General features: G+C 33.7%; 5 protein-coding genes across 9 annotated transcripts; 1 reads left to right on the forward strand and 4 right to left on the reverse strand.

Annotated features, from left to right (window-relative positions):
- The first annotated feature begins 832 nt into the window (after window positions 1–832).
- On the forward strand, window positions 833–4,516 carry LOC133671546 (B2 protein-like). Of its 3 annotated transcripts, none has more exons than XM_062092321.1 (6): window positions 833–984; window positions 2,483–3,048; window positions 3,431–3,531; window positions 3,664–3,747; window positions 3,858–3,968; window positions 4,101–4,516. In XM_062092321.1, the coding sequence occupies exons 2-6, from the start codon at window positions 2,493–2,495 to the stop codon at window positions 4,146–4,148; spliced, it is 900 nt and encodes a 299-aa protein (XP_061948305.1). In that variant the 5' UTR covers window positions 833–984; window positions 2,483–2,492; the 3' UTR covers window positions 4,149–4,516. The 3 variants fall into 3 exon arrangements, with proteins under 3 accessions (XP_061948305.1, XP_061948306.1, XP_061948307.1); XM_062092322.1 differs by having other exon boundaries at window positions 868–984; window positions 2,456–3,048; XM_062092323.1 differs by having other exon boundaries at window positions 890–984; window positions 2,352–3,048.
- A 6,531-nt stretch (window positions 4,517–11,047) lies between these two features.
- On the reverse strand, window positions 11,048–13,653 carry LOC133670780 (transcription and mRNA export factor ENY2-like). The gene is made up of 5 exons (XM_062091394.1): window positions 13,500–13,653; window positions 13,282–13,381; window positions 13,105–13,199; window positions 11,761–11,837; window positions 11,048–11,464 (listed from the first exon to the last, which is right to left on the reverse strand). Coding segments are annotated over exons 1-5 (348 nt in total). The 5' UTR covers window positions 13,502–13,653; the 3' UTR covers window positions 11,048–11,390.
- A 26,749-nt stretch (window positions 13,654–40,402) lies between these two features.
- Window positions 40,403–43,580, reverse strand: LOC133671402 (SWI/SNF complex component SNF12 homolog). Its single transcript, XM_062092168.1, has 2 exons — window positions 41,254–43,580; window positions 40,403–40,738 (listed from the first exon to the last, which is right to left on the reverse strand). The coding sequence occupies exons 1-2, from the start codon at window positions 42,822–42,824 to the stop codon at window positions 40,666–40,668; spliced, it is 1,644 nt and encodes a 547-aa protein (XP_061948152.1). The 5' UTR covers window positions 42,825–43,580; the 3' UTR covers window positions 40,403–40,665.
- A 3,637-nt stretch (window positions 43,581–47,217) lies between these two features.
- LOC133670650 (F-box/kelch-repeat protein At3g27150-like) lies at window positions 47,218–49,927 on the reverse strand. 3 transcript variants are annotated; one of them, XM_062091207.1, is made up of 2 exons: window positions 49,587–49,927; window positions 47,218–48,830 (listed from the first exon to the last, which is right to left on the reverse strand). In XM_062091207.1, exon 2 carries the CDS (start codon window positions 48,796–48,798, stop codon window positions 47,494–47,496), a length of 1,305 nt encoding a protein of 434 aa, XP_061947191.1. In that variant the 5' UTR covers window positions 48,799–48,830; window positions 49,587–49,927; the 3' UTR covers window positions 47,218–47,493. The 3 variants fall into 3 exon arrangements, with proteins under 3 accessions (XP_061947191.1, XP_061947190.1, XP_061947189.1); XM_062091206.1 differs by having other exon boundaries at window positions 49,373–49,927; XM_062091205.1 differs by having other exon boundaries at window positions 49,614–49,926.
- A 13,484-nt stretch (window positions 49,928–63,411) lies between these two features.
- On the reverse strand, window positions 63,412–69,742 carry LOC133671628 (uridine/cytidine kinase UKL1, chloroplastic). Its single transcript, XM_062092436.1, has 14 exons — window positions 69,347–69,742; window positions 69,165–69,256; window positions 69,008–69,077; window positions 68,801–68,919; window positions 68,127–68,223; window positions 67,543–67,622; window positions 66,333–66,527; window positions 65,655–65,738; window positions 65,510–65,570; window positions 65,139–65,199; window positions 64,841–64,934; window positions 64,667–64,739; window positions 63,947–64,029; window positions 63,412–63,829 (listed from the first exon to the last, which is right to left on the reverse strand). Exons 1-14 carry the CDS (start codon window positions 69,522–69,524, stop codon window positions 63,683–63,685), a joined length of 1,434 nt encoding a protein of 477 aa, XP_061948420.1. The 5' UTR covers window positions 69,525–69,742; the 3' UTR covers window positions 63,412–63,682.
- Window positions 69,743–72,089: the final 2,347 nt, after the last annotated feature.

A 72,089-nucleotide genomic window follows, 5' to 3' on the forward strand; every position in this document is an offset into this window, starting at 1 on the left:
ATCTTAAGAATACACTTCTTAAATGTTAGGTTTAAGGTTTGAATTTGGACACAATAAATATAAAAAGAGAACATGCATGCTTAACTATTCCAATAACCTTCAGATTTTGATATTATATTTATATATGTAAAATATAATTAAAAGTAGAAATCATTTTTTCTTTGGTATAATTAGTGTATTTAAGTTTTTTAGAATATCATACTATATTTTTTTCTTGTTCCGGATTTGTTTTTGTATATTCAAAATAAAATATTTATTTCAAAATACATAATACAGTAATTAAAATTTTGAAGAATTAAAATTTTATATGTTTTTTTAAATGAAATTTAAATTTTAATAATAACAAATGCCTTGATAAAATATAAATATCATCTATCAAAATAAAAAATTCTATTAAATATTATATTTTTTTATATCTACATTATTGTTAATCATAAATGAGGGATACGAATGTTAATAGTGATTTTGAGATTATGATATAAATTATTTTTCAAAGTATATTTTACATGTAAACACATTAAAATAATATTTTTTATTTTTATTTTTAATATCAATATATTTTTAAGGATTTAGAAAAAAAATATTAATTTAAAAAAAAAATTAAATAGCACGAATACAGCCTACAAACAAATACTGCCTTGCAAATCCATCGGGTGTCAAACCATAATAATAATAGAAGAAACAAGAATTTACACGCTGCGTACTTGGCGCGTGGAAGCGGAGAGCACAAGCGTCTCCAAACTCCACTACTACTACTTGCAAAGTAGCAATTTCAAGCACTATTCTCGCTCACAAAAATTCGAAATAATAATAATAAAAAAGAAAAACCCGCTGTGGCGCCAAAGCATTGCGAAAACATCAGAATGGCATTTTTGGAATACCAAGCTATAAATACAAAAATAAAAATCCACTCCATTTCTCTCTCTCACTCTCTGTGTCGTGTACTGCGGATTTCACAGTTGAAGGCAGATAAAAGAAAAGAAGGTACTCTCTCTCTTTCTGGATGCCCCAAATCTAGGGTTCCTTTTAATATATTCGTGTAATTATTTACTCTTTAGTCAAGCTTCAATTCCTTAATTTAAAGCTCAAAACTTCACTTCACTTCACTTGTCTTTATTTTTTTAAAAGGTAAAAATTCAAGCTTTACTTTGGTTTTTTTGGGTTTGTAGGTTGGTTTTAAATGTGGGTTTTGATTTTGGTTTGCTAAAGTTATTAGATTTTAGTGTTTGGTTGGTAATTGAGTTGGCAATAGTCTTCTTTTAGGGTAAATATTCAATATTGTTGACTGGATTCTTTAGTTGGATTAAATGTGGGTTTTTGGTTTTGATTCTGGTTAATTTAAGTTTTTGTTTCTCCCTTTTTTTAAGGAATTTTAATTAATGGTACGGCTAGATTTAATATTGGTTATTATTAAGCCAGGTACTGGTTTTAAAGACTGAAATTTTGGGTTTGTTCTAGACTTTCTGTATTTATTTCTTTTTTTGGGCTTAATTGTTGTTTGGTGTCAGAGAAATGTTGCTGAAAAAGGAAACTGTTCTGTATTTTCTAGTTGGTAGTTATGACTTGAAAAAAAAATTGATTCTAAGTCAGTGTGATTTCGAAATTTTTTATGTGCTATGTTGTGAGAGTTTGTGTCGTTAAGGTTGTGCAAGCAGTTGAAAACAAGTCATTGAGATTTTCTTTGTTTAAAAATCAAAATCTAAGCAATTTTTAGTTTGTTATGTTATAAATATGGTTCTGTCTGCTTTCCCATAGTATACAAATGTTTGCATGTTTATCCGTTGTCGTGAGATCATGTTGATGGGAATTAAATGATCGAGTCTGGGGCTGTTAACAGATAGTGGGAATTGAATACCCAGGTGGAATTATGCTGAATGTTTGTCTGGAATTGCTTTTCCTGGAGAAGTGGTTTTCTAATTATTTTCCTAAAATTGACTATTTTACTGGGAATGAAGAGGGACATGTTGAAATGGGCTTACTGCAACTTTATCACTCAAATACTATGGGTTTTTCTTGACAAATACTGCTGCCAAGCCTTTTTTTCTTCATAATTTGGATTAAAAAGATGAGTTTTTCTTTTGGGAGGGGTGGGGTTTTAAAAAATGTGCTTCTTTCGATGTTAGTGTATTGTCTGACAGTTGTTACTTATTTTTCATTTGTTGAATGATAATACATGGTTACCTCTATCAGTCTTCTCTTTATCGATGGAATTTATCCTAGTCAACATTCAATTATAGAACACGTGTAGAACACCTAACTTTGGTTGATCCTATCCAATTTTTCCTTGTGAGTTGATAGGATTGCTTGCTGATGCACATCACTTAAATTTAATAATGGTTTGTTTTGTGCAGCAATGGTTTTCTTCTACACACTTGACTTTTGGCCTGATTCTGTTGAACTTTTCCTCTGAACTAGCTTTCTCCCTCTTTTCTTTAATATATTTATTTTGCACTAGCATCTATCTTGTGTGACATCTCATCAGGATTTGCAAGATGGAGAGCCTGCACAGCTTCTGGCAACTGGGTGACGAGCTTCGAGGACAATCAAAAGTCTCAGAGGATCATAAGTGGTTAATGGCTGCTTTGAAATTGGCTGAGCAGACCCGAGGAAAGGGTGAACGTATGAATAACCTTGACCTTTCAAAGGGCCTTCCAGAAATGAGGTCAAGGGATAAGATTGGGGTCCAAGAAGAAAATAAATTTGAAAGTTTCAATTTCAACATGATGAACTTGGAGTCCAAGATGACCGAAAATGGGAACAAAAGTTCCTTAAGGAACACTGCTTACAATATGAATGCAGTGTACCAGAAAAACAACATAAACAGCGATGGCAATATGACTGGTAGCAAGTACAGTGGCAACAACCTCAGTAGCAAAGATCCCAGTAACCACAGCAATAACATTAATAACGACAACAACAATACAGTGGACAAAAGGTTCAAGACCTTGCCAGCCACAGAGACGCTTCCAAGGAATGAGGTGCTTGGAGGATATATCTTTGTCTGTAACAATGACACCATGCAGGAAGATTTGAAGCGACAGCTTTTTGGTAATTTCTTACTTTTTTCCCCTCATGTTCTTGTTAGTTTTCCCTTAATGTTTAAAGTAACTTAAAAATTGTTAGATGGCCACAATTCAGATGCTATATCTTGTTTATATTATGAAGTATGAATACAACTTTGCCCATATGTCAGAACATTGAATGATGGGAAACCTTTACATATGTCACAAGTTTTGACTAGACGAGAGTTTTCTGTTGTTCAAGTTTTAACATGGGATGCTAAGTGATGAGCATTAAAAAGTGATTGTTTCATACTTTAAAGCTTTCTACTCAACTCTATGAGTACTAGTGTGTCCATATGATCTTGAGGTTTGTCTTTTCTTAACAACATTTGTGAAGTCTTATCTAATCATTTTTGCACAATTGATAGGTTTACCACCAAGATATAGGGATTCTGTCCGGGCAATAACACCTGGCTTACCTCTCTTCCTCTATAATTACACCACTCACCAGCTACATGGCATTTTTGAGGTTTATTCTTTAACTTTTTACTCCCTTAATTTGCAATGGTTTTCTCCAAGATGCTTGATGTCAAAAGTGTCTGCTGCAATGATTCTAGTACTTTTATCTATAACTTATGCTTCTCAATTTGGTCTTGCACAGGCAGCAAGTTTTGGGGGTTCGAACATTGATCCAACTGCATGGGAAGACAAAAAGTGTAAAGGAGAGTCAAGGTTTCCTGCTCAGGTAAAAATTGATTCCTAATATGGATTTTCAATAACTTAGTTGCTGTATCTTGAATCTTCTTCATTTCATTTCCTTTTATTTGCTTCCCTTTTTGGGTGATTAACAAACAGGTGAGGATCCGGATTAGAAAACTCTACAAGGCATTGGAGGAAGATGCTTTTAGGCCGGTTTTGCATCATTATGATGGCCCCAAGTTTCGCCTTGAGCTCTCAGTTCCTGAGGTATGATCAACAATAAAAAACTTTGCTGTCTGTGTCCCCTTAACTTCTGTTTGAATGTGTATTTTTTTTCCTATATACAAATTGATTTTTAGTTCTCATGTGCTCATAAATGCTACTATGATGGTTTTGCAGACTCTGGATCTATTAGACCTCTGTGAACAAGCAGGCTCTTTGGCTTAAGCAAATCTTCCAGAGTACGGAAATGATGCAGGCTTTGTGATGCATGTCAGCTTCTGCTTTTCACAGATTTCCCACAGAGCACAAGCTTGGGGTTTAGGTCTGGTTGGGTGAATCTTCTCGGGAGAGGGATGAATGGCATGTGAGCCAGCTGAATAAATGCATCTGTGTCTTGTAAAGATGGCTGTTTAGCTTCATTATGTTTATGCTTATGATGATATGATATAATAGACAGACATGGAGATGTAAAATAGAATGATAACTTGTGTAATTTCAAAGTCCTCAGAAGAAGGGGACAGCCTTGATGTGTCTTTAGTTTCTGTATGAAAACCGAGTGAATGACAGTTGCCTTGTGTGTTATGTCTAGCAAATCCATGTGGAGGTTCTTATCTAGCCTTTTCAATTCGGAACTTGTAGTCGGTTGAATCCTCTAGGTCAATGCAGAGTACAACTGAACGGCCCTCTTTTCACACTCAGCTAGGTAGCGTCGATGTTATTTGTGGGATGTGAGTGAGAAGTGCAGTCCTAAAATGTCAAGCAAAACGCAACTTGTTGTGATCGACTCTTTGTTGCAGCATGAGGCAGAGTGCATGCTGCAGTTAGCGTTGCTTGCAATTTGTAAGGAGACTTGCATGTATAAGTTGTGTATCAACCTGATTTTTTCATAGCAAAAAATCAGTGGAATTTTTTTTTAAAGTCAGGTTCTTGATGCTTTTTATAATATCATTATTTGAATTTATAAATGTATTTTATTTATTAGCAAGTCACAATTCATATAGGGTAATGTAAATCAACATCCCATAAAAAATGACAATGCATATCCTCGCAACAGTATTTAAGGTTTATTGTAACAAAATTTATCTCTTAGTATAATGCAATACTTATGTGATTTTACAATATAACATTCTCATAAGAGAGAATATCACATACATATATTTATCACATCATGTTTACAAGATTGTACTTTCGCATCGTATTCTATTATAATTTTCGATACAAGTCTTTACAAAAGTATCGAATGATAAATATTCAATTAGTTCATTCGTTTTTATCAAATACATAGCACTTAAAAACATATTATTACATACCACCTTTCAAAATATGTGAACCCATGGAACAAGCTTTTCTACGCACCTTGATTATGTGATGTCTCTATTATAAAAACAACATGGATATAAGAATTGTAAATAATCTAAACATGATAATAAACAACTAGAATAATGTTATCGTTACTTTTCGTTATCAACTGAAAAATAAGTTTATTCTTTCATTTACTTCTCATATGCATTGTACAATCCTTATTATTTCGTTAAATGTATTATTCTCACTCATATGTCTCGACCTCTTCATAGGAGTTGTGGGGCCCAAATTTAATCATCGGTTAGGTTAATTACTTTACTTTAACCCGGTCATCCACCTTGGATGTTTTTAGCATTACCTAATCGTAACATCTAAACTCGGTCATCCATCTCAGATGTCATTAACCGAAATGAATCACAAAATCAAACCTGTCATCTTTTACGGATACCATTAGTCGAAGCCAATCATCATAATCAACTCGGTCATCCATTTAAATGCCATTAGCCAAAACTAAATGTCATATTCAACCCGGTCATCCCTATAGGACGCCATTTGCCGAGACTAATCATCAACGCAACCCGACCATCCATCTAGGATGCCATTAGCTTAAGCTAATCATCAACGCAACCCGACAGTCCATCTAAAATGCCATTAGCCGAATTTAATCATTAATTCATCTCGGTCATCCCTTAAGGATGCCATTAACTGAAGCTAATCATCAAACACAACCCGGTCATCCCTCTCGAATGCCATTAGCTGAAGCTAATCGTTAATTACAACCCAGTCATCCATTTGACATTCCATCAGCCAAAGCTAATCTTTAAACACAACCTAGTCATCCATCTCGGATGTCATTAGCAGAAGTTAATCATCAATCATAACCCAGTCATCAATCTTGGATGCCATTAACCGAAGCTAATCATCAATTCATCTCGACCATCCTCTTAGGATGCCTTTAGTCGAACCTAATTATGAAACACAACCCGGTCATCCCTTTCGGATGCTATTAATCAAAGATAATCATCATTTTATCTTGGTCATTCTCTTAGGATGCTATTAGCCGAAGCTAATCATAAAAACAACCATGTCATCCATCTTGGATGCCATTAGCCGAAGCTAATCATCATAATCAACTCAGTCATCCATTTAAATGCTATTAGCCAAAACTAAATGTCATATTCAACCTAGTCATCCCTATAGGATGCCATTTGCCAAGATTAATCATCAACACAACCTGACCATCCATCTAGGATGCCATTAGCTTAAGCTAATCATCAACGCAACCTGGAAATCCATCTAAAATGCCATTAGCCGAATTTAATCATTAATTCATCTCGATCATCCCTTAAAGATGCCATTAACCGAAGCTAATCATCAAACACAACTTGGTCATCCCTCTCGGATGCCATTAGCTGAAGCTAATCGTTAATCACAACCAAATCATCCATTTGACATTCTATTAGCCAAAGCTAATCATCAAACACAACCTAGTCATTCATCTTGGATGTCATTAGCTGAAGTTAATCATCAATCACAATCCAGTCATCAATCTTGGATGTCATTAGTCGAAGCTAATCATCAATTCATCTCGACCATCCCCTTAGGATGCCTTTAGCCGAACCTAATCATCAAACACAACCTGGTCATCCCTCTCGGATGCCATTAATCAAAGCTAATCATCAATTCATCCTGGTCATTTCTTTAGGATGCTATTAGCCGAAGCTAATCATAAAAAACAACCATGCCATCAATCTTGGATGCCATTAACCGAAGCTAATCATCAATCACAACCCGGTCATCCATCTCAGATGCCATTAGCTGAAGCTAATCATCAATCAACATTTCATAATCGGTTTAACATTCATCAACAACTCATTCAACATTTCATAATCAGTTTAACATTCATCAACAACTTAATCAACTTAAATGTTGATGGTGATGATGAGTTAAAGAGGACTTTGAGATGTAAGATTAATGTGAAGATTAAGCAATGATAAAAAAAAAATGTCAAGGTTAGAGGATCCACTAATAGTATTAGAGATAAGTAAAGTATACACTCTTTATAAATTATCAACATGATCATATTGCTCATCTTATTTACGTAATACCATACTTATAAATTTTATCACGTATTCATGATGCTAACTTATGTTGACAACAAATCAAGCTCCTCTCATAATAACGATGTCGGCCGAAGACTATGAAAGATCAAGTATTTGATGTACCAAGTGTTATACAACACAAATCTAGATTAACCATTTAACAAAAAGGTATTAAGAATTAATAAGATAAAAATGATAAGACATGTTAATAGCAAACTTTCTTGGATATAAACATTAAAGTCCATGTTGAGTTTATATTATACTTATCCTAACACCATTAGTGAAACATTTTCACCTTGACATAATTAACTTAGCTAGACATTATAAAGAAGAAAAACATAAATAAATAATATAAGAACATAAACATGATATAAGTTAACTAAGTATAGTAAAGGAAATGAAAAGCATAAACAAGAGATTAAGGAAAATATAACATGGAATAAAACTTGAACATTACAAAGAAAGAGAGCAAGAGAAAGATCTTGATCTGAAGAACCAAGATTCCTAAATGAATGGCAAATGCCTCCTTTTATAGGCTAAAATTCAAAACTATTCATTTGGTAATTGATTATTGATGCAGTGGCCATTTCTTAGCTTTCTATCTATATAAATCAAACTGAAATCCAAGATCTACAACTCCAAATATGACCCAATAACTAAATAGTGTTCCAATTTGAATTGAATTGGTATTTATTTTCTAATCTTGGCCTTTTTTTTTCTTTCACTTTCAATAGTTAATCACATCAATCAATCCTTTGAATTGTGAGATATGTCTGCATTTAAAATGAGCATTTACCATAAATTAAAGTTATCTTATATTATCAGACTTGTTACTATAAAACATGCTCTAGTTAAGGAGTTATTGATACTTCAAGTGCAAAATGATGATATAAAACCTTGATAAAAATGCACTTTTAAGTACTAATCAGGTGTCCTTGCCTAGTTGAAGGTCCAATCCCAGTTGCACCACCTAAACACATTAATGATCACAAATCAACACATTTTCAATTGGTAATCACATAACTCGTCACCATACATATTTCAAGAATACTCATATTCATAATCAAGTGTTCCACATATTACACAACCATACAATGAAATCGTTACAAGCATTTAAGTCAATTCTGTTCTAGAGGTTTATCGTAGAACATTGACAGCGAAAGTTGGTCGTTGGTGGCCTCGAATTTGGCAACAAAAATTGATTTGCTGGTGGCACAAGATTTGGCAGCGAAAATTGATTCGCTATGAACACAGAATTTGATAGCAAAAACTGATTCGCTGCTGACCCTTATTCAAAAATAGTCGCCAGCGCACGCAAACCAATGCTGATGCAGAAATCGTTGATAAAAACTGAGTCACGACCGACTCAGAAATCATCAACGAAACATAATTTCACAACTAACATTGAAATCGTCAGCATAAATGGTACATAGCTAACTCAGAAATCGTTGATGAAAACTGAGTTGTTGCTGACTAAGAAATCATCAGCGCAACACAATTTCACAGCTAGCGCTGAAATCGTTAGCGCGATCCATGTCGCCGCAGATTCGAAAATCGTCAGCAGCGATGGAGTTGTTTCTAGTTCTACTTCTTTCCTTCAGCCTAGCATAAGGTTTACATTAGTCTTTACCCCTACCATTGTTTCTCATCCTGGATGAGCATAGGACCTCACCGAATCACATTCAATTCACCATTCATTAACAAATAGCACAACCTCATCCCATAATCATTTGCCAAAGTTTTCTCAACTTATTTACTTCCAAGCCGATGTTTAGCATTGCTACAACATAAATTCATGCATTCTCAATTGTATTATGGCAATGTACCAACACAATTCATAATAAATCTATAACATCTAAAGGTCCTACTCCTTATTTATCTCATGTCATTCTAAGTGTGTTCATCATGTATGGTTCCCCATGAATTATTTATTTCCCTTCAGCTAAAACATCACTGCCCATTTCTTCCCAACTTGTACATGCAATTCATCACATTTTATCATAACCATACTCAAAACTACAATTCACAAACACATGTTTACTTTCTTGATTCATAAACACATATGTTCATTCAACACATCAATAAAACCAAGGCATTAACTAGAGGGAGTCCCATTTCAGCTGCAATGCCCTTTCAAGGTTTATTAACAGCATAATTGCATTTCAACAACATTTCAACACATTTCCATAGAATTTTGTCAATGATATGTGCAGAAATTACATCATTTATACATTTATGATTCTGTTTTTTGGTTCAAGTATGACTATGAGGTCTTGACAAGGGTCATCTTTTAAGTATTTGGTCACCTAAGTTCATTTTCAGTCCAGCCTTCATTATAGCTAGCCATCTAACTAGGTTTGTACATTCAAAATTATATCTCCCTTGTTGCATGTTCTAGATATAGATCCCTTATTCAGCTTCATTATTGTCTTTTTTTTATTTAGTTTTTAGTTTAGTTTTTCCATTAGTAGCTAGTGTAAAATTTTAGGCATTCCCTCATGGTTTTCTTCTTCCTTTCGATTCCAAGGACTCAAGAACAGATGGGGAAAGAGATTTAGTTCATACCTTATGATTTTTAGTAGCTTTAGGAGGGATTTAAAAAGCTTTTTCTTCCCCTTCACTCTCGATTTTCTTCTTCTTCTTCTTCTTCCCCTCAAGTTTCAGTTTTTTTCTTCCTTCCCTCTCTAGCTACACCACCCAGTCTCCTACACTTCTCTTCTTGTTTTGGTGTTGGCTATTAACACTCTTTTTTAACTCTCCCTTCTGCTCCAGTATTTAATGGAAGTGTTTGCAGCTAGATTTGAGGGTTTACTATTTGAACAAGAGGAAGAAAGTTTGTTGCATGCAGCTGGCCGGTTTGTTCAACTCTCTCTTTGGGAAGGAGGAAAGGGGGCAAGAGCATGCAGCTGCTGCAACTCCCAAGGAAGAGTCCCCCCCCCCATCTCTCCTTGTATTTATACCCCCTCTTAAATGAGGTAGGGTGTTTGGGTGCTGGACAAAGGTTGTCCTTATCCTCCTTTTGGGTTATTGTAGATTGGTTTCTATTCTAATTCTCCCTTAGGATAGGCCCGTTCTCTTCCTCCATGTTCCTCTTCAAGGTTGACCGGTTTATAACCTCAATTCTACCCAGAATTTATTGGCCAAGGACTAATTTTTTTTTTCAGGATTTACACAATCACTCAAATTTTTTCTCTAGCATAAGCCGGTCCAACACTAATTTTTATTGAGTTTTACATGTTGCTACCAATTCAGAAATCGACAATTAAAATTATCGCTGTCATTCATAAATCAATAGTAACAGTGGATTCATTTGTGGCTTTACTTTAACTTTTTTTATTTTTTATTGGGTGTTTACAAGCTGTCACTTTCAGAGATACTGAATGGGCCTGACTTGGTTGCTAATAAAATCACGCTGCACATTTTGGATTGCATGATGGGGCATGGCCTTCTCCGTCCCCCACTGCCTCAATCCTAAGCTCTTGCTGTCTGAGGATGCCTATTCCAGGATCTAAAAACTCGAAAGTCTCAAGTTTAGTTCATATTCTATATCCAACCAAAATGTCTCAGATTCTCAAAAGGAACAAAGAAGCAGAAGAGACTAGTGTTCTCATATATTCAAAACTTGCATTTAGAGGGTGAAAGGCATTATCGTACCAAAACATGATGCAACAAAAGATTCCACTGTCCAGCAAAAAAAAGAAAAAAATTGAATTCCAAGTCTTCCTAATCAAGTAGCTTCATTTTGAAAATGGCAGTAGAGTATCATACAGAAAAATAACAGAATAGTCTGACACGTGTAAATATTTATATTGTCAAACATAACAAGTGCGAGAATCTTCGGATTTTATGGTTAAAAGCTATAAGATCATGAATCTTCCTTCAAGCTTGAAGCACACTGATATCCCCATTCCCTTCGTTTTCAACATGCATATTTTAAAGTAATCACAGCTGCCTCCACTCTTCAAGAGACCTCAACGTCACAACAGTAAACAAACCTTCCATTCCATTCATCAACAGCTTCGGCTTTCCTACTTGGAAACTATTTGGGAATTGGGGTGGTATATCAAACAGCAGCTTGAACGAGAAAAGAATGGATTCTTTGCAACAGCTCAGCCTTTACGGAATCAGGAATAGAGGCTGCAGGTGTAAAGGTACAAAAATTTCAGATAAAGAAATGATATAAAACAAAAGGCAAACAAGGAAAAAAAAAAACCAAGACTGAAATTCCTAACTGAACTGTGGGAAAAAAATAATCCTCAGCACCAGTCAGAAGGTGTATTAGGCATGAAATCATGTCAAGGCAATCGAAGTCCTTTTCAAATTCCAAGCAGTTTCCAAAATATACATCTGAATTCTACTAAATAGTAGATAAACCAATAAATTATCCTGTGTAGACAACAGAAGATAAACTTCAGAAACAGAAGATCCCCTACCTCTGCCCTTAGGTGTAATTACATGTATAAGGTCATCCACAGTAACATTGTTCTTTCCTTTCTTCTTTATAAATGCCCTAAAACACAATGACATCGAGAGAGATTTTAGAATGGAGAAAATGATACCAAACAATTTTGTTAAAAAAAAGGCCAAACTGTCCATAAATACAGTAAAAATATGGGTCGTGAAAAATACAAGACAGCTGCATGAAAGTCTAAACAGGGTTAAAAGGTCAAGATTCAAATACTCCTTCCTATAACTATAGCATGTCCTTTATAATCCTTCTTGTGTCATGCACTTCCAAAATTCATGAAAGGAGTCATATTAAGCACACATTTCCTTAAACAGAGCCCCAACCAAAAACTAGCTGCATCACTATCCAAAGCATTCCTCAAGGATGTTTCCATAGATCAGGAACACAATTCTAGCATTCTAGAAACAGAAACAGTTGGTTCAGCCTTTTTACCAATCCAGTTCCAAGTTTCATATTAGTGAGCATCCAACAATTACAACAAATCACAGAACTTTAGAAAGAGATGGGAGAACCTCTTGCACAAACTCTGCATCCATTCTGTCACAACTTAGAGAACATGATCTCACATCGCATCTCATCATTCTTCCATGTGGAAGACCTCCTAAAACATCAAGACTTGGACCATATAATTCGTTGATATACATTACTTACTGGATAGAATGACACTGAGGCAGCATTTTCATCTACATGAGAACACAGCTTGGAAAATAAGATCCTCCTCAACGAAACTGAGATTCAAAGTGATGGATAATGATGATGTTCATCTCAGTTTTTCCCGTTAAAAAAATTCTCCTTGTTGCACCGAAGTTACTCTTCCCAATTGCTATACTCCCTAGCTGATAAGTTATATTCCCTGAAAGTCATTCCTCCCATATTTGGTGTTAATCCCCATGCTTGTCATGTCAGCTATGAACACAATCACATGCTTTATTCACTACTACTAACAAGAAGGATTGGGTTCTGGCCGTGGATTTAACATGAGCAGTTACCAAAGTGCCATTTAGTGGTAACTGTAACCTAGCCTATGCACATTGTTTCACCAAAATCCCACAAATTTACAACATTATTTCCTTTCAAATCCGATGATTTCACGAAAGAATATACAGCTCACGTAATCCCTCAAAGGTTTTATTAGAATAAAAAAGCGTGTAATTGAATTCATTTTCATTAACATTGACCTCATTTTTCAAAAACTGATCTTGTTTTTTCCCACAAAAATATCTCTACTCAATTCTCAAGACCCCAAAGATAAAAAGATAGCAACAACACAAACAGCAATGAAACCAAAAGAAGAGAGGGCAGTGAAAACCTGCAAAGAGCTTTCATTTCATCTTTCCATCCACACTCAATAAGCCTTTCTCTTAAAAGCTCCATTAATCTTTCCTTCTCTCCACTCTCAATCAACTAAGAAAACCAATCAAATTAAGCACCCCCTCCATTATTGATAATAAAAATCAAAACCCAATTAAGAAAAAAGATAAAGAACCTTAATTTTAATTATTTCTTGAAGGGTCGGTTGTTTCTCTTGATCCTCCTGCTCTTCCACTGTATCCTCTGGTGTTGGTGGCCGATTCACTGAATTCCTCCTTTAACAACAGAAACTTAAATTTTTAGTTAAATTCTTTGCCCCTCCTTAAGTAGAAACTAGAGCGATTCTGGCTTACATTAAAGAATAAAAGACGATTAATTAAAGAAGTAACTAACATTGATTAAGAGCTAGTGATACAATCGGGCAATCTGAAAGCAAACTGAGAAACAAATTCCAGAGTTTTGTTTTTGAGATGTTAAAAGAAAAAAAAGTTCAGGTCTATGCATGTGATCGGGTAATCATAAACCGACGTCGTAACTGTATTTAATACGGTGATGTTATTTCCATCCGAAAATTTGAGGTTAACGGCATGTTTTGCATTTTTTTTTTCTCTTATGTATTTTTCCCTTACATAATTTTTTTATATATAAATTTTATTCTTCTACTGCATGTTTTGTTAATTTTTTTTACCTTTTTATTAAATCATGTGACATGTGCTCCAAATTTATGAATTGATTGATAAAATCATTGCATGAAAAAATAAAAATACATATATTAAAATAAAAAAAGAAAATTTTGAATTAAAAACTCAAACAAATCAGAATTTATCATAAAATTGAAAAAAAAGGATAATTTAATTACAAATATTCTTAAAAATATTACATGTGGAAAAAAAGTTAGAAAAAAAAGAAGTTCAAAAGATAGAATGTAATAAAGAAAAAGGCAGAAGAAATAAGGAAACTAATAATATCCATGTTTATTTTCTTAAGAAAAACTCATATTTGTTTTTATTATTCAATAAAGATAAATTATCTCAAATACAGAAATTAATTAACCATAAAGACTAAATTTCTCATTCATAATTAATTGATAATAAAGTTTTTATTAGATGATAGTTTTTTGTAGTGTTATTTCCTACATTACATTACATGCCTTTTAATTTTGAAAAATAAATCAATTTTATTCTTTAAAAAAAATTCAAAAAGAAGACCAAAATTGCAAGTAGATGAAAAAAGAACGTGTTTTTTTTGCCTTGTTCAATCAATTTTTTTTTTTGGAAACAAAACCTTGAGATTTTTTTAAATTTTGATCCCTTTAGTATTGTAATTATATATTTCAGTCCAAAACTTTTTTTTTTTAGATCCTTAGGTTTGGGAAGGAGAGATAGAGAGAATCACTAAAAAATAAAAAAGAAGAGAGAAAGCTATTGGTTGTTCACATTTTAGCAATAAAAAAACTGTGTTAATAAGTTTCTTTTAGTAAGGGGAACTCTATTAAATGTCTCTTCGACCTGATTTTGTGTTTCTGAATTAATTTAGGGGTGTTATAGGTTGATATATTAGTTTATAGAGGTTCTAAGAGTGTTTGTTAAGTTTTTTTAACTACAAATTGGTTGAAAATGATATTTTAGCATAAAATACCCCTGCCTAGACTTTACAACAACTATTTGATTGCCGAATTCAGGGTTAAAAACACGATGCGTTTGTGATATTTTTATTAAAAAATTAAAGGATCGTTCACCATTTATTATAAAAGGAAAAAAATAAGAAGGTTTGATGCGTGAGCTAGATGTGTAGACCCACATGTCTGACCTATTTTATTTATTTTTATCTTTTTTCTGGATTTTAAATTTCAATCCATTCAAATAGATTATTTAAAAATTAATTTGACAATGTTTTTATTAGATAACATTCAATTTTCAATTTTTTATAAGATTATAACTATTTTTTGTTAAATTAACAAATGTTTTTTTTTTTTGCACAGCCATTCATAATGTTTTTATTTTATTTTATTAGAATGCTAATTGTTTTGGGTATTGTTTGAATAAATACAATTTGGTTTTCTTTTTATTTTCAAAATAGGTTATAACATTCAATTTCATAACATTAGTGGACGCCATTTTTTTGCACCCTTTTAAGATGGTTTTTTTATATAATTTTATATATTTTTTCTTGTGCATGCCAATTTTTATTGTTATATAATTCAATAAAAGATTCCAAAAAAATAAGTTATTAAACCCGCTTAAGCTCATCGCCACAGTCACAAGTTTGGTGAGTTAATTTGAGTTGAATGGAATCAATCCAAAATATTATCATCTTAGTATATAAAAAAAGGTTAAAAAAAATATCATCTTAAATTTTTTTAAAAAAGGTTACGTCAGGTTAGCTCCTATCCAGTTCAATTTGAAACTCAAGCCAAGTAAAGACTTGAGTAAAGAGGTCTCTATATTAGCTGCTAGTTTGGGCCGAGTTTGATGATACTATCAAAAAATTATCCACGACGATGCAAATAATGTATTATTCTTATATTTTTAAAGCATTCATGTCAAAATTTGCAAATTTTCTCTAAAAGCAAAAATTTCTTGCAAAAAAATACCAAGTAAAAAAATAGAATATAGTGATGAGATAAAAGAGTTATGGTTCGAAGAATGCCTTTCTAACTCTTATTTCAAACCATCCATATTTTTTTTAATATTTTGCTAATGAATTTTATATTTTTATTAAATGAAGGATATAGAACAAAAGAGTTATATTGCTTCGTAGAAAAAAAATAGGGATTATACTTAGTAAATCATTTTGTTTCAAATATCTTAATTGTCATATAATTAAATAATTTTTTTTATAAAAAAACTCGATAAAACATCTTAATTTAAATATATCTCGTAGCTTCTTAATTTAATCTATAATTATTTTTAACGATGTTTTTTAATATTTACACCAACACATAAAATTTCTAACTTGCCACTATAAAATACATTAAATGATTACATTTTTTTAAATATGTTATGCAGTGCGGGACAATGCATTAGTTATACAATAATTAAGTAATCAATCACCTCTAGCAATAAATAAAAATTACATTTGACATTGAAAGTTTAGTGCATCCGATGAGCTGCATCAAACTTGTCATTAAATCCAACCCACATATCGCTAAGCCAAGGCCCACATAGAAAGTCAACAAAAAACAAAATGGTGTCATTAGGCAACCATAAATATCGGCTGCGGACACAAAATTACATACACATCAAACATCACAAATATCACTCTTCTTCTTCTTTTTTGTAAACAACAGCAACACGAAACGAAACATATTGTACATGATAAAAAAAAAGCCCGGGAATGAAATGCTATTGTTGATCATTTGAAAAATAATAGAATTAAAGATTATGAACATTTGAATTATGATTTCTAAGATAACAATGTGCTAGTAGTAGAAAAAAAAAAGAACTAGACTGGTGGACAATGTATTTTGTTAGAGTAATAAATATACATGGCATGTTAAATTCTAGAAATTGTAATTAGATTTCCTCTAGTACCTCTCATGTTGCATCTTCAGAAAAAGAGTTCGACCATTAAATTAATCCCACCATTACAGCCTTATTATCTTTCTTCATAAGCTTCCTATCTAATATGGCCACTGGACAAACCTTGATCCTTTTTGCTTCATCTACTATTGACAATGTAGATGAGACTGTGTTTGTATCTCCAACCTTCTTTTTCAATAACAAAACATGGAAAATAGGATGTATTGTACTGCCCCTTGGTAACTTGATCTTATAAGCCAAAGCTACAATCTTTTCCATAACTTGATAAGGGCCACTATACCTAGGATTTAGCTTGAAATTCTTCCTAAACATGACATTACAATGCCTGTAAGGTTGTAACTTCAAGAAAACCCAATATCCTCATGAGAATTCTCTTTTAGACCTTTTTTTATTTGCCACTTGTTTCATCATATTCCTTACCCCCTTTAAATTATCCTTTTATTAGTTAATCCATGTTAATCATTCTCTGTATCAATTCTTCTACAACAGCAACTTGAGTAGCCTCAATAAGTACCATTCTCTTTATTGGAGGTTCATAGCCATATAAGGCTTGAAATGGTGTTGTCTTGATAACTAAATGAACGGTACTCTTATACCACAATTGTGTTGAAGATAGCCATTGATTCCACTTCTTTAGATAGTGCATGAATGCACCTTAAGTATATATTAAGGCATTGATTCACCTTCTCGGTCTAACTATCAGTTTGAGGATGGTAAGAGGTACTTAGTAGTAGCTTCACTCCTAATTTCTTAAACAATTCTTTCCAAAAAAGACTTGTAAAGATCTTATCCTTATCAGTTAGTATGGTGGTAGGTAATTCATGAAACTTATAAATGTTGTCCATCAATATCTTAAGTTGTGAAAGGATGTGCCAATGCAATAAAGTGCCTATACTTAGTAAACCCATCCATAATGACTATAATTGTATCTTTCCCTTCTGATCTTGGTAAACCCTTCATAAAATTTATAGAGGTTGCAACAATCATGCCAGGTACCTCTTAGAACTGGTAAAGGTTGCAATAACCCAAGATAGACAACCCTTTTAGCTTTAGCTTGTTTGCAAACATCACATTGTTGAACTATCTTTTGCACTAATTTCTTCATAGTTGGCCAATAAAAATGAGTTTTGAGTCTTCTATAAGTATTTTGAATTCTAGCAAGACCTCCAATGCAAGAATCATATGAGACATGATAATTTTCTCACTTAACAATCATGTAACTCTTATTGCAATTCTTTCTTTGTACTTGAAAACTTCTTCTTCATATGTAAAGTTGGGATGTTATGTAGCATCAACCAATTTATTAGTGATGATATTTTGTAGAGTGGCATCATTTTTATTAGAGTTATATATCTGCTTATACTAGGATGGTATCACCTTAATTATGGTCGTGAAGCTACCCTTTTCTTGACTTTCCTCCTGCAGCTTACTTGTCACATAACTATCTCTTATAGATTATGCATCTACCACTATGTTCTCCTTGCCTTTCCTATATAAGATTTGATAATTCTATTCGAACAATTTAGTTAGACCCTTCTTCTGAATAGTGGTGTGAATCTTTTGATCTAACAAGTATTTAAGACTTTCATGATCAATTTGAATGACAAAATGTTCTTGTTCCAAATAGTGCCTTCATTTGTCAACTACCATCAAAATAACAAGATACTCCTTTTCATTGATAGATAATACCAAGTGTCTAACTCTCAGAGCCTTGCTTATGACTTCTAAAGATCTTCCTTCTTGGTTGAGCATTGCTCTAATTCCAGTAGCACATGCATCAGTTTCTAATACAAACTACTTAATGAAGTCTAGTAAAGCAAGGATTAGAGCTTTACATAAAGCCCTTTTTAGATTGTGGAAAGCTTCCAACGCACCTCCATGCCAAATAAAGTATTCTTCTTAAACAGATTTATTAGAGGCTTACTAATAACACCAAACCTTCTAATGATTTTTTTGTAGTAACCTAATAAGCCAAGAAATCCCCTTAATTCTTTAATAGACTTGGGAGTTGGCCAATTATATACTGCTTTAGTCTTTTTAGGGTCAGTTGCCTCTCCTTTAGCTGAGATTATATGTTCCAAATACTCCAATTATGGCTCACCAAATGTATACTTAGATCTCTTTACAAACAACTAGTTAGTTTTAAGAGTTTCTAGAACCTACTTCAAGTGAGTTACATGTGCTTCCAAAGAAAAGCTATAAATAAGAATATTATCAAAGAATACTATAACAAATTTTCTCTAGAAAAGCTTCAAGATGTCATTCATTAATGCTTGAAAAGTGGCAAGGGAATTTGTGAGACCAAAGGGCATTACCTTGAATTCACAATGCCCTTGGTGAGTGTGAAATGTTGTTTTTTCCACATCTCCTTCATGCATGATAATTTGATGATAATCAGACCTTAAATTCAGTTTTGAGAAGAAGCTAGATCTTTGTAATTCATCCAATAAGTCATCTATCATAGGAATGAGAAACTTATTCTTTATAGTGACTTCATTCAACTGTTTAAAGTCCACACAAAAATGTCATGTTTTATCTTTTTTCTTTACTAGTATTACAGGTGAAGCAAAAAAAGGCTTACACTTGGTTGAATTATGCCATTGTTCAACATCTCTTTAACCATCTTTTCAATCTCTTTTTTTTTGGAAGATGAGCTTTTATATGGTCTATAATTGACAAGTTAAGCTCCTGGTTTTAATGGAATTTTGTAATCAAACTTCCTAGTAGGTGGAAGTCCTATCGATTCCTCAAATATAGTTGTATAATTTGTCAGTAGTCCTTCTTTTTCTGCATTAACAAGTGTAGTACGAGGTTTTTCTTTTATTCTATTAAAAAGAATTGCCCTACAAACCCCATTATAGCTTCCTTCAAATTTTTTTGAACCTTCTCTACTACAATACATTAAAGGTTAGCCTTTTCTATAATTCCTTTAAGCTATATCAATCTACCTTCTTTTCTAAAGGATATCTTCATTTTGATAAAATCAAATAAGACTGTAGAATAGTTCATTAGCCAATCCACTCCCAATACCACATCACTTCTTCCTAGTTTCAAAATCCTTAAATCTACTACAAATTCATAGTTTTGCATGAACCATTTGAAACAAGTGGTATATGAATCACACAACATAGTACTACCATTAACTATTATCACTACCAAGATTGAGGATTTAACACTAGAAATTTAAACCTCTTTGACAATTTATTTGTAACAGCCCGGCTCAACTTGCCATATATTGTCTGCTTTAGGCCTTACCACCCTCACGGTTTTGTTCATGGTAACGCGAGCCCACATTTGAGCCTAGCGCTCCAAAACACGTATAACAAGTTGGCAACCAGCACTTTTAATAAGGCCAGCTACCACTTCCTCACCCGCTGATATGGGAAATCCACCCCTCTTAAGGAGCCCAACAATCCCGTCGGCACAATCGAACAGCCAATGAGGTTGAATTTGATACCAAATGTAATAGCCCAGCCCAACTTGCCATATATTGTCCGCTTTGAGCCTTACCACCCTCACAGTTTTGTTCATGGTGACGCGAACCCACATCTGAGCCTAATGCCCCAAAACACGTATGACAAGTTGGCAACCAACACTTTTAATAAGGCTAGCTACCACTCCCTCACCCGCTAATATGGGATATTACACTACTCCTCAATGAAGTTGTTTGTGCTTCCACTACCAATAAGAACAATCAGTTCCCTCCCTTGATAATTACCCTTAATTCTAATGGTGTTATATGTATAATTATCAACTACTGCAAAAGTTAATCCTTTCTGCTTTTATCTACTGTCTGCTTTATAAGATTAATGGAAGTCTCCAAATTTGTCTTTAGATGATGCAACAACTCATCTCTAGACATGAGATTTTGGTCAACCTCATGCACCAATGAATCACCACCATGGCAAATAGAAAGGAGAGGAGGCAATCGACCATAGAATGTTTAGAATGGAGTCATTCTAGTAGAGGCATGAAATATTGTATTATACTAGAGCTCTACCTGAGGAATATATGTGCTCCACTTGCGTTGCCATTGATGAACAAAGTAGCGAAGATATTGTTTGACACAATGATTTACCATTTCCATTTGTCCGTCTATTTGCAGATGATAAGCAGAGTTGAGTTTTAGTTGAGCACCTGATATTTGAAATAATTATTGCCAAAATTGACTAATAAAGATGGGATCTCGATCGCTAATGATTGATTTAGAAATGCCATGTAGCTTGATAACCCCTTCCACAAATGTTTCAACCACGCCTTTTTGCAATAAATGGATGGGTTAAAGTTAAGAAATGTGCAAATTTACTTAACATGTCAATGACTACTAAGATTGTATCCTTGCCATGGGAGGTTGGCAATCCTTCAACGAATTCAAGAGTAATATCATCCTAAACTTGGTTTGGAATGGACAAAGAACAGGATTCTAATAGGGGAAAGTGTGTCTGTCTTTATTTTTTGGCATACTTCACAGCACTTGACATACTCTTAGATAGCTTAGTGCATCTTAGGCTAGTAAAATAATGAGCTAGTCATTTGAATATACGTAAGACTCCTGAGTGCCCTCCAATCTTGGTATTGTGTGCTTCATACAATAACTTAGTGTGTAACAGTTCACATGTAGGAATTACCACCCTGTGTTTAAATAGCCAAAGTCATTAGTGCTGCAAATATGGTCCATTGGGTTGAGCCTTGGCTACCCACTCCACTGACTAAATATACTTATTCTCGTTGTATACTTCTTTAATCTCATCCCACAAGGTTATAGTGGTTACGTGCAAATGATGAAGTATGGGGTTGTTTGGCCTGCGTGAAAGGGCATTGCAGCTGAGTTTTCATGGTCTGGACGATAAATAATTTCATAATATAACCAAGTAATTTGGCTACCCACTTTTGTTGTTTTGATGTCGCTACACTTTAAGCTACGCTGGTCGATTTGAATGAAAAACTTTCTTCCCAGTACATAAGGACACCATAAACAGATGGCCTCTACAATTGCAAACATTTCTCTGGCGTAGGTGGACCATGATTTTTTGGTGACCCCTAGTGCACGACTCATATAACCGATATGCTTACCTTGTTGAGTTAAAACTACGCCAATGTCGTCTCCCGAGGCATCTATTTCAATAGTGAAAGAATCATTAAAATTAGGCATAGTCAAAGTGGGAATGGTTGTCATTGCTTGCTTAAGAGCTGAGAAGGCTACTTCTGCCTCATCATGCCATTCGAACTTCCTTTTCTTTAATAAATTGGTGAGGGAACGAGCGATAATGCTGTAATTTTGAACAAACTTCTTGTAGTAACCTATCAATCCTAGAAAACCACACAATTCAAAAATATTAGGAGGTTAGGGCCATGCAAGTATGGCTATAATTTTTTTGTCATCAACTTTCACTCCTTGAGGTGTAATGATATGTCCTAGATACTCCAATTGTTGTTGGCCGAAAACACATTTTCTTTCTTTAGCAAAGAACTTATATTGTCTTAAAATTCACAGAGTTTGTGCAACGTGTTCCACATGTCTATCCTAAGTAGCGCTATAGATGAGAATATCATTGAAGAAAACTAAATTGAATTTTCAAAGGTGAGGTCGAAAGATAGTGTTCATGATGGTTTGGAATGTGGAGGGTGCATTACAAAGGCCAAAAGGCATTATGAGGTATTCGTAATGGCCATTGTGAGTATGAAAAGCAATTTTAGAAATATTAAAAAGATTGACTCATACTTGATGATATCTGACTCGTAAATCCAACTTTATAAAATATGAGGCGTCATATAATTCATCAAGCATATCATCAATTGTTGGAATAGGGAAACAGTCCTTGATAGTTGTATTATTTAGTGTGTGATAGTCCATGCAAAATCTCCAACTACCATCTTTTTTCATATGAGTAAAACTGGTGAAGAAAATGCATTGGTGCTAGCACGTATATGTCTCGACTTCAGTATCTCCTGCACCTATTTTTCAATTTCTTCTTTCTGAAAATGAGCATAGTTATAAGGGCGTGCATTAATCGGTTCAGTGCTCTCTTTAAGTGTAATGCAATGGTCAACCTTGCGCATAGGTGGTAAGCACAAAGGTTATTGGAACACGTCCTTGTACTCCTCTATTACTTGTTGTATGTCTTTAATGCCATAGTCTGTATTCTGTAATTTGTCTTATATGGTTGAAAGAAAGCATACTGCAAATAACATTTGTCCCTTTCGACAATCTTTTGAGACTTCTTTTAAAGCAACCTCTTGAATAGATTGCTCACCTAATCCTTGCAACCTTTAGGCTTGATTATTCTAGATGAAATCTTAACCAATTACAAATCACTGAACCCAACAATTCTAACCATTGGATGCCCAACACTAGATCAAGTCCTGATAAGGGTAGAGAGAAGAGGGTGAGATAAAATTCAGTGCCTTGTAAATTCACTGATACCTTATCAAATTGTCCTTGACATTGTCGTTGTTGGCCATTAGCAACAGGAGTTACACAATTGGGTTGTGGAAGAGCTAGAGGAGTTCTTGGAGGTGGTGGTTGTATGAATCACCGTTGTTGTGCAAGCCGCTCGTCTCTCATCCTTGCTAAATTAATGACCTCCCTGAGGGATTGTGGTTTAAACATCTAAATCCCTTTAGAAATCTCTGCTTTCAAACCACCCATGAATGTTCTCACCAATGCTTTTTGTATCCAGCCATGTACCTTATTGTTAAGCTTCTCAAACTCCCCTTTGATAATCCCTCAATGTCCCCAACTACCTAATTTTTTAGAGAGCTTCATCAAAATCTTCACAACCTCGTGGTCCGAAGCGAGCCCATAATTCTTTTTGAAATCTTTCTCATGAAATCATTTGCACTTCTTCCTGTAACACCTTTGAAGCCACTGCCACCACTGGTTGGCCTCCCCTTCAAGGTGGTAAGTGATTAGTACTTAAAAGTACATTTTTATCAAGGTTTTATACCATCATTTTGCACTTGAAGTATTAATAACTCCTTAACTAAAACATGTTTTATAATAACAAGTCTGATACTATAAGATACCTTTAATTTATGGTAAATGATCATTTTAAATGCAGGCCTATCACATAAATCAAAGGATTGATTGATGAGTTCAACTACTGAAATTAAGAAGACAAAGAGAGGGTGAAGCTTAGAAAAGAGATGTTGGTTCAGTCCAAACTGGAACACTGTTAAGTTATTAGGTCATATCTAGAGCTGTAGATCTTGGATTTCAATTTGGTTTATATGGCTAGAAAGCTAAGACATAGGCCTAAAACATTCATGGGGAATGCAAGACTCATTTCTGTTGTTTTCAATTCCAAATTGTAGCAACAACGGAGAAGTCTGAATCTGTCCTGCAGCCCAGATATTGTTCAGTGTTCAACTCATATCTCGAGTTCTAGAAGTCCAAATGCACCGATTCTTTTTTTGTTGGAAAGCTGAGACAATTTCCTAGAACTTTCATGGGTTGAGTCTGTTTAAATTTTGACATTATCAATGATGTTTTGTTTATACAAGAAATAATGATTGTTACCAAGTCAAGATGTGGCCACCCACTCAACAATTAGTCATCAAATCAGTAGTTTCAAATTTTGGTCTATAAAAGGAGGCATTTGTCATGCATTTAGGCATCTTGGTTTTCAGATCAAGATCATGTTCTTGCTCTCTCTCTATATTTTTGTAATACTTAAGTTTTGTTTATATTAATCTCTTATTTATGCTTTTCATTTCCTTTCCTTTACTTAGTTAACGTATATCTTATTTATGTTCTTATCTTGTTTATTTATATTTCTCTTCTTCATTATGTTTAGCTAAGTTTATTATGTCAAGGTGAAAAGGTTATACTAATGGTGTAAGAATAAGTATAGTATAAACTCAACATGAATTTTAATGTTTGATACTAACATGTTTTGTATTTGTTATCTTGTTCACTTTTAATACTTTGCTTGTTAAATGATTAATTTAGATTTATGTTGTATAACCTTGGTACAACAAATACTTGGCATTTTCATAGCCCAAACCGTATGGTATAACCAACACCTATGTTATGAAAGGAACTTGATTTGTTGTTAACATAAGTTATAATCATGAATACCTGACAACATTTACAAGTATTAGCATTATTTGAATAAGATAACTAATGTAATCATGTTAACAATTTATAATCTGATTGGAACCTCCTCTGTGTGTGGTTTCCAGTTGAGTAATAAGAGTTTATATTATGCTTGTTTGAAATACCATTAGTGGATCCTCTAACCTTGAAAATTATTTTTTATCATTGTTTAATCCTTATATCAATATCACATCTCAAAGCTCTATTCAACTTATTATTATTATTATTATTATTATTTATAATTTATATAGTTAATCTCCCTGTGGTTTGACCTCAGTCTTACCGGGTTATTTATTACTTCGACACTCCTACACTTGGGAGAAGACATCAATGTTTTGGTCGTGTTAGTAAGCAATCATGGGACCTTTTGGTTTTCAACTATGCCTAAAAGAATTTTTCCACGTGGTTGAACCATTCGATTGGGTCATCCTCTACAAATCGTGGAAAGTCCAGTTTTGCTGTTTTGGAGATGATTTGTTGGCCCCCATTGCTACCTTCTCTATGATGTTTGCGATCAACATATTTGAAAGTCAATTGAGAGTTTCCTCTAAATGGTGGAGTTTATCGTTCATTCCTAACTCCATTTGCTGAAAACCATCTTGAACTATCCCGAGTCCAGATTCTAAATGTTTAATACGCTCCTTGTTGGTTCCCATTACTAAGCCAGCTTTGATACCAATGATAGGTCCCAACACAAATAATATAAAGGTTCTCTTCGGGTGAGAACTATACCACAATTTTTAACTGAAAATACTCTATTTCTTATGAAAACATTGGTTGTTTAAATGGCCAAAGTCACGTACAAATAAAATTGAAAAACAAGGGAACTTTAAACGACTAACAAAATGGAATTATGATGCAACCATATTATTCAATAGTTTCACCCACATTTAACTAGTGTTTTGCCTATGTTTTGTATATAAAATGCCTTGATATTCTTTGTTTTATGTTTTGAAGGCACTTTTGGATGAAAGATGCAAAAAGGAGTAAATTGGAGATAATTGGCAGATTTGACCTTCAGTCGATGTTTTGTGCAGAGCGTGAGCTCTAGAGGTTGAAATGAAGTGATTCCAGTGGAATTAAAAAGGTAACATCCATACCTTTCTGGACATCTAAGGCAAGAAAATAAAATAAGGAAGAGCATGGAAATCGCAGCCTTCAAAGTCAAATCTCGCAATCTGCCAGTGTTGACCTTTGGCCATTCCAACTTGAATATCTGGAGCTACAGAAGTCCAATTGATGCAAACTCAATTTTGTTGGATTCATGACTCAAAGTTATATAAACGCTCAAAATTGCAGCCAAAAACGATGTCATATGAGGGAGATATGATTTTTCAAAGATGACATCTGAATTCTGCCAGCAAACAGGTTTCGTGAAGAAACGAGTCCAAATGACATTCCGAAGCATTTAAACCGATATCCAAGTTTTTATTTCAGCAATTTAGCTCCTCTAAATCAAAGCTTGAAGATTTCATGCAAGGCTATTTCTCCTTTTTAGGAAAATAGTTATTGAAGTACTTAAATGTAAACAGTCTACTTAATGGAGGACTATTTTGTAAAATAGAGACCTAGGGTTTCCTAGGATATAAAAAGAATGAGAGAAGAGAAGGGGAGCAGCCAGCCAAGGAGAGAAAAACGCCCCCTTCCTCTAAGAAACCCTAAATTATGCATTCTTTCTTCTTTTTGATTAGTTGTTCAACAAACATGCAAGGCTAAACACTTTTTCTTGGTTGCAAGGACACGGAAACCTTCGGATTTCAAGAACTGTGAGATTTATTTTACCTTTTCTTTTCAGTTTATATGATGGATATGTTTGTTCTCCTATGCTTATTTTTCCTATGATTGTTTATTTTAATTGCTAGAGCGGACTCTAAGTTATTATTGTAGACAATCTATTGTTAAGTTTGATATCAAAACCGGAGTTGTGGTATATGAACTTGTGAAGCAACTGAGTTTAATAATTGTGGCGGATCTACGTTATTAATCTTAGGGAGAACATTCAATCAAATCAAACATAGACTGCGGACAGTTATGTTTTCTTGATTAATCAACTTATCTAGTTCTTAAGGCTGCCATTGAATTAAATTACTAGTGCGGACACTGTGGTTGTTTGATGGTTAGGGCTAGTTATACGGCGGATCCGTTAACTAACCAATGTTAAGAAGAGATAAATATTCAGAATATAAATTGATGTTTCGTTTCCATGATCAGTTCTGATTTCTGTAGGTGGATGTGTGCTTGTGACCAAGGTTTGTTCTCTTGATAATTTTCTGATTTTATTAAATTTAGTTTGATAGTTTTCTGTTTTCTTTTGCTTTAGCTTAGATAACGTCCAACCCCCCCCCCAAATTGCATATCATCTAGCATAAAAATCTGACTTGAATCTTCCTCGTGGGATCGACCCCTTGCTTGCTCTATACTATCTTGTGTGTTGTGTTTGAAGCTAGGGTAATTAATTTGTGCGACCGCGACATCGCAACAAATTTTGGCGCCGTTGCCGGGGAAGTAATTTTAGTTGATTCTTGTGCTATTATTTTTATTTGCTGTGATTGTTATTTCTTTTTCTGAAAAAAAAAAAACAGAATTTTTGTTTGCTGCGGTACTGTTCATTACGGCAGCGGTACTGTTCAAAACAGATTTTTTGGTGGAATTAGGTATCGGCCATTTGTTTCCTGAAGGGAAACGACGTTCTAAATAGGACTAGTGGTAACCCCACCCTATCGAGGCCAAATTCCGCTGTTTTCTAGGGTTTTTAGGCAGTTTTTTGTTTTCTACCGTAGGATTTTCGTACAATTTGCATTGTTTTCGATCTCTTGTGTGGTTGGTTTATTTTGAATTTTCTTGATGATTTATGCCAGTAACCCGTTCTACTAATCAAATTCAAGTGCATTTGGATCTCGAAATAGAAAAAACTTTACGCAGGTTACGAAAGGAAGCTGGCCTTAACACCATGGCTGTTGCACGACAACAAACACTCAAGGAGCTTGCTGCTCCTAACGTGGAAAATCAACCATTGTGCATAAACATCGACAATAATGTAAACTTTGAGCTCAAATCTGGTTTTATACATTTGCTACCAACTTTCAATGGTCTTGCAGGAGAAGATCCTCATACTCATCTCAAGGAATTCCATATGGTTTGCGTTGGCATGAAACCGAATGGAGTTGATGAAGAACAGGTTAAGTTGAAAGCTTTCCCTTTCTCTTTAAAAGGGGCAGCAAAGGTATGGCTTTTCTCCATTCTCCCAGGTTCAATTGGAACGTGGAATGGCATGAAGAAGATCTTCCTTGAGAAGTATTTCCCAGCATCTCGAGTTGCCAACATAAGGAAAGAAATATGTGGGATTCGACAATCTCATGGAGAGACACTTTCCGAGTATTGGGAAAGATTTGAGCAACTGTGCATTCAATGCCCTCATCATCAAATACCCGATCAGCTGCTCATTCAATATTTCTATGAAGGATTGATGCCTACTGACCGTAGTATCATTGATGCTGCAAGTGGAGGGGCATTGGTAGATAAGACACCCGAGGCTGCACGCCAATTGATCTCAAACATGGCAGCCAACTCGAAACAGTTTGGCACTCGTGGAGACTTTGCAAATAAACGAGTAAATGAGATAAGTATTTCTAACCTTGAGAATAAAGTTAATGATCTTACTTCTCTTGTGCGTTCTTTGGCTTGTGGCAATGTACAGCAGGTGAAAGTTTGTAGCATATGCTCCTTACAAGGACATGCTTCAGATATGTGCCCAACAATGCAAGAAGACTACATTGAACAAGCTAATGCAGTTGATGGAGCATTCAATGGACAACCTCAGCGTAAGTATGATCCTTTTTCCCACACGTACAATCCTGGATGGAGAGATCATCCCAACCTACGGTATGGGAACCAGCCTCAACAAGGCAATCAAGGCCGACAATTCCATCCCCATGGATTTCAGCCCCAACAGAATTATCAAGCAAGACAACCCCCTTCATTCACAAACTCCAATGTTATGGGGTCGTCATCCAGTGATGATCTTCGTGAGATGATGAAAACTTTGGCTTCTAACACTGTGACCTTGCAACAAAATGTCATGTCTTTTCAACAGGAAACAAGGTCAAGTATTCACAACTTGGAGAAGCAAATGGGGCAAGTAGCTTCAAGTGTGGGGAAATTGGAAGCACAAATGAATGGAAAATTGCCCTCCCAAGCATTGAATCCAAAAGAGAATGTTAGTGCGATCATGCTGCGAAGTGGGAAAGAACTTGAAGAGAAAAGGTCGAAACAAATTGAGATGGAGGAAGAAGAAGAGATAGAAACTGAATTGAGTACAAAAAAGAAACATCCTTCTCCTTCACAAATTGAAACCACGACCAACACTCTAAAGGTAAGTCCTCAATCAATGACTTCCAGTTTTAAAACAATTCCACCCTTTCCTGTGAGTTCTTCTAGGTCAAAGAAAGAGGACAAAGAAAAAGAGATTTTAGAGGTTTTCAAGAAAGTAGAACTCAGCATTCCTTTGCTTGATGCTATCAAGCAAATTCCCAAGTATGCAAAATTCCTGAAGGAGTTGTGTACTACTAAGAGAGCTTTCAAACTGAAAGGTCATGAAACGGTAAGTATGGGTGAAGTTGTATCTGCCGTTGTTCAAAAGAATCTGCCTTTGAAACAAAAAGACCCAGGTGCGTTTACTATCCCATGTGTTATTAGTAATGCTAGTTTTAAAAGAGCTTTATGCGATTTAGGTGCATCCATTAGTGTTATGCCCAAACATGTTTATGATTCTCTTAGTCTTGAGCCTTTGAATAAAACTAGCATTGTAATACAACTTGCGGATCGTAGTTTTGTTTACCCACTTGGTGTGATAGAAGATGTCCTAGTTAAGATTGATAGTTTGGTCATTCCATGCGACTTTTATATTCTTGATATGGAACATGATTCTTGTGATTCATCAAACAGCACTCCTATATTGTTTGGGAGACCATTCTTGAAAACTGCCAATACAAGGATAGATTGTGGTAAGGATACTTTGTCTATGGAAGTAGGAGATGAAAAGATTGAATTTAATTTTCATGATGCAATGAAATATCCTTATAGCAATGTTTATTCTATCACATGCTATGACCAAGTTGATAAGTGTGTGCAGCAAGTTTTTGATTTTGATTGTGAGGATGGATTAAGCGTAGCTTTGAGCTATGGCTATGATTTTACCGAGATAGAAGAGATGGAGAGGCACATATGTGTTCCCCAAAACGTGCACGAATCAGCATTGGCTTTGCAATCATTGCAAACTGTTCCCCATGGTAATGTCTTTGTTGATTTAGTACTCTCACATAAAAAGCTTTTGCCATCTATTTTACAGGCACCCGAGTTAAAATTGAAACCTTTGCCCGATAATTTGAAGTATGTATTCATTGGCGACAACAATACACTTCCCGTTATTATAGCATCAGGTTTGACAAATACGCAAGAGGAAAAACTTGTGAAATTGTTATGTGATCACAAGACGGCCATTGGATGGACTTTAGCTGACATCAAGGGCATTAGTCCCTCAATGTGTATGCATCACATACTATTGGAGGACAATGTGAAACCAACAAGGGAAATGCAAAGGAGGTTGAACCCGCCTATGATGGAGGTAGTGACAGCTGAAATTTTAAAACTGTTAGATGCAGGAGTCATTTATCCCATCACGGACAGTAAATGGGTTGCGCCAATCCATGTGGTGCCTAAAAAGACCGGAATCACGTTGGTGAAAAACAAAAATGATGAGCTCATTCCTACTCGCATCTCGAGTGGATGGAGAATGTGTGTTGATTACAGAAAGCTAAATCTTGCTACACGCAAAGATCATTTTCCATTACCATTCATGAATCAAATGCTTGAACGCCTAGCAGGTAAGTCTTTTTATTGCTTTCTTGATGGATATAGTGGATACAATCAGATTGTTATTAATCCTGAGGATCAAGAAAAGACTACATTTACATGTCCATTTGGTACATATGCATATAGGAGAATGCCCTTTGGTCTCTGTAATGCACCTGCAACTTTTCAAAGATGCATGATGAGTATTTTTTCTGACTATGTTGAAAGAATAATTGAGGTTTTCATGGATGATTTCACGGTGTATGGTGATTCTTTTGATAAATGTCTAGAAAATTTATCTTTGATCTTGAAAAGGTGCATTGAAACTAACCTTGTCTTAAACTATGAGAAGTGTTATTTTATGGTAGAACAAGGAATAGTTCTTGGGCATGTTGTGTCTTCACGTGGATTAGAGGTTGATAAAGCTAAAATAGAGGTTATTTCATCATTGCCTTACCCCTCCTGCGTGAGGGAAATTCGTTCTTTTCTTGGCCATGCAGGTTTCTATCGACGCTTTATTAAAGATTTCTCAAAGATTACAGCACCCTTGTGCAAACTATTAGCCAAAGAAGTGGATTTTGTGTTTGATCAAGCATGTAAAGATGCCCATGATGAGCTTAAGAGGCGTGTCACATCTGCCCCTATCATCCAACCACCAAATTGGGATGAGCCTTTTGAGATAATGTGTGATGCAAGTGACTATGCGGTAGGGGCTGTCCTTGGGCAAAGAATTGGGAAGAATTTGCATGTTATCGCCTATGCTTCCCGCATGTTGGACGGTGCACAATGCAATTACCATACAACTGAGAAGGAACTTTTTGCAGTGGTGTTTGCTCTTGAAAAATTTAGGTCATATCTACTTGGTACAAAAGTCATTGTTTTTACTGATCATGCAGCTTTAAGGTATCTTTTGAAGAAAAAGGAGTCCAAACCAAGATTGATTAGGTGGATCTTGCTTTTACAAGAATTTGATCTTGAGATCAAAGACAAAAAAGGTGCCGAAAATCATGTGGCTGATCACTTGAGCCGACTAAGGATTGAGGATATACAAACCGAAACAATAAGAGAGACATTCCCCGATGAGCAATTGTATGTGTTACATTCCTCTACAAGACCATGGTATGCTGATTTGGTGAACTATTTAGTCACCAAAGAATTCCCTCCAGGTTTGTCTACATCCCAAAAAGACAAGTTACGAGCTGATGCTAAATATTATTTTTGGGATACTCCTTATCTGTGGAAATTTTGTGTGGATCAAGTAGTTAGGAGATGTGTACCACAAGATGAATTTCATTCCATTCTTACCTTTTGTCATTCTCATTCTTGTGGTGGGCATTTTGGAGCAAAAAGAACGGCCCACAAGGTACTTGAAAGTGGTTTTTATTGGCCTTCTATTTTTAAGGATGCATATCATTTTTGCAAATCATGTGAAAAATGCCAAAAAACAGGTAATATCACTCACAAGAATCAAATGCCTTTAACAAATATTCTTGTGAGTGAAATTTTTGATGTTTGGGGTATTGATTTTATGGGTCCATTTCCTTCTTCTTTTGGCAATCTTTATATCCTTCTTGCTGTTGATTATGTGTCCAAATGGATTGAGGCGAAAGCCACACGAACTAACGATGCTAAGGTTGTTTTAGATTTTGTCAGGACTCACATAGTTGATAGGTTTGGAATCCCTAAAGCTATCATTAGTGATCGTGGCACTCATTTTTGCAATCGTTCAATGGAAGCATTGTTACGCAAATATCATGTGACTCATCGAACTTCCACAGCATACCATCCTCAAACGAATGGCCAAGCTGAAATTTCAAATCGAGAAATCAAGTCCATTTTGGAGAAGACAGTGCAACCTAACCGGCGAGATTGGAGTCTACGACTTGGTGATGCACTTTGGGCTTATCGGACTGCTTACAAATCACCTATAGGAATGTCACCTTATAGGATGATTTATGGAAAAGCATGTCATCTACCGGTGGAGCTTGAACACAAAGCTTTTTGGGCCATTAAAAAATGTAACATGGATTATGATGCTGCTGGGATTGCAAGAAAGTTGCAATTGCAAGAGTTGGAAGAGATTTGAAATGATGCTTACGAGAATGCAAGGATTTATAAAGAAAAGACTAAGAGTCTCCATGACCGAATGATTACAAGAAAAGAGTTTAATGTTGGAGACAAAGTCCTTCTTTATCATTCACGTTTGAAACTTTTTCCTGGAAAGTTACGCTCTCGTTGGATTGGACCATTTGTTGTTTCTAATGTTTTTTCTTATGGTGCAGTTGAAATTACAAGTTTAGAAACCAACAAAGTACTCAAGGTCAATGGGCATCGCTTGAAACCTTTCTATGAAGGTTGGACGACAGAACTCACCGCTTCTGCGGAGTTAGCTGAACCAATCTATGAAGAATAAGCATGCAACATGTCGAGCCAATGACATAAAACAAAAGCGCTTACTGGGAGGCAACCCAGCACAAAAAAAAAACAGATTTGCTTTCTTTTTCCCTTGTCTTTTATTTTTCGCATTTTACTTTATTTTTGTCATTCTCCAATATTCCTTTTCTTTTATTTTAACATTGAGGACAATGTTATGTTTTAAGTGTGGGGGTATTGGGAGAATGTTGGTTTTCTAATTTTGGTTTTCTTTGTTATTTTTCAAAATAAAAAAAAATTATATTTGATCTTTTGAACTCCCATTGGTTTTTGAGAATATGAGTATTATGTATGAGAATTAGTTGAGATAGATGAAGATATAAATCGAATGAAGGAGTGTGCATGCAAGTTTTAAGGTTTAATTGGTTTAGGGATTGACTTTGAGAATATGCCATGTTGACTTTATAGTGTTATACCAATGCAAGCTTTTGAGCCTTCAACATTATATTCTTTGATTGTGCCTTCTTTCAATGATATGTATCTTTAGAACTTGCTTCATATCTTGTTGAGATTACATTCATATTACATACATACATGAAGATGATAAAGGCATTAGGAATTTTAACCATTTGAGCCAAAAAGCTAACCTAAAGCATATTATCCTTAGTAAACCCCTTTTGAGCTTGTTTATCTTTTCTTTGCTTTATCCATGTATAAGCCTTAACTTTATATATGTTTTCCTTTTCCCTTGGCCAAGGATTAGTAGAGCATATACTAGTGATATTTCATGGAATTATGGTTGGAAATTATGTGAAAAGAAAGAAGAAGTGATGTTTGATGAAAAGATGGGCAAAGTTGCCAAAGGTAAAAAAAAAAAAAAAAAACAGAAAAAAGAAAAAGAAAAAGAAAAAAGTGTTCCTTTATGTTCTTAAGATTTTATATTGAAAAAGCTTGAAATCAAAAGAAGTTAAGCATTGGTGATTAAAGATGGAAAATTTATGTGCTTCGATGGAATATCTTGTTTGAAATATCATTTTTCAGAATGCTCTACTTTCTTTGGTTTGAACCTTTTTCTTTTACTCTCTTTTACCTCACCTTTACCTTAGCCCCATTACAACCAGAAAATAAGACCTTTTGATTCATGCATTGTTTGTAATATGTTATTAATGGAGATGAGATTGAAGAGCAAGCTTATAGTAGAACATATTCATTGATTGAATTTGAGAGATTTAAACACATAAGCCCTAAACACGTGAGTGTTGGAGTGTATATCAATGAGAGGACCTATCACTTTGGCATGGCATAGATTTCATTTAAATCCCGACGATTAATTAAGTTTTGAAGTTTGCATGTAAATAAATTCATGAAAATTTATACTCTTTATCCTTCTTAATTGTGTTCTTGTTTATAATGCATATATTCTTGGATATTGATGGGAGATTAGAAGATTAGTCATAGTGATTTCATTTAATTTAACTTCAATTTGGTTTTACCTATCCTTTCTCGAGGACGAGCAAGAGGTAAGTGTGGGGGTATTTGATGCAACCATATTATTCAATAGTTTCACCCACATTTAACTAGTGTTTTGCCTATGTTTTGTATATAAAATGCCTTGATATTCTTTGTTTTATGTTTTGAAGGCACTTTTGGATGAAAGATGCAAAAAGGAGTAAATTGGAGATAATTGGCAGATTTGACCTTCAGTCGATGTTTTGTGCAGAGCGTGAGCTCTAGAGGTTGAAATGAAGTGATTCCAGTGGAATTAAAAAGGTAACATCCATACCTTTCTGGACATCTAAGGCAAGAAAATAAAATAAGGAAGAGCATGGAAATCGCAGCCTTCAAAGTCAAATCTCGCAATCTGCCAGTGTTGACCTTTGGCCATTCCAACTTGAATATCTGGAGCTACAGAAGTCCAATTGATGCAAACTCAATTTTGTTGGATTCATGACTCAAAGTTATATAAACGCTCAAAATTGCAGCCAAAAACGATGTCATATGAGGGAGATATGATTTTTCAAAGATGACATCTGAATTCTGCCAGCAAACAGGTTTCGTGAAGAAACGAGTCCAAATGACATTCCGAAGCATTTAAACCGATATCCAAGTTTTTATTTCAGCAATTTAGCTCCTCTAAATCAAAGCTTGAAGATTTCATGCAAGGCTATTTCTCCTTTTTAGGAAAATAGTTATTGAAGTACTTAAATGTAAACAGTCTACTTAATGGAGGACTATTTTGTAAAATAGAGACCTAGGGTTTCCTAGGATATAAAAAGAATGAGAGAAGAGAAGGGGAGCAGCCAGCCAAGGAGAGAAAAACGCCCCCTTCCTCTAAGAAACCCTAAATTATGCATTCTTTCTTCTTTTTGATTAGTTGTTCAACAAACATGCAAGGCTAAACACTTTTTCTTGGTTGCAAGGACACGGAAACCTTCGGATTTCAAGAACTGTGAGATTTATTTTACCTTTTCTTTTCAGTTTATATGATGGATATGTTTGTTCTCCTATGCTTATTTTTCCTATGATTGTTTATTTTAATTGCTAGAGCGGACTCTAAGTTATTATTGTAGACAATCTATTGTTAAGTTTGATATCAAAACCGGAGTTGTGGTATATGAACTTGTGAAGCAACTGAGTTTAATAATTGTGGCGGATCTACGTTATTAATCTTAGGGAGAACATTCAATCAAATCAAACATAGACTGCGGACAGTTATGTTTTCTTGATTAATCAACTTATCTAGTTCTTAAGGCTGCCATTGAATTAAATTACTAGTGCGGACACTGTGGTTGTTTGATGGTTAGGGCTAGTTATACGGCGGATCCGTTAACTAACCAATGTTAAGAAGAGATAAATATTCAGAATATAAATTGATGTTTCGTTTCCATGATCAGTTCTGATTTCTGTAGGTGGATGTGTGCTTGTGACCAAGGTTTGTTCTCTTGATAATTTTCTGATTTTATTAAATTTAGTTTGATAGTTTTCTGTTTTCTTTTGCTTTAGCTTAGATAACGTCCAACCCCCCCCCCCAAATTGCATATCATCTAGCATAAAAATCTGACTTGAATCTTCCTCGTGGGATCGACCCCTTGCTTGCTCTATACTATCTTGTGTGTTGTGTTTGAAGCTAGGGTAATTAATTTGTGCGACCGCGACATCGCAACAAATTACACAACATTAATTAGAATATAACTAATGGTAGTAAATGGTGTAAAACTCTCAACAAATCCTTCCACTTCTGCACGATAAGCCATGTCCCCTTCTTCTCATGCTTAATGGCTTCTTCTGTTACTTTTATTGTATGCATCTGTTACGTACTTTTGTTGCATGCATTCACTCATGTCCAGCTCATCTCAAATATTTGGGATTCAATTTATAGCCCCTCTTCAAATGACATGGTCTCTCATATTGATATTGTGGCTTAACACTCTATTAGTGATCGTTCCTCCCATATTAGTGGGTTATTCATAGTCGCTTTGTTTTTACGATTAAAAGCATTTGTTACCACATTCACCTTTCTAGAATGGTATCCTATAGTACAGTAATAATCTTTGATGAGTTTTATCTATCTCTTTTGTCTTATATTCAACTCTTTTTGCGACATCAGGGCAAATATCATAGAGGTAACATCTCCATACCCTCAAGAAAAATATCATAGCTACCAATTCTAGGTCATGTACTAGGTAATTTACCTCATGTGTCTTCAAAATCCTTGATGCATAAGCAATTACTTTTCCATGTTGTATCAAAACACATCCAGATGCCTTCCTTTTGGCATCACTATAAACCATAAAGCTCCCGATTCCTAATGGGAGTGTCAGCACAAAGGCTACTAGTAGTAAGTCTTTTCTTCAGTTCTTGAAAGCTTTCATCGCACTTATTCGACCACTCTCATTTCATATCCTTTCTAGTTAAGGCGCATTAAAGGAGTTGCTATCAATTAAAACCCCTTAATAAATCTCCTGTAATACCTCGCAAGTCCTAGTAAGCTACGTATTTTAGTTACTGTTGATCTTTTCCATTTCAAGACTGCTTCAATCTTCTAAGGGTTTACAAGGACAACCTCTGTAAAAATGACGTGTCATAGAAAATTTGTCTTTTCTAGCCAGAAGTCACATTTATTCAATTTAATAATAGTTAATGACTCCTTAAAGTAAGTAATGCTAGCCTCTACTACTATTCATGTTCTTCAAATGAATTTTAATAGACCAAAGTATCATCTATAAATATTACGACAAATTTGTCAAGTTATGGCTAAAAAAATCGATTCATTAGATCTATGAAAAGTGTTGGGGCAACACTAAAATTTGTTGTGCCCGCATTAAGTTCTAAAAGTAGTCTTTAACACATCTTGTTCTTTAATCTGTATCTAGTAATACCCTGACCTTAGCTGGGAAGGATCATCAAGTATGTTTGATTCTAGTCAAAGACAATAGGGGCATGTTACTGAATCGAAATATAACTAGATGATTGACTCGCACTACGCTGCAAGTCAAGTTAAATTTTTCTTGAACATAAAAAAAATATTCAAATGTTGCTAATTTTTTTTCTAGAGGAAAAAAAATTAAATCATGTGAGGGTTTACCTAATGTAACCTGGTTGACTTTATTAGTTAAAAAAACAACATATACAACATGTGAAAACAAATTTTGACTAAACAAAATTTCAAGATGATATTTTTTTTTAATATTAAAATAACAACATATTGGATTGACCTTAGACAACTCTGGTTAACATGTCAAATTCATGACTTAGGTTATGACACTATGATAATTCTATAGAAAGCAAATTAAAATAAATTATTAAGTCTAATTCTCAATCAACCCAATATTAAATGATAAAATTGAAAAAAAATCAATTAAAAAAAAATCTAAAAAATAACTCGGGTTAACATGTCAAACTTTCAACCCGAGTCATAAGAACGAGATAACCCCATGAAAAGAAAATTGAAATAAATTATAAATTTCAATCCCTGACCAACTCAATATTGAAGGATAAGATTATAAAAAAAATAATTAAAAAAAAATATAAAAAACAACTTGAGTCAATCACCAAACCTATGACCAAACAACTTGAGTTAATCATCAAATTGAGATAACCTTATAGAAAAAAATAAAAAAAAATTACCTGATTTAACTCGAGTTAACCTGTCAAATCCGTAACTTTGATCTTGAGACTAAGATAACTCCATAGAGAGAAAGTCAAAACAAATTATAAAGCTCAATTCTCAGTTGTCCCTGTTGGAACTAATGTTGAACGATGAAATTTGTAAAAATCTTAATTAAAAAATGGTATAAAAAATAAGCAAAGTTAACCCGAATTAATCGTTAAGCATTATTATCAAGTCATGAGACCAGGATAACCTAATGAAAAACAAACCAAAACAAATCATGAAACCTAATTCCTAATTAAACACAATATTAATTGATGAAATTAGAAAAAAATCAGTTTAAAAAAACAAAAAAAAATAAGTCAATTAGTTTAACCCGTGATCCCGATCATGAGACAGGGACAACCCAACTAAAAGCAAGTTCAATGTTGAAGGACTCGTGACCTAGGTAATGAAACCAATATAACCTCTTAGAAAGAAAATAAAAAAAAAATAACTTGATTTAACCATAGTTAAAATGAAAAAACTCGTGACTTTGATCTTAAGACCAAGATATTCTCATAAAAAGCAAATCATAATAGATTATGAAGCACAATTTCCAACTAACCCAATGTTGAATGATAAAATTGAAAAAAAATCAATTAAATAAAAGACACAAAAAACAACCTAAGTTAACTTGGATTAATCTGTTAAGCATTATTCTCATGTCATGAGATCAGAATAATCTAATGAAAAGTAAACAAAACAAATCATGAAGTTTAAATCTCAATTAAATCAATATTAAATGATGAAATTAGAAGGAAAAAACTAATTAAGAAACATAAAAAAAATCTGAGTCAACTAGGTTAGCCAACCAAACTAGGTTAACCTGTCAAACTTGAGATTCGTGTCATAAGAATATGATAACTAAAATTAAAGAATAAAATTAAAAAAAAAAACATAATTGAAAAAAAGAAGCAAAGCCATTGAAAAAAAAAACATAAAAGAAAAAGAAAAGATAAAGTAAAGTACTATTCCAATGAATTTTAGTTTATAGTTAATTAAATAGTAAATAACAAGTTCATTTCGAAGAACCAACCGGATATTTTAGAAGGTCTATTCTTTTCATCCACATAAGCTTCATTTATCTTCGTTAAAGTTTCAAGCCCTTCTGCTACCTCTCCAAATACCTACAACAAAGAAATAGTTTTGTGACTATTATAGAGAAGTGGAAGCAAGAGAGTGTTCCTCTTAAGGGCTGTATCAGAAAGATACAAATAAATTTGTACACAAACCTTTCCTCCTGTGCGCCAATATACGAAACCCCTGGTTTGGTGCCGGCATAGAAGCTTGAAAAGTACTCATAGCGATCTCCTTGCAAAATGATCTCGGTGTTTAAAGTAGAACACTAAATGGTATTGTGATGGAAATACGCTCATCAGCATTATCTTGGTACATTTTAAACTTTTGTGAGAAAAAATTTCCTCCTTTTCATTAAACAGGCATATAGGAAACAATTATGACTTCTTTTTTTCTAAACACATTCATAAAACTATATTAAAAGTTATCCAAAATATTTCTGCAAATATTAAATATCAAGAGAATGAAAGCAAACATGTAAATTGAGTTCATTTGAACAAAAAAAAGGTGTCATCAACATATTTACTTGTAATTTTCTACTATACATGATTGGAAAAAGTTATCCATGTTCATTAAATATATTATAAAGAAATTAACTCAAACTCATCTGCTGGTAATGTCTATAGTTGCACTTTTATGTTACGACTGCACAAGTTCAGAAAAAGACCAACAGAATACACACCTTTTTAGCGTTGAGGATATACAGCTAGCTTTGTGTACAAGAACTAGAAAAAGGAACTAAAGCTCTGCTATGTGCTAACTCTACCAGTGTAGTATTGTAGAAGCGTCTCATTCACCGAGCTTTGGAATCACGTAGTTTTGTACCCAACATTTTTTTTAAAAAAAGGGAAATACCATGGTAAGAAAATGAGATATGCTGTGTACAATAATAACTCGACTGTCCATCTAGATTGCGCGCGCCGGACAGGCCATTACATGCCCTACATGTAGTAGTTAATAAAACCCAAAAGTAGATATGCAATCTAGTAATGTGTCATGTCCACTCTGCAGTTAGCAAAAATCCACAAGACCACAACAATCCCTATCATAGACTCTCAGCAACAGCTACTTGTCGTTATCCATTAACTATAAAATGGGAAAAGGAGAATAACGCCAATTTGCTTACCAATTAATGCCCAGCATTCACAATATGATGCAACCAACACAAAGTTCAGAGTAACTATAAATGCATCATTCACAAAACTGACAAAACATAAGCTCAACGATGGCATTTTTTTTTTTTTTGGTACTAACATGACGATTCAAGCAAGTACTAGGATAATTAAACCTAAACATGCTACTGAACATATTTTGTAGTATTACAAGCAAGAAGCATTCATTCCAGGGCAATTAGCAATAGGGCAATGATAGGCTGTGCTATTTCCACAAATCGAAGGTGAAAATCTACAAATGCTAAGTGAAAGAATCAATGACTGTTACAGATTAGCAGCTCTTAAAACTCCCAAATCATGTGCTCCCAGGAGCATCACTTCCAACAGCAGGCTTGCGGTTCAAGTAACGAATAACAGCATCTTCAACCCTGTTGAGTTCAAAATAAGTACAGATGAGCGGATGTTTCTTTTTGAATAGTCATGTGCAGGCTTTCATAAATTGAATTAGATGCCCAAATCAGTCTCTTTTTGACTGTGCATTAGAATCCTCAACACATTTCCCTTTGTTAATCTTGATAACTTTGTCTGGGCATCATCACTGCCGATATGTGAATTGTGTGAATCGTTAACAGAAACAAGCATGATAGTGTGGTCAATTAACATGTCTTGGTATCAAAACTGAACAGGAAAGAGTGAATAACCATTTGGCAAGTTGCATGTGACGCAATCGCATGTCAGAACCCATGTTTTTAATCTTTCAGGAGACATTGCTTTCAGCAGGCAACATACATTTTATCATCTAACTCATATTCTAAGGTGAATTCTGAACAAGACTAGTCATCAAGTCAACTGTAGCCCTCAAATAATGTGCAAATGGATGAGTGGACCTAAAACAGTAGCTAAGGATCAAATAGATGAAAAAAGTAATTGCTATTGAGCTTACCATGGTTGGTTAAAGAAGTCCGAGCGGCGCTCTTTCTCAGCATTTCTGCTAGCTTCTCCAGCTACCAGCCTCAAATCCTTGCTTTGAGATTCAATCAGAGCATTGACAAATTCCACAGGTGATTGACTAAATCCAAGGAAGAATGCCCGTCTCCTTCGATGTTCATGAATTTTCCTTATAGCAGTACATATTGCCTCATCACAGGTATCAATCTCTTTATTCTTCTCGGCATTTGCCAACAAAGCAAACAATTCCCTCTGTATTGGAAATGGCACATCCACCAGCACATCATAGCAGACAGTTCCAGCAGGACTATTCCCTGAAAGCTTAATTTTATGCTCCAAATGTATCGGCTGTGGAGGAGATAAATGCGGAGATATCCTCTGTGAAACCATCGTGAATTTCATCTTTGATTCCCCAAATACTTTCTGAAGAGGTGCATCGCAAATGAAAAATGAAGGGTCATCAGGGTTCTGCAGTTTCCTAGCCTTCACATAATGCCAAATTGCAGCTATTATTCTAGGACGGGTTTCAACCTCTATACCAAGAACTTCCATCAAAGCTGGAGAGAGCTTAAATTTCTCAGGCACGTAATTCATTTCCAATCTTATATTCACAGTGAACTCTTTATCCCCTTTTCTCTTGACTTCAAAACCCTCGTGAGGTGCAGGTGATCGAGCATGCTCCCATATGATGATATGATTATCAGGATACAGTCTCTGATCCAACTGAATGGTCACTCTCTTGAAAAAAGATGAGAACTTCGGGTACAAGGGGTTTGATTTCTGGACTGCTCCAGGCTGGTCAGGGTCTAACCCATCTTCCAAGAGTCTCCCGATAACTTTAAGAGTCCAAGTAGGAGGCTCAGCATTTGGCTTCTTGGGGATTGTTCTTGTCTGATTGGCAAATGTATTGAAGACATAAATTCGAAGGGTTTTCTGCACACAAGGAGGACTTTTAAGGGCCTCCTGGATGTCAACCTTCTTTCTAGCTAAAGCAGCATCAACCCGAACTTCAAACTCAAGAAGCTGTGTGTACAGAGCAGACTCTGGCAGAATTGCAGCTACTCTATCTTGTAGCTGCTTCTCTGGTAGCTTCTGCTTCTTTCTACGTGCAGCAGATGAGAGATCCATAGGTTTCAATGGTGAAACCATGCTAGAAATGGGAACACCAGGAGGCCTACCCAAAGGTTTCTGAGGGAGCCATTTTGCACTAGCATTCCCGGGAGTTGAGAATGATGGTGAAGACGAACCCAAATTACCTATGCCAACATTCTGAGTTTGGTTAAGAGAGATCCCTTGTGCTTGGAGGTGCACTTGAGCTGCTTGAATTTGAGCAGCATGAACTGCTTGTGCTTGAGCGTGAGCCTGCTGTGCTTTCAAGTGAGCTTGCACAGTAGCCTGTGCTTGGGACAGCTGGAACTGACCGCCCTGAAAGGCAGCACCCATTTGTCCTTGTGATTGTGAGAAGGATGGGTTCGCTCCCATCGATGGATTGACCATCCCCGAATTACCAAGTGGTGACGAAGATTGCCCCAAACTCTTTGGTGTGGTGTTGTTGTTCATAGACATAACCAATCCCTCTATCAACTATCCACTAAACTAGCCCAAGAACAAGCTAGCAAAAGCTACGAAATCCCCAAGCAACTTCAAGCACACAAAGCATCAAAAACCTTAAAAAGAAAATACAAATCCGAACAAATTGCAGCCCTTAGGAATCAGGAATCAAATTTGAACAGAAATAGAGAGATGTATGCCCTAGAAAAGCCCTAATCTTTAGTAGAAAGGAAAAGTGAGTGAGCTTCAAGAGACAGAAATGAAAAACCCTAATTGCACCGGAGATGTTAATTGAGCACAAGAATATTCTGCTGTTCTAGATAAGGAACATTAAAATAAAAATAAAATAAAATAAAGGAAAAGGACTTTGAATTTGGATTTGGATTCGTTAGAACAGAAATGTGAAAATCAGAAAAGAAGTGAAATCTTACGTTAGGGTAAAAGTCTCCTGCATCTGTTTTTTTTATTTTTTTATTTATTTTTCTCTAGTTTGCCTCCTGCTTCATAGTGAGCTGAAGCTAAAGAATTTGCTTTGCAGTGCCAATGGAGGAGAGAGAAGCCTGCCTTTCCTTTTCATTTGCTTTGCAGTTTGCAGTTCCAGTGGAGGAGAAAGAAGGTTTGGGTTCATGGACAATGGGCCCATGAGGCCTAAATTCAATAATGGATTACGAGTGCTTTCTCACCAGGAAACAAGTCGAGAAGGTTATATAAACCGAAGATCTGTGATTAGAAAAGGTATCGAAACACAAATCTCATTGTGCTCAACAGGCAATATGCGATCACCCTTGAGCTATTTATATCAATCGTTGAAATACATACAGGTTTGGCAAAAAATTTAAATGTTATTTTGACTATTTTTTTTAATTAGATTTGTAGCGTAATGAAATATTTCAATGCTATGTTTGGTATAAAGAAGCTTTTTCTTGTGGTGTAACTTACTGTACATCACATAATTTAAACAGTGGAAGTACAATTAGTCAAGAAAAAAGAATCCAAATATTAGTGTTTTTTTTTTATCTTGGCTTCATATTGCAGTTTTAATTCAAAAAAAAATATTTATTTTTATGTTTTAAAAATATTTTAAAAAAATTAAAATTTTTTATTTTTTTTTACTTAAAATTAATATATTTTATATATATATTTAAATTATTTTAATATATTAATGTGAAAAAATTAATTAAAAAAATAACTTTAATCAACCTGATTTAACATACTTAACTATATCAAGATAATATAATAGAAAGTTAATTAAAATAAATTATGAAATTTATTCTTGATTAATTCAATATTAAAAGATAAAATTAAAAAATATAATTAAAAAATATAAAAAAAAATTCGGATGAACTAAATTAATTAAAGAGTAACATAAAACGAAGATACGAAGATTTTCCATGCATTTTATTATCAGTAATAATCAATCCCTCGACCGCAACCGCCCACCCTCTTCTTGACTGTACTTTTCCTTGAGATGGTACACTCAAGGAAGGAGCAAAAAGGCTGTATCCCTGTCGACCTAAACTTTTCTTCTACTTTTTGAACAAACCAGTTTGCCTCGAGGGTGTTTTCGTTTAACTTCCATGTGCCTGCCAAAAAAACTCTCATAAATGTAAACACAAATGCCCATGATGCCAACCATGAGAAGCAGGAGCATTAACAATTGATGTAAACTGAGTAAATGAACAAACAATTCCATTGACATTAACTGTTACGATTAATCATTGCTTCTATTTTGCAGAAAAGGGTCTTTTTGAGAGGATGAGGCAAAGCCACAATTTCCCTTTTCTTCATCTTTCTCGATCTATCTTGGGCCTTCCTCCAGATCAATGCATAAATCCTATAGCTATTACAGCAGCTCCAATGGAAAAAAAGAATTATATATTTATATATATAAACATGATTTTAAAATAATCAACCCAACTCAATCATAAATATAATCCAGCATCAAAAGGACCATAATCAACTTTGCTGGAATTTATTGATTTTTTTTATAAAAAAAAAAAAAACAAAGTTTTAATAGGTTTGTTTTATTTTTGTTAGGGTTTGATAAATTTCTCATGTAATATAAGCCTTGAAGAAGCCGAAGATGAAGGGCTGGATCCGCTAGAACTGAGTAAGCAAACTGAAAGCAACAAAGAAAGAATGGAGGAAAAAAAAAGAGTGAAAAAGCAAACTAAGAAATGGGAAATAAGGGCTGGATCTACTGGGAGTCAGAGAACCATATCATTTTTAAAAAAATTGGCAGAAGCAGAACACAATTTATCCCATTTTTTTTTAAAATAAAATAGATCCTAGGAACAAAAAATTTGTTTTCATAAAAAAAAAAAAAAAAACCCTTCCCTCTGGAAAACGATCACGATTTTCCTACCACTTATACTGTCTTCATATCTAAAAAGAGTGAAACAATCCCTAAGATACAACTTCTCCATCTCTTTCACTGTCCCCTGAACACTCTATACCACCATCCCAAAACCCTTATCCGTTACTTTCCCTTCATTTATTCCTTTCCTCAGAAACCTAAAAAAATATATATATATTTTTACATTAATGCATATCTAAATATCTGCCTCGTCGGTTATCCTTCTTGAAATTATAACATCACTTTTTTTTTTTAATGAGATCTTAAAAGATTTTAGCAGCGCATAAGTAAGGTTTATATGTTAAATCATTAGCTAATTTATTGATTCTATCAATCTAATTCATTTTCCTTGTCTAAGATAGGTAATAGTCATTACTTAGTGCTTGGTAAATCAATATGGTTGACGGTCTATACATGTAAAAGATCTTTTTTGGTAAATTTGAAAACTCTTAAATGATTAAGTTAATATTTTTTTCAGAGAAAAAACAATAATTTTTTAGAAAGATAGATTTTAAAAATATATATGCTCAAAACAATATCTAGAATAAAAAGATTATAAACCCCCCTTTCTTTTAAGGATCCAATGGGTTTTTATAGCTCATCCTTCTTATCATTTGGTGCAGGGGAAGACTAAGAAGTTGTCATTTTATGATAGCATTAAAACATCTTTTATGTGTCAAATAAAAAAAATATATATGACTCATCAAAGAAAAAATATTTATTACTCATCAGAGTCTTGTGGTTCAATATAAATCATGATAAGATTGTTAGAGCTTTTTGTACTTTGGCTCAATACTTGGCTGAGCCTGAGGGTAATGGTTATTTATGGCAGCTCTTGCAAACCGATATATGATTAGGCTCAGAGCCTAGCTAAGCCTGAAGGTGATGATTCTGGCAGCTCGTGCAAACCCGTATATGTTTGGGCTCAACTTCTAGTCGAGCTCAAGGTTGCTGGGTCTGATAACTTACTAGATCCATATATGCTTGGGCTTAGTGCTCGACTGATTCTAAAGGTATTGAGTTATTACTCTGTCTTTAATTTCTTGTTTTAAACATGGATTTAAGGGGGAAAAAATATATAAAATATATTGTTCCATCAATAGCCCCTTAAGTTTTTGCATATTTATTATACAAAGATTTTGAAAGGTTACCGATCTTTTTACCTGAGAGATGTTTGTCCCATTAATGAGAGACTTTTTACCTTTCCTGTGAGATTTGTCTTTATAGAATTGTTGGGATTCTTTGCGACCACGTGCTCATTATAATCATGTGACCTATCTTTATTGAAAGGAGTTATCCATTGGGAAGCAGTGGTACTTCTTCCTGGTAAGCAGTTCCCTGGGACGAATTCTTATGTTGATTTTTTTGGTTTGTCAATCTCACTTTTCAGAAGGTTTTTCTTCCTGATGAGATCAGGAGACATGTATTTATATTAAGAATCCTGCTATGAGTTACATATGTTGTTCATCAGTTTCTGAGTACATAATAACCCCAACCCCCATATGTTATAAATGATTTTTTCTAGAGCATACAAGACACTAAGTAAGTCGTTCTTTTTTATTACAATTTTAAAATTCAACAAAGATAAGATATTAATATTATCAAATATTGAATTTTTCAGTGACATTCCTATTATTTTATCAACATTCATGTTTATATATATATATATTTGTAGAAATTTGAACGAAACAAGAAATGTTTTGTCTTGTAAATATTGATAATATTGACTTATTAAATAAGTGAATTTATGAATATTCTAGCTTTTTTCATGAAGAGGATTTAAGTTGAAAGATTATTAGGATATTTTTATCTATTTTGACCTTAAATCGATGGAAAAAAATATTTTGATGGCAATAGCAAACCTGGTGGAAATAATCATCCATTAGAATGTTTAGTTGAGGACTTCTCTATACCTTATTAAGATCCTTGTGTCTGCGTTAAGGATGGAGATGATATGCGATATATATTTCTTTTGTATTAAAACATTTTACTACTTTCTCAGTATTTTGGTCCCAAGGTCATAATTCTTGCCTTAAGTTCATTACTATGATATCAAACAAAATGACAAGCTGTGTTATTGGATGATGAGATCGAAGTCAGAACACAGTTCAACAAGTCACTGAGAATTAAAAGTACAAACAACACACTTTACCGCTATAATTCGGTTCCTTAAATACCCACATCCACCACACGATCTGGAGAGACACCTCGTGCAATACCCGAGGATATATTGAAGCATCTAGGGTGCCAAATCCTAATTTCAAATGTAGCTATAATTCGATCCTCATATCACAACTCTATAGAGTTACTGCCTAGGAGTGTCAGAATTCAAGCTGCCATAACAGAGCAGTTCAATATAAAGTTACTCAGCCTGTTTTCGCCACACTCAAGAGGCCTCCAAAGCAATTCCTCAGCTTCAGAACCCGGTCTGCAGGTGTATATTGCCATGCCATCCCCAGAATAAGAAACTGGAGATGTTGATGCACCAATTACAAGTAGTTCATTGCCCAAAGACTTGAAGGCTACACCCCATCCTGTGTTAGAATCTGCTCTTACTGGCACTGGTCCTAATTTCTTCCATGTTTTGCTCTTTTTCAAGTAAACCATCAGCTGGTTTGATGAAGGCTCGAGGGAGTAAAGCTCATTGTTCACAACAGCAATGAGCGGTGGAGATTGGAAAGTAGCGATTGTTGTATCCTCCAACATGTCTGGGATCAGGTCCCATGCCTTTTTATCCTCATCATACACTTCAGCACTAGTTAGAACCTTTCCCTCCTCATTCCGCCCTCCAATCACATAAAACTTGTTATCCATGAAACAACCAGAGCAAAGCTTTCTTTTATGCCACATCCTTGGAAGGTCTTCCCATGATTTAGTATCTGGATTATATTTCTCAGCAGAATTTAGATCAAAACCAGTCCCTGTCACTCCACCAGCTACAAAAGCAAAGGCACCACAGGAAGCAGAAGCAAACAAACACCGAGGGTTGATCATGGACGGACCCTTATTCCAGCTATTTGTTTCCAACTCATATCTCCAAACAACAACACCATCGATCTCCCTGCCTGAAATAATCAGATGGGTCCCTGCACAAATGGATTCCTTATCTCCAAAAGAGAAACAGCAGTCTGCCGGTAAATCTGGAAGCTTCCTGCGAGAACTGAATTGTTGATCAAATGCCCACCAACTTTTGTCCCCAGTTGCAAAAATAAAAACTAAGGATTCTCTAAATCCAATTTCCCTCCTGATGTTTAAGAGCTCACCACTCCTTACAAGAGAGAGTATCCTCTTGTTCACAATCCGAAACTTCCAGTACTCTGATCGTGGAACTCTTGCCAAAATCTGATTCTCTAACTCATCACAGAGTTGGGGAACATACGAGTAATCTGCATCCTGAGGTTCTACACTAGAGGAATCACCAACTCTGCGATCGCAGCAAGGGAAATCATAACACCCCACTCCTCTTCTACTATTTTCACAAACCCCAATCTTTTCCATTGGGGGCCTATTAGAATTAGTCCAACAGCTGTTACCAGAGCCCTCTACAAGCACCCTTTTCTTACTAGGATCGGGATAATTTCTGCTCACATCCCCTCTTCCATCTTCACTCTCCAACTCTTTTCCTTTGGACATGGATCAAAGACCTTTTCAAAACCTGAAATTCTCTGTCATTAAAAAAAAAAGGCAATTAAAAACGCCAGGTTATCATCAGCAATAAAAATACCAATAAGCAGAAAATCATAAAACAAACAATTTTGTTTTCAACAGCTAAACATATGAGTGGACATGGATACACCTCGACAAAAGAAAAAAGAATTCCCTGAGAGACAGAACCCAACAACAAATCTTTCATGCTACTAGGAAATGACTGAATATCCATCAACAGACCTAGAAGCAGCGGTTCTTGCCCAGATAAATTAATCATTTCTATGCACTGAAATTGATCAAAACTAACAAAAAGAATCAATCTTTCGACCCAAAAGATTAAAGAGTATTTGAAACCAGAAGTACGGTTGCCATGGCTGGATTAGATTCCAGAAATGGGGCAATAGTTATAGGAATACAACTACATAGACGAAGCAAAACCCAGATGAAAACTTGACAGCTCTATGCCATGAATCAAACTTGATCAAGATTCCACAAATGAATTAACATGACTATGATTCAAATTCAACAAGAAACAGTATATATTATTATATTCACCAACCTCAAAAGATCTATTTAAGTTTGAGATCAAAGAACACTTTTTATCACCAGTTGATCAAAACAAGAGAGTGAATTAACACATATAACAAAAAAAAAAATTCTATGAAGATGAGAAGTATAATCAAAATAGCCAAAAGAGTTGGAGAAAATGCAGTGTCATGGGTTGGATTGGTAACGAATTCAAAAGTCTCAAGATCACCAAAATGGATACACACCCAACAAAGCAAAGCCAAAAAATGTACCAAGAAATGTTCTCCGCACAAAACACAAGGACACATATATATCGACACACAGAGAGAGAAGAGAGAGAGGGGGTGCAATTAAGGTAATTCCAAGTCGAGTCAAGTTGAGTCAAAGGCAGTGAAGGGACGATTATGAAAAAAGATAAGTGAAATCATCAAATAAACAAGGGTTTTAAGGCTTAGAATTTGGAGTGGAAGATGAGAGAGAAGCAGAGAAAATATTTAAAAATCAACGGGGGAAGGGAGGGAGGGAGAGAGGACAGGCCATTAAGAGGGAAGATAGAGAAAGAGTGTTACAAGTAGACTGTACTCTGTACATGTACATAGAGGTGTTAAAAAAAAAACCAATAGGAAAATAATATTAGTATCATCTCAAGTCCTCGTAACTTGAAAAATGTATTGTAAAAGTCCATACTGAACTATGTGTTAGCGGAGTTGTTAATTCTATTCTAATTCTATTCTGTTTCGACTGGAATGCTCCAAACATCTCGTACCAGTTAAAAAAACAAAATAAAACGGAATAAGTTTTACCTTGCTTAAAATCTCGGCCTGATCTAGAAATTCTGGTCATATTACGGCCGGAATGTTCCAGTCGAATTCCATGTGTTCCGTTTCGGGTTAAAGCCACCGAGTCAACTGTCAAAGTCAAAGATTCAAAATTAAACCCAGTTTATTTTCATTAACTACATAGGACACCCACGCTCTTTTTTCTGTGAAGTCTAAAGTAAACTAAACCAAATCCCTAATTTCTCTTCCTCATCGCAGACTCCCCTTCCAATCTTTCATCTTCTCTTTGTTGTCTTGCTCTTGCATACTATAGTAACTGCACTGCTGCTCCTGCAAGGTTACAACCTGACTTCGGTCGGCTCAATCAACAAAAGTCAACATTGGAGTTCAAACAGCTGATTCTGCTATCTCCCTGGTTTGGTCGTTCAATCATCTCCCTGTTATCTCCCTGGTTTGGCCGTTAATTTTATGTACATATAAAGTCTGTCTGCTCCTACCTACACTTGTTCATCTTGTAGCTTCGTAGCATTGTAGCCTTGTAATAGAGGGACCTTCTGGGCACACGAGGATTCCCGCTTAGCAGCATTGCAATCATCACCCAGCTCTTCTTTGGCTTTCCCCTATATTACGGTGTAAAATCCAATAGATATAATTGTTGCTCCGATCACTCTGCAAAATACAGGATAGAGTTTGCAAAAATTCACACGAAATAAAGAAGCTTTGTGTTTTTCTTGCATATATCTCAAAGTTGATGGAGATTATGGAGTTAATTATAATTTAGTTTGTAGTTTAACAAAACTAATCACTTAATCCTTATAGTTTCGAAAACTATATATTTAATCTATGTTTTTCAACCAAGTTTATCTTCATTAATTAGGAAAGAAGCATATTTGAAAGGAAAAAATCCACTAAATTGAGGATGGTCATTTCTGGTCAAATAACTATTTAATTATTTTTTAAATTACATGGATTAATTCATTAGTTTCAATAACCTACAGGGACTAAGTTATAGTTAATTCTGAGACTTTGTGCTCTCTTGATTTTGCGGGATGATGAACTCAACAATATACTGTACTAGAATCGTTTTCAGGGGTGAATTAAACCTTCATTAACAAAAATAATAAACCAAATGGAAATGCTCTCTCTCTCTCTCTCTCTCTCTCTCTCTCTCTCTCTCTCTCTCTCTCTCTCTCTCTCTCTCTCTCTCTCTCTTCTTCGACTCTAGATTTTCTAGTTGAATTACAGTGTATTTGTAATAAATTTAAAGTGTGAAGCCAACAAATAATATTTGTAAATCAACATGGTATCTTAAGAAATGTTATTTTTTTCATTTTAAGTTATTGGTATCATTACCATTCATTTTACTTTAAAATTCACATTAATGTAAATTGTAATAGCTGAAATTAATTATGTTTTATTTTTTTATTTTTTTTTTGTGTTAAAACATTTTACTTTCATAATATTTTGGTATTTTGTTTAAGTTGAATTACTTTAAGATTTTAAGTTAAAGTTCTATTTAATTTTGTCTATTTAGAAATATTTTAAATTTTAAAATTATGTTTGCTTGACATTGTGTTTGTACTTTGTAATGCATAATTTATAATTAATTTATCTTGAATATATATATATATATATATATATATATATGAACAGTACAACCCCGAAACGGCACGCCGAAACGCTCCGAAACCGAAATATTCCGTTCCAATTAAAAAAACAAAACACCTGCCGAAACGGTATTGACAACCTTGTGTGTTAGTTCATTGTATACCTGTAAAGGATTGCCAGAACTGCGTTTAGGTACAGGGTCCATTTAGAAACGGGTCTATTTAGAAACGTGGTCTAATTTATATTTTTTAAAAATATAATTTTTAATATTTTTTAGTATTTTTAAATCATTTTGATGCGCTAATATAAAAAATAATTTTTAAAATATGAAAAAACATCATCTTGATGCGTTTTCAAGTAAAAAGCATTTTGAACTGCAACCGCTACCACAATCTCAAACAGAGATATCATAGTTTTGAAACCCAGCCCGACCCGACGGGTCAACCTGGGTTTGGGACCGAGCCAGGTCTAACTAAAAACTAGTCGGGGATTTGGCCCAGAGAAACCTAGTTGACCCAGGTAAACCCAACTGAGACCCGACCTTACACACACACACGTGAAATGACATCGTTTTGGCCTTTTACAGTTAAAAGGCCGAAATGATTAACAATAAAGAATTGAAGACATAAATGAGAATTGAGAAAACCTAATTAAAGAAATCTTCAAAGTCATTTCAGTCACGAAGAAGAGCATAGGAGCATAAGACTCTTGATCACTATTTCAAATCTGCAAATAAGGTTAGATGAAGCTGATGTTACTTGTTTCTCTTCACGACTCTCCTTTCACTCTCTCTTTTCTTTATTCTATCTTTTTTTAAAAAAAACTTCCAGTTCAATTAATGATTTAAAGCCTTTGTCTCACACCCACATGATTCATTTTTCTTGATTTGTTTCAATTATTTCTTCGTTAGTTGCATATTAGTTAACTATCTCATTTTTCTTCTTTATGTTCATTTGATGTGCTTGACAAAGAAGAGGACTTAGCTGACTAATTTAGTAGTGCAAGCCTTATTGTTCTGCATTCCTGATAGCTTTTGTGTTTTTTATTTTTATTTTTTACAGCTCCTGCATGAAATTAGTTAACTTATGTTTAGAGACAATTTCAATTTACCTTTGTCAATTGCAACTTAAATTTTGATGCTGAAGGATTCGTTTGAGTGCAATGGGTTGATACTAACTGGAATTTCCCCATTCCAGTTCATTTCTACTTATATTGTACTAGGTAGTTGTTTCCTGGAACATAATGTCTAGTTTATCAGGATTTCTTCATTCTTTGTGATCACTGTAGTGATTAATCTAAGGAAAGAAGCATTTTTCAATTATATCAAACTGTCTTCTGACTGTAGGGTACTAATTCCCTATAAATTTCAATTCTTTATGAATGGATTGCAAAGTGCTTTGTTGCTCAATCTGAATATATAATAAAAGTATATGATTTGGCTTGAAATTATATTCCCTTTTATAAATTATATCAGTGTCAAGCTACGTGCAAAATGAGAAACCAGAATTGAAGTCTGAATATTCTAGCTAAACAAATGATTTGGCTAATTGTTCTGCTAATTTTGTTAATTGATTAGATTTTTTTTGTTTTCTGTTTCTTCCCATAGTGCCCCTTGTTCTCTAACTTTATTTTTCATATCATGAGCTTTTTTTTCTCTCGTTTGATATAGGTCCTTAAAATATCTTCACATGATGGTAGTATTCCAAGTAATGATCCTTTAACGGCCCAATTATCTCAACCTTCAATTTCCATGTCAAGTGGTAGTAGAGGAAGAACAGATTTGACATGGGGTCATTGTAGAGAAGCTCTTAAACTTAGTGTTGGATGTAAAAAAACTAAATTAGTATGTTTATATTGTGCTAAAGTATTTGCGGGTGGTGGCACTAATCGATTTAAGTAATATTTAGCTGGAGCTAAAGGAGAAATTGAACAATATCTCAAATGTCCTCCTGATGTTCGACATCAAATGTTTTTGAATCTTAAAGGAAATGTTGAAACAAAAAAAAAGAGTTAAAGAAATACAAGCAGATTTCAATCCATTTAATGCACAACAAAGGGAGCATAAGTGGTGCATTGTAACTAGTTAGGTGTTTTCTATAGGTGTTGCATTGGTTTTTTTTTTGGGTTGACCCGGGTCAACCCATCTAACCTGTGACTCATATCATTAGATCGGGTCGGGTTTCAAAACTCTGTCAAATATAGTTGTTAGATTCAAGACGCTTGGATCTCGTGTGGTTGCCAGATCTAGATGCGAGTCTAATATTTTTTTGGGTCTAGCCTAGTGTGAATCAACTTGGGTCATCCCAGAAAAATTTTAAAAACAAATTGAGATTTAAATATTTCATATGAAATAATTAAGAAACAATCTATATGGATACAAGCTAAAATACTATTTCAAAAGGTTATGTTTTATTCCACATTAAAAAGATATTATCTTATCCTATTATATTGAAGTATTTAAACCAAAAAGGTTTTTTATCACACGTTGAAAAAATACAACTTTTTTCTTGTGAATATAAAGTAATATATTAATAGGTTTCAAATCTCACATTGAAAAAATAAAACATTCTTTAAATTGATTATCACCCAATAAAAGCAAATGTTGTTGCAGATCCATTAAGTCAAAAGAATAAAGTTGTAGTTAAAGGGGATTTCGATTGGAAATTGAAGGGAAGTATTAAAATTAGCAAAGATGAAAACAATCCTTAATATGAGACTTAAAGGATCTTTACTGGCTTGACTAATGGCACAACCAAATTAGTGGGAAAAGATTTGGTAAGCCTAAGGAAGAGATGCATAAGTAATGGAAATTAAAGATCAACTGGAAAGAGGTCAGGAATCTCCCTTTCAAATGAAATAAAATGGGACTGTAGCTTTTGGAAAAAAAAGAAAGATATATTTACCCGATTATAAGACCTTAAAGCATGAAGTCCTAAAGGAAGCTAAAAAATCTAAGCTTGGAATGTATCTGGGGAGCAGTAAGATGTATTAGGACTTAAAGGATTATTATTGATAGTCTAAAATGAAGAGGAAAATTACAGAATATGTGGCTAAATGTGCTATACATCAGCAAATTAAGATAGAACATCAAAAGCATGTGGAGAGATTACAACCCCTTTCAATTCCAGTATGGAAATAGAAGAATATTACCATGGATTTTATGTATAGGCTACCAAGGAGTAAGAAGAGGATTTTATGTTTGTCTTATTTCTACCAATAAAGATGACTGATGCAGTTGATAAACTAGGGAAATTGTATATGAGTGAAGTGCTTACATTACATGGAGTCCTAGTTTCTATAGTGTCAGATAGGGATCCTTAATTCACTTCTAGATTGTGGCCAAGTATTCAACATGCTATAGGTACTAAACTGGACTTAAACACTGTTTTCCATCTATAAACTAATAGACAATTAGAAAGAATGATCCGATATTTGAAAATTTGTTAAGATTTTGTATCCTAAAGTTTGGAGGTCAGTGGAAGGATCACTTACCCTTGGTATACTTTTCATATAATAACAACCATCAAGCTATGATTGGCAGAGCTCTATATCATATAAGCAGGGTATGGAAAATTGAAGCTGATACAAGGTATATCCATTCTCTTATCATAAGACTCCTTTTCTTCAGTACAAGCCAATCTTCTCTTTCTTTTTTATTTTTGTCATTCTCAAATAATCCTTTCGAACTAGGCTATATCCCAAACCAAAACGTTGACCAACATTTTTCACTTACATGTTATTCACTCCACTTTCCATAACCAAGGTGGGTGGTATGTCGAACTCGATCATAAATTTAACATCCATTTTAACAACATAAGATAACTTTGGTCATCTTTTGATTGTATGCTCCGGAATCAAATCTACATTGACAGTTTCAAAGGCATGCAAATCTTTATCTTTAACCACCTTGGTCTTGATATATGGTTCAACAACATTCCTCATCATTGTTATAGTTTCCTTACAATCTACCATTTGCAATATATTTCAGCCTTTGATGTAATAAAGATGCAACATTCTTAGCTGAGTGAGTCCAAGGTCTTCCCAAAAAGATGTTGTCACTTGAGACCAATAAGTTCAACCCTTCTGGATGGGCCACACCCAACCCAGACCTAAGGGTGTGTTTGGCTCGTGCTATTTATACTTAAGAAAAACTATCTTGTTTTGGTCCTTAAAGCATGTTTGTCAAACATTACCTTAAAACATTTTCAATGTCTCTAATTTTAAGCTAAGAGTGTGTTTGACAAACACGCCTTACTACCTTTCCCATTAACTTTAGATTATTTTTATTTTAGTATCTAACCACACATGCCCTAAACAAGTTCAATTTTTTTTGAAATAATTCAGGGACCATTTTAAATTATTTGTTGGTCCCTCACATGTTTTTTTAATAATTTTACCTAATATTAGGCTATCAACTTACACTGTAAGATATTGACCTACTAATAGAAAAAAATATATGATTTTTCTTTGAAATTTAAAAAAAATAAAAAAATTCCCTTATTTCAAAAAAATATTAAAATATGTTTTTCATCAATAATTTCATATAATATTGGGTTGTAGAATTACACTGTAAGATACAGACTCAATATTAAAAATACTTGATTTTTCTCCAAAATATTGAAAAATCCAAAAAATTCAAAATTTGTTTTTACTCATTTCAAAAATACAAAAATATGTTATGTTTTCGTGAATATGACCAAATTCTAAAAGTTTTTCATACATATTTTCTAAAAATAAAAATAAAAATGCATTTTTATCATGTTTTAAAAATACTAAAATCAATGTCATAACCTGTTTATGATTATTAGGATTTGGCTAAAATTTAAAAAATACAACAAAAATTAATTTGTATAATTAAAGGTATGAATTTTACAGCGTAATGCATACTCCCGATATTGAATTAAATGAATTAATAGCAATAAACATAAGAAATTAGTTGTAGACTTTATTATTTAAGGATATAAAATTACATTATAAAGTATATCTTCATATATTAAAGATACAAAATAGAACATAATGTAGAGATTTTCTCATGAAGAGAGATCTATCTTAAACCTTAGATGAGATCAACAAATAAAAACACGAATTAAAATAACAATCAATCAACAATGCAGCTTACTATAGATAAGGTGCAATAGAGTGATGCATATTTTTCTTGTACAATTAGTTTCTTTATTTAGACTCTCGCAATGAAAATTAAAAATTTAACTAGTGAAATACTGGTGTTATTAGGAGGTTCGTTTGGAGTGGATCCAATCCTCTTGGGAGCACGTTTTAAGAGCTCCATGTAAGGGCTCGTCCCTACTTCTTGAATAATTTATTTTTTAAATTGATGAAAGGTTATTGTTACGTATTTAAATTGAAAGAATTTAAATTATTGACATTGAAAGAATTTATATTGCCTTCGAGGCAAGATGGTAAATTCAAGATTAAATGGTTTTTGAGGCAGGATAATAAATTCAAGATCGAATTGCCTTTAGGATAGGATAATAAATTTGAGAGTCCAATTGCATTTAGGGCATGACAAAATTTTATATTAAATTGCTTTCGGGGTAGGATAGAAAATTCAAGAGTTCAATTGCCTTTAGGGCGGGATAGTAAATTCAAGAGTTTAATTGCTTTCGGGACAGGATGGTAAATTCAAGAGTTGAATTTCCTTCAGGGATGGGGAAGGATGGTGCAATTCAAAGTTGATTTACCTTTGAGGCAAATCAATTAAGATTGGTAACATATGTTATTGGACTAAAACATAGTCATATAAATTAAGTTTAATATTTTCTGAAATGACAATTATTTTTTCTGTTCAAAAGAAACGTAGGATAACTAGTAGACATAAGGATTGTACATGGTGATTAATAATGAGGAATAGATTCAAAATATATATAGTCTAGGAAAAATGAAGATTTTTGGCATGTAAACTTTTGAATGTGAACACTAATTAATGTAATCCTTTAAGTAAGTTAATCCTTAAAAGTATTCTTTTGATGTTTCTCTATTACTGATTATGTAATGCTTATGTATTGAATAAATTATATGGAATGTATATTATGAAAAGATTGGGATTTAAGCATTTATGGTGATGAGAGGTGAGCTTGAGGTCACTTTGAATAATTTTAAGGAAATATATTTATTTTATACAAGATTCAATAGATGAACAAAAATGTGTTTTGGTAGTGTTTCGTATAGAGAAAATGCTATTGAAATTTTAAATAAATAAAGAATAAGTTTAGAAATTATACAGTCTTTCCATGATGATCAGTTCGTATAGTGAACTAATACAATTATCCTTACATTTTAGTGCTACATTTTCTGAATCGATGTTAGCCTTAAAGAAGAAAATAAATTAAAGGTCGTTACAAATAAGTAGAAACATGACTTGGAATAACAATCAATCAGCAATATAACTTACCATAGGTAGGGTGCATTAAGGGTGATGTGTATTCTCCATGCATAAATAGTCCTCTTACTCAGACTCTCGCAGACCATAAGTTTTTTAGTGACCATGATACTAGGTGGCGACTCTCTCTAATCATAACTTTATGATTAAACAAAAAGCCCCTTCAATCCAGGAGGCAACTTAGTCATTCGATGTTGTGCACGTCACGATACTTCCATCGCAAATTCCAATCCATTAACAGCAAGATCATCATTTTTTATGGTTAGAATATCAACAACTGATAACCTTCTCTCTTCTTAATATTTTTTGATGACTTTCTCTCTCTTCTCATGGATTGAAATGTAAGAAAAATAAAATTTTAAACCGAGATGTGAGATGCTAAAATTACAAGGACCGAACAACAGATAAAATGAAAAGTACAGAGAGCAAATTAAAATTTTTATGCCAATATAAAAAACAGGTCTCTTTTGTTTTGCTTCTTAAACTTGGTCCATATTCTTTTAATTTCTATTTTTAATTATCAATTAATTTTTATTTTGCAAAATTAGTCTTCATTTCATAATCCAAAAATATTTAAACATGTTGTGTACATGAGAAAATACAAATCAAAAAACACATCAACCTATAAAACTACGATCATGTAATCTTGGAGGATGAAATTGTAATTATGAAAGTTTGATGACCAAAAAAAATATAATCGTATAACATTGGAGGATGAAAAAGAGATTGATAACCAAAAATATTCTATAAACATCGACAGCAGCTAAAAGTTTTTAGTATAATTGTTAATGTATAAACATTTTCAAGAAAATATTTTATGACAAGGTGCAATTTATCATTTTTTTTCTGCTAAAAAATGAAAAGAGATCCACAAGATTTTGAGCAAATTAACTGGGAAAGGGCTTAGTGAAATGAAATGATCCATTGGACAAAAATTGTGGTTACAAGAATTAGTGCCACCTATTTCAGTCCAATATTTTGTCATATCCGAGAGGATACAAAATCCGCCAAACAAAACCATAAGGATCCAAAGTTATTAACAACATTTATTTGAAGAGTTTATTTGGTTCTCTTGACTGCATCATATCAGCTATGGCTTGTGGATTTCACCAAGATATAGTTTCCTCACATGGTGGCCAAATTAGAGGTAACTAAAGTCCTGGAGCGTCGCTATTTCATAGGAATCTAAGCATCACATCTGGTGGGGTTTGGAATTAATAAGCCAACAAAGTGAGGGGATAAAAAAAAAACCTGAAAAAGAGCTGAGAAGTTGCAATCTGCCAAATAAAACCTAATCTAGTCCGTGAAATATCCTATGAGCTGTCCATACTCAACTGTTTCCATGCATATGAAGTCATGATATTTGGGATACTTTTGAAGAGAGCAAAGCACAACAAGTGGCTGGTGGTCTAGAACCATGAGCTTGCCAACCCAAGAAAAACATTTGTAATAAAATATGAACTAATTACAAGGTATTGCATCTGTCCTATTCAGATTGTGCTAATCTCACAGAGCTAATTAAAAAAAATTGGGATACATTAGTTTAATACAACCACAACCAACTGCAGAGTTGATGCCACGCCTTAACCCTAGAAAGTGGAAAACCATTGATAAGGCCTTCTTCTTTTCTTTTCTTTTCTTTTTTACCTTAAGCAACTTTTATGAGTTGGCTCTCCACTGATTCGTGTGTGGTGGATTTACCTTTCCTCTTTGTAGATTTTATAATCAAAGCTTCACTGTCATCATCGTGTAGACTTAGCATATTTGTTAAACAGGTGTGTGTGATTTAGGATTCTAATCTCCAGAGCTAAGCGTGGGATATGCTAGAGGACAAAGGCCTAATCAGCTTTAAGCCCACAGATGTGGAAAAAGTTAAAGCAATGAAATAAAACATAACTTCATATTATATTAAAATTAATGAGATCCACTAATCTTTGTTTCAATTGGTAAGAGATTGAAGAAGCACTAAATACTTTTCATGGAGATAAACAAAACTTAAAAAGTACTCATTTACCTAAACCAGTCACTTTTTGGGATGCTCATGAAACATGTGATGCTTAAAAAAAAATTGAGGTAAAAGAAAGACAAGTGCCTTGCTTTTAATTAGAAATACTCCTTGAATAACAATAATAATAGCCCATTATCACTTGTAACGGTTGATAAGTTTATTTTGATACAATCAATCAATCGGTTAATCAATTGTTTTACCAGTTAAATAAACAATTGATGAGTATTATTGACCATTTGAGACAATAGCCAATATTATTATTCCTCCAATTTATATTCTACCTTCAATCCATACCATCATAATAAATAATATTCATTTGTTACATTTATTACAAATTCAATTAATCTACTAAATCATAATCATAAGTTCTGACAATTATAACACCCCGAATTTTTTACACAATTATTTTGATAATTATCTTAAACAAACATGAAGACTGAGATATTTTTTTTATTCTTATCCAAAAAGTATTTTTCCTTTTTATTTATGATGCAACCCTATGATATTCATTTTACAAAAGATTTTTACAATACTTTGATATAATCAAATTGTATCCACATCATATCATCAATTACTTATACAAAGGTCTACCTAATACAAAAATAAACAATAAACAATAAACAAATAAACATTTGGTGTCATTATTGAAGTGTCAAAAGGATGTACGTACCTACAAAACTCTATAATAGATAGCATACACAATATGCATTTGTGCATTCATTTATTTAAACAAAATTTTCTTAGTAATATCTATACATGTAAATAATATGTAAATAATTATTGACAAAATATAAATATGACTATAGGGATAGTTTTAAATATTGGCAATCCTTTTACATATGTATTTCCACTATTCTTTGTTTACATAAGATTTCATATTCTTTTTCTACCACAGTATCCTCTAGTGGAATCTCCAAATCTTATCCCACCACATTAGTCTTATTGATACATGTATTAACATAAACTTTTTTAGATTACAAATATAATATATCCTTACCATTCTTCATTGTAAGAAACTTATTTAAAATCATAAATTTCTCATATTTGTTCATAATATTTATCAAAGCATACTAACATTCATTTATTTTATCCAATGATCATACTTCATACTAAAATTGACCAATATTTACCTAATCTTTGAATTTTAACTTATTAATGAGTTTAGATTTATTCATTTGAATCGATGCTCATGGTTCATGCTTTAATTATATTTCTAGATTCATTAAACTCATTATTCACTTATCTCATATTTTAGTCATATTCTTAGGTTCATTTGATTTATTTCTGTACTCAAAACTCATTTTCAATGTCATTTATATTTATTAATATATTTTTGTCCTCACAGTACATGCTTTACAAAAATTATGTTTATTTACTTATTTTAATCTTCACATCTATACTTTATTTCATTTATACATTCATGATTCTATTTCAACTTTAAGTACTCATTTAATCAATATAAATAATTGTATCCCTCAATCCCAATTCCATATCCATAATTCATAATTTAAGTCAACCATATTCAATGATGGCCTCACTTTGTATTAATTAACCCTATACTTTTAGTTTATACTATTCATCATTCATACACTTATCAATTCATTTTGATAATTCATAATTCTTATTTTTCACCATTCATATTCCTAGACCCCTCTTTTAGTATTTTAGTATTCTAAAGGGTTCCCAAATGTGGTATTTCTCCTAAACCCCTCTACTAATTAACCCTTTACTTTCAAAGTTTACTATATAAATACTAAAAGAATGCTTTTATTTTTTGTCAATGTAAGAATTGAAACCCTTTAGTATATATACTCTATGTTCTCAAGAAAAAAATTATTTTTTTAATATGAGATTTGAAGTCCTTTAATATATATACTCTATGTTCACAAGAAAAAAATTATATTTTTTCAATGTGGCATAAAAAACTTTTTGAAATATTCTTTTAAACTTTATTATTTACAACATATATAACTTATATTTACATGAATTATTTCTTAATTTTTTTCATATGAAATATTAAAACTTTAAATACTATTTTTTTCATTTTTCTGGGTTAATCGTGTAACCCACGAGTTAACCCCTTGGTCGGGTCAACCCCCGAGATGAGTTTGATAACTATGGTTTATACTACTAGTACATTCGTTTGCAATCCGCTAAGGGTTAGACTATTCTTTTTCTAAACTTAAAAGAAATGTTAAGAGTATGAAGATTTTTTTTGACAGTATCATTAAACTCAATCAAGCAGTTCAATCTTGAAACATGTCAACCAGTTTCTTTGCCTTTTGAATTAAACCGTATGAAAATTAATTTAAAGTGAATCATTTAATTTAATAGGTCCAAAGATAATTTAGATGACCAGTAAAAAAATAACATAGTTTTTAAAAAAACCTTAAAACAATAATTTTTTTTTAATATTGAGACGATGTCAAATCATATCAACCTTACCTTATAACTTGGGTCATGGACATTAATAAGTTTGTTATTTTTGTATATTATTTTTATGATAACATTAGATACTTACAAAATCAAGCATCAACTCTAAAAAGGATATTTATTTAATATCGTAATAACTCTATAAAAAATAAAAATAAACATAAATCATGAATTTTATTTATCAAACAATCCCATATTGAAAAAATAAATAAAAATAAAAATAAATATATCAGGTTTGATGGATAAACCCGTTAGTCAAGTAATCCGGGTCAATATCTCAAACCCGCAAACCAGGTAATAAATTTCATTGAAATTAACAACTTATTTTTTCTAAACTATTGTTTATTTAACTATATGATAACAAAAATAATTTATTTAACTACATGATAACAAAAATAAACGATCACAAAATCGAGTGTCAAGTCAATATAGATTTTTCCTACGACTATGATAACCTAATAGAAAATAAAACAAAAAAACAAATTATAAAACTCAATTCTCATTCAACCAAATACTGAAAAATAAAATTAAATAATTTTTTTAAAAAAATTAAACTCTCTTAGTTTTTTAATAACCTAGTTTTTTTAAATGATTTTATTTAACTAATATTTTTTAAAAATAAATCACACCAGAATGCTTTGATATTTTTTTTATACCAACCCAATGCTAAATTTTTTTTTTAATATTATGATAATCATATAAAAAATAAATTAAAATAAATTACCAACTATAAATCTCTATGAACACGTCATATAAGAAATAAATTTTAAAAAAAATCAAAAACCAAAAGAGAAAAAAAAGTGAAAAAGTAATAATAATAAAAAAAAAGTGAAAAAAAAAACACATTGCTAATAAATGTGGGGAAATAGTGTATTACCCGCACCTTTTGGCTTTATATATACTTAATAATAATAATAATAATAATAATTTAGGAGAGGTTATCTTATCAACAATGCCGATCACGTGACTAATACTCGTATTAACATGAATGATATAACTCAAAAAGTGACAAATTAAAGACTAGCCAGTCTCTTAATAAAATCTTGAGATATTAGTCTCACTTGACAGGACCACCCACTAGTTCCTCGTATCCCTCCTGCTTGTCAGCTACTCTGTTTAATCATCAGTGCCAAAGTACCGGTCACCAAACTCACCCATGCCTGGTATGACCCGAAATTCCTCGTTTAAGGCAACATCAATCTCTGAAGTGACGATTTTCAAGGTTGGGAACCTTTTGCAAACGCAATGGATGCCCTCAGGAGCCTGAAGTTCCAGAGTGAAAAAATATCAATAGACTTCAGCAATCTAAACTCGAGCAAGATACTGCAACAAGTATAGATTTACCTTCAAGAAAGTCATCATCAAAAGATAGTAACTTACAGATATTAGGTTTAGGAATATGATGTGGGATTCTGGAACTCCTTTCTGTATGAGAAGTTCTATCGCTTGGTTTGCAGAGTTACCTTAAAGAAAATTATCAAAGATAGCAATCAATCATCTACAAGGCAATGAATAATTTCCATGGATGAACAATGAATGCCTTCTCACATAATTGGTCAGATATTTGACATACCACACATATGAATACAAGCCATCATACATCCTAATAGAGCACCACTAGACAGCAAAAAATAAAGATTGCTTTAAATCAAAGACCGAATTTTTTGCTGGATTTGTCAAAGCTTCACTTAAAATAAAGATTTCTCTTAAATCTGGCCAAATATTGTTCAGCTGGAAAATGGCCAGATTTGTCAAAGTTACACTAACAGCAAGCCAATGTATGGCTCCAAGTACCATTTTACACATTGATGCAAAATGCTTCTTCCCATGAACAAACTTATTATAGTAAAATCTCTGTGCAGACATGAAATCAGATTCCGATGAAGTAAAAACAATTTTCAGCAGAATCTACATTATTCATTGAGAAACCAGAATAGTGAGGGGGCAAGAAAAGGCTCAAGAAATAGAAAATAGAAGTGAAGAGATCACTACCAAATCAACCAGCTAAAACAAAAAAGAGTAACGCTATAGGAACATATACTTGAGACTTTAAGACCAAACAGACAATGGCAAAGTTTGAAGTGAATAGAAACTTATTACCTGTAGCAAGAACAGGGTCTAGAAGCAGGACATGCCGTTCTGAAATATCCTTGGGGAGCTTCTCATATATAAGCTGCATAAGTTGGAAACAGCTAATCTAATGTTAAAAGATAACTAAAATGTGATCCTCAAGTACTGTGAGGAATTTCTTATTGGGTAATCATAAAATTTTACCTGTTTTCCATTGTCTCCATCACGGTGGATGAGTAATTTTCCAATTTTTATTCCTTTGCAGCATGCTCGCAATGCATTTTCCATGCTTTCTCCACTGTAAATGACAGACAAGAAGTACTGGTTAGCAGAAATATATCTGTATTGAGGCTCATCAGGGTCGGGAAGCTGAAGAATGTATCTAAACTCATTACTGCTTGCACCCTAAGATGACAACTTGCCACTCAACACATTCCTTAAGCAAGATGCCAACAAACCAAATGCTAGAACTGCCAAAGTAAATAACCGATTTAAACCTCACCTTCGAACAATAGAAACCCCACATAATTTCTTGCAAAAGTCAACACCTGTGTAAGCCGATCCTAGAATAGAATAAAATCAAATTTTCAATGTTGTGTAGAAGAATTGACCAGTAAATTCATCTAATATTCACATTCAACTATTCAAACACAGAAAATGCAAGGGCTTCTCAACACCTAAAGTCTTATATTTCAAATTAAGTTGCAAAAATTATCGCCCTCTCTATATATATGTACATATAAAGATAGAAAACTAAAAACAAGGAAAATGAGTGATGCAGTAAAAAATGAATTAAAGAAAAAGAAAAGGAAATGTTACAAAGAAAACATATTATAGAACCCACGCTTCATTATTTATTCTACTCCAACACACCTGTTGGTGTCACTACTTGCTTCTCAGTGAATGGCAAATGGCCCAGACCATGTTCCACAACCTGAAAACTCAGTGAAAACATTTATTACAATCTATAATGAGAACAGAGTACAAGAGGAATTTTGGAAAAATGGATAAAATATACCAGACGGATAAGTCGGTCTGAATAAAATACAAAGTCATGCTTCGATATCTCCTTGTCTCGAATCAGTGTATGCATACCTCTTATCTGCAACATGACTCATCAACAGAAGCAAATCCAAACAAAGGATGAATCAAAGCTGGACGGGACTCAAATTCAACTAAATTGCATATCTATCTGCAGAGGCTAAGGAAGATCTTTAAGCACACTAGTCTCATCCATTGACATAATACTGCCAATTGACCCATTCCCACACTGGTTTCTTCTTCTTTCTTTTGGTACTTGTTTAGATATACATATAAATAAAAGAAAATGACAAATTTTAGGCCTTGCCCAACATTTGCTCATAATGTCCACCCAAAACCAAAAGCCATGCTAACATAACATTCTTGTTCACCTGAACTATTGCTTTATTCCAACTGTTACGCCCCAACTCCAACGTCACTTGATGCCTCTTTAGGCACTACCTATAGACTCAACTTTATATGGTAACATTGAATGGTCACTATAGTTCACTGAATATAATCAGTTTGTTTTGAAGACATAAACCATTAAAATATTACCACTAATACAGTTCACACAATAGGTTTTGCACTCTCTTGCAAATACTGAAAACACTACCAAAATCAGTTTCACATACTGCACAATAGCAACAAATGGCAAATAATACAAAAGACATACCTGAAAAGTTGACTGAATGACATACACATTTGGATATATTTTGCACAGATCATGTTGACCTAGCTTAGTGTGGATATGTTGCACAATTAAATCAATGGCAACATGATTGTCACCTCCCCGTGGGATGATCACATCAGCATACTTCTTTGAAGGCAACACAAAATCATCAAAAGCAGGCTTCACAAATTTAGCATACTGCAAAATCAACAGTTATGCTTCAGTGTGTGACATTAATAACAGTCACAAAGAGTTTAAAGAGATTAAATCTCTGAGAATTACCCTCTCAATTTCAGCAAAAATTCACAGCATAAGCACCTTGAAAATCATGAGTAATATTAAAATGGGACATTATCCTTGCTCTAATATGGATTAACTAATCACCGATCCATGATTTTAAAGTTGTAATTAATGATCCAAGGTCACTTTAGTGGTCCAGCAGAAGAGTTTCCTACCTCCGGCCAACAGACAAACACACATGAATTGATATGGAAGTTCAGATCCACTACTGTCTATATATGTGCTCAACATGGGGGTTTCTTCCTAGGATAAACATGTAGCAGCACCAGTTGAGCGCTTGCATTTCAGTCACTAATTGATGGGATATAACAATTTCCAGTACACCATTTGCTGAAATAGATTTTGATTAAGACACTTAGAAGTAAAAATCCTACTCCTATTTTCCACAGCCATTTCATTCTAAGTGGACAGTATAGAGTACAAAACTAGGAGAATGAAATGAATCCTTTCCTTTGACATCTAGAGACTTTAATTTGAGTCCTCCGGTGGCAAGTTCATGATAATTGAACTTAAACTAGAGGCAGGCATTAGCCCCAGTGCTTCAATGCATGTGCTGCTGGTTTGAGATGGATGATGAATACTAAACACACTGTTATATCCATTTGAGTGTAGGCCACTTTCCTTCTACATTGCGGTTTTCATACAATCAGGAAACAGTGTACACTAATGCAAGCAATCACATACAAAGCAAAAAAACAAAGGATATTCAGCAATATAATTTAAAGTTGCTTAATATACTTAGCAAATATGCCATAATTTTAAATTAAAATAGGAATGAAATGCTTCATGCAAAACATGTTTATGTGAAAAACACACTTACAAGCCATGGCTGACCTTAATCATTATTTCACTAATTGAGGACAAAAAATATAATAGGCATAAACAAAAAATATAATAGGCTTAAAGTGCTAACCTGTTCAAGAACAGAGTTTATGTCCCTACCCCTCTCAACTGTGTCACGCCTTATTCTACGAGCAAGCCTCACATCAGCATCTAGAAGCAACACATCACCAACATTAATAAAGGGGAGAAAGCAAAGTAAGGAAAAATATAGTAATAGCTAAAAAAATTTAACTGCATCTTCCTTCATTTGACAGTCAAGTAACTCTTTAGGCAGACCATCAACCAACATGTCTGACCAGACTTCTATGACTTTATTACAATATTAAGTAATGATTAAAATAACACTATCATATGGCATTCTGAGCCCAAAAGGGTTTTCCATTTTATGTTAAACTGAAGGATTTATGTACAAGTAGATCCAATATGCAGATTACTAATGATTACCATACTTATTCTTGTCAAGAGTGCTGCATCTTTGGTCACCCAAAGGCAAAAGATTTATAATATAGCAATTGCCTGTCAATTTACCAGATTGTGTGTCAATGAGCTCAAGCAGGGCATGAACACACAAGCACACACTACAGAATCTCCAAGACCTATGGAATATTGAGGGGGGATGTTTTCCATGATAGATAACTAGTAAACAACTCAAACCTGTATCAACAAAGATTTTCATGTTCATCAGGTTGCGAACACGCTGGTCATGGAAAACCAGAATCCCCTCAAGGATAATCACATCAGAAGCGTTTACCTGACAAAAAATCCAAGTAATGTTTCAAAAGAAACTAGAAAGAATTTGCATTTAAAATGACCCTCTCTAGAAAAAGAAAGGCAAACAGATTGAAAAATAATTAGAAAAAAAGGAGTAAATAGTGCCAAGAACAATTCAAATGCCCATGTATTAAATATTTCAACTTCTTACTTTCCATGACAGTAGAGCTTTGCAGCTGTTTATAGAGGATTTAACTAAATGGCGAGAAAGTGCACTAACAGCAGTAGGTTGACTTGTGATGCTGTCAAAATTCACAAACCCTCACAATATTATCACTAAATCATTCACCCTCTGTGCTTGTAATTTCCCGCATAGAATTGCAGCAGGAAAAAATAAATGTGATGCCACATTTTCTCCATCCATGCCAATAGCGGAGCGAAACACAGCAACCTCCACCTTTTATAAAAGGAAGAGTTTCCAACTGGGGTACCAAGTTAAAATCGCTAAAATGATTGATCAAACATGTCACCATTTGCCATCCCGTATCCAAAATTATCATAACAATCCTCAGAACAAGAAAAAGTCATTGTTTCTGAAAATTCGTTAAAGTAAGTACCTGCCTGAAGCTATCCGAACATCGGCGATGGCTCTTAAAATCATAGATTGGAACTTGATAAGAATGCCCACTTCTCATCTTTTGAACACAGTCTAAAAGCTGCTCCGTATCAAAAGCATCTACAACGACAACAACAATAACAACACTAAAACAACTAACCACAAAAAAAAAAAAAAAAAAAAAAAAATTTGAAGAACTCAATTTTACCAGGATGATCAAAATTATACTCATGCACTCGCTTCGATTCTTCAGCCGTCAAGCCACGATAAAATGAATCCTAAAATTAAAAAACAAATCATAATAATAAAATTTTAAAATGAGAGACAAAAAAAAATAAATCCAAAAAATTAAAAAATTAAAAAACCTGATTAACAAGAACAACACGGTGATCATGAAGCTGTTGAATGATCATATCGCACACTGTAGTCTTACCGGAAGCCGTACCACCAGAAACACCTACAAAGTTAATAAAATATTCAAAAAACAATATTAGTATTTTATTAAAATTAAATAATGTAAATTTGTGAGCGAGTGAGTGAAATATACCAATGACAAAAGGTTGTTTGGGAGCATTGGAGTCGGAAGCGGAGGCGGAGCGGTGAGAGGGAGACGCAGTGGAGGAAGACGGAGGAGAAGAAAGCAGGCCATCGAGACGGAGGCCGGAGAAGTGAGGACCTGAGGCCTTCTCCATTACGTAGTCAATAGAATTGATCTCTTCCGGCATCGTTATATAGTGGTTATTTTTCTACTGTAACCACTACACTGGAGTTTCTGTTGGAACAGGAACAGGAACAGGAAGAAATAAGAAATGCGGGTGATTGAACCTTGCTGTTTGGTGTTCTTGGGCCTGTAACTTCTTTTTCTTTTTTTTCTTTTTTTTAAGAGAGAGAGAGAGACAGAGAGAGAGAGAGGGGTTTGTGTTGCGAGAAGAAGAATATGCTATTGATTGGCTCCACATATTTCCTTTTTTTAAAGGCAAAAGAAAGCCTTTAGATGCTCACATGTAGATTGTTTTTTCCTGTTTTAGATTTTGCATCTAGAAAATAACTCGAAGCTGTTATTTTTTTTTTTGTTTTAAAAAATTAGATATTTAATTTTTTATTATTAATAAGTTAAAAACTTAGAAGTATGTTTGGTAAAAATGATTCATTTCAAAAAAAATTAAAAGAATTTATACAGTATGAGTTTGAATATATAATTTGAAAGTTATAAATTTTAAATTTTAACTTAATTTTTCAAAAAAAAATTATTTAAATCAAGATTTATTTTTAACCAAACATAATTATAACTTTATATGACTTAAAAGTAAAAAATAAAATTAAATCAATTGAAAAAATCCATATCAAATGAAACCTTAACTAATAAAAAAGTGATTTAATTTTAGAAATAAAATTTTAATTTAGGTTAAATTTTATTTTTAAGTAAACATACTTATGATTTGTTTTTCAAAGTTTTAAGTAAAAAATAAAAACCAATTGCGAAAATTATGTCAACCAAACTTTGAATCTATTTCTCCATAAGAAAGATCATAATGTTGACAGAAATTTTTTAATAAAATTTTATCTCTTAGGATTGTATCCTGTTAACAAAGATATTTTTTAAACTCCATACATGCAAATTTATTTACAAAACTAAATATCTTGACAATACCCTACAAAGAACTAAGGCCCTAAAAAAAATATATGTAAGACACACAACATAAAATTTATAATAAACATTTTTATGATTATAGTTATTAAGATTAATAACCATATAAACAAAAGCAATATTATTAATCTTTCTACAAACACAACATACTAAGTCAATTTCCATATAATACATTCTCATTGGATTACAAAAACTTACCTTTTTAAAAATAATAATAATAAGGGCTAGCAACATGGAGACAGCATGATAGGAAATCAAGCTATAATTTTGGAAGAAAATCGAGATCTAATTATACCCCATTATGCCCGAATTGAATTTTAATTAAATTTTTAATAGGATAATTTGATTTAATCATGAGCCAAATTGAATTTTAATTATGTTTAAGAGTTATTTTGGGTCCAATTGAAGGATTTGATTAAGTGCAAGGACTTAATTATACTTTAAACGGGTCAAATTAATTTTATTAGGGGCTTAATTGGTAAAAAAATTAAGTTTGGGAGTCTAATTTGGGCTTAATTGAGAAGATTGGAATTTTAAGAGACAAAATTTAATTTTTACCAAGTTAATTGATTGAAATCAGGGGTAAAATCGTAAGAAAATTAAAGTTTTTGGGTCAATTAGGGGTCCAATTGAACATTGTCGCAGTCAAGGATCACTTTGTAAAAGGCGTCGAACTATAGGAGCTTAATTGTTTGAAACCGAGGGTGAAATTAAAAAAATTGAAAGTTTAATGGTCAATTAGGGGTTAGATTGCATAAATCTAAGACTAAGGACCAAAGTGCAAAAAGCGTTGAACTTCAAGGTTCAAATTGAAGTTCGGCAAGGGCTAAATTGCACTAAATCAAAGTTTTATGGTTAATTAGGGGTGTAATTGAATGAATACGAAAGATGAAGGACTCAATTGAAGTTTGACAAAAATCCCTTATTTAACCCAAAATAACGCCCTTTTTGCATTTAAAAAAAAAACTAAGAGAGAGGACCAGACGACGTGTCAGACCACTTTTCAGGTGCATTTAGTGCCTCATATGTCCACCAAAATTGACAACACATTAACCAAAATAGTCACTTGACATCCCTCTATACCCGAGTATTGTCCGTTTAGGCATATTATCATCAAAACGACCCCGACACCGGCTAAAAATAGCTAACTCGGGCATCCTTGAACTATCAGATTTGACAATTCATGGTGCTTACTTTGAACCAACGGTTGAGATTCTTACCAACCAAATCAATGGCTAAAATTTCCCCTGTAAATACAAGATTACCCTTTTCCACCCCTCAATAAATAGGAGTGGATTTCATGGCCTGAGTAGGGAGAAAATCCAATCCAAAAATTGAAAAAAACCAACCTTCTCCCTTCAACGAGTTCTCTTTTTTTTCTTCTCTGTCGTGTCTTTCAACCACCACTACTATCATTGTCAGCTTGACCACCATCCTCTCTACCACAAGCAACCATTCGACTACCTCATGTGGTGGTTACACCAACTCTCTCTCTCCTCTGCAACTTCTTCCTCCTCCTCTACAAGCGGTTAAGACCGGCCACCACCTCTACCACAGCCTCAGCCACCACCACACGTCGTCCTTCACGGCCAGACCGTCACCGCGCCTAATAGCTTTCTTTTTTTCCCTTTCTTCTTCCTCT

The sequence above is a fragment of the Populus nigra genome, chromosome 13 (genome assembly GCF_951802175.1).
Source record: "Populus nigra chromosome 13, ddPopNigr1.1, whole genome shotgun sequence".
Classification (NCBI taxonomy): domain Eukaryota; kingdom Viridiplantae; phylum Streptophyta; class Magnoliopsida; order Malpighiales; family Salicaceae; genus Populus; species Populus nigra.

Excerpts from the sequence above, each read along its gene's own strand:
- LOC133671402 (XM_062092168.1), bottom strand. The coding sequence starts at position 42,824 with ATGTCTATGAACAACAACACCACACCAAAGAGTTTGGGGCAATCTTCG. Across the intron at positions 40,739-41,253 it reads GACTTCTTTAACCAACCATG|GGTTGAAGATGCTGTTATTC; the intron begins GTAAGCTCAATA and ends TGAACTCAACAG.
- LOC133670650 (XM_062091207.1), bottom strand. The coding sequence starts at position 48,798 with ATGTCCAAAGGAAAAGAGTTGGAGAGTGAAGATGGAAGAGGGGATGTG.
- LOC133671628 (XM_062092436.1), bottom strand. The coding sequence starts at position 69,524 with ATGCCGGAAGAGATCAATTCTATTGACTACGTAATGGAGAAGGCCTCA. Across the intron at positions 64,030-64,666 it reads AGACCCTGTTCTTGCTACAG|GTAACTCTGCAAACCAAGCG; the intron begins GTAATAAGTTTC and ends ATTTTCTTTAAG. Across the intron at positions 63,830-63,946 it reads TATTCCTAAACCTAATATCT|GCTCCTGAGGGCATCCATTG; the intron begins GTAAGTTACTAT and ends CTGGAACTTCAG.
- LOC133670780 (XM_062091394.1), bottom strand. Across the intron at positions 13,200-13,281 it reads AAGAAATAATTAAAATTAAG|TTGATTGAGAGTGGAGAGAA; the intron begins GTTCTTTATCTT and ends TGGTTTTCTTAG. Across the intron at positions 11,838-13,104 it reads GAAATGAAAGCTCTTTGCAG|GGCATTTATAAAGAAGAAAG; the intron begins GTTTTCACTGCC and ends ATTGTGTTTTAG.
- LOC133671546 (XM_062092321.1), top strand. The coding sequence starts at position 2,493 with ATGGAGAGCCTGCACAGCTTCTGGCAACTGGGTGACGAGCTTCGAGGA. Across the intron at positions 3,532-3,663 it reads AGCTACATGGCATTTTTGAG|GCAGCAAGTTTTGGGGGTTC; the intron begins GTTTATTCTTTA and ends GGTCTTGCACAG. Across the intron at positions 3,748-3,857 it reads AGTCAAGGTTTCCTGCTCAG|GTGAGGATCCGGATTAGAAA; the intron begins GTAAAAATTGAT and ends ATTAACAAACAG.